This window comes from Phaenicophaeus curvirostris, chromosome 4 (genome assembly GCF_032191515.1).
Source record: "Phaenicophaeus curvirostris isolate KB17595 chromosome 4, BPBGC_Pcur_1.0, whole genome shotgun sequence".
NCBI classification, from domain to species: domain Eukaryota; kingdom Metazoa; phylum Chordata; class Aves; order Cuculiformes; family Cuculidae; genus Phaenicophaeus; species Phaenicophaeus curvirostris.
The window spans coordinates 4,637,846-4,709,934 of NC_091395.1; positions in this window are offsets into that span (position 1 = coordinate 4,637,846).

Below are 72,089 nucleotides of genomic sequence, written 5' to 3' on the forward strand. Positions count from 1 at the left end.
TGAGTACTTACGTCTAATTTCTGATACTACTGTGTATGAGGTTACCTTTCCAAGAAACCATCACAGTGGCAACTTCTTATGAACTAAAAATGGTTTATGTGACAAAAGGATTCAAGTGATCCTTTTGTAAAAGGTTAATCTTCTGAAAGGAGAGAGGACATGATTTAGAGGTGTTGGTGTTCCCACCCATCATCCCAAATAGTGTAATTAACTGAGTTAATTAAAGGTCTGTGGGATGAGCTGAATATGGCAAAGATAATATGTTAATGTTTCAGAAAAATCTGTAGAGGTTTACAATAAATTTAAAGCTGATTTTAGAGTTGCTGAGTGACTTAAAGGGAAGGAAATTTGGTTAAAAGAAAAATCAAGTTTGTATTTCTTACATATGCAGACATCTTGGATGCGTGGTTATCATTTGAGGGAAAAGAGTATTTAGAAGATGCGGTGATGGATAACTGATAGCATAGTGAGGACAGGTGCAGAGGAATAAATCTTGACCAAGGCTTCTAATCTTGAAGCTGGTAAAAGTCTGTTCGCTCATATCAGCATGGTTTTGCACAGAACATTCCTGTGCAAAGTGAAGCCCACAGGGAATACTCCTGAGATTCCATGGCTTTTGTGCCTAAGGACCCCCCTGTGCACTTATTCATTGCAGGCATAGCTGGGCCTGTCTGTGTCTTCGCAGCCTGCACTTGGGTCTCTGGACACAGATGTTTTAGCTAACTATTGATATGTCCTATAAATGAGTATAAAATAGCTGGGAGTGACAGAAAATAGTATTGGAAATCTGAGGAGAAGTTTGAATGCAAGTCTTTGAGCAATTACGGCATTGTAGTATAGTTTTGTGGACATTTTTACCCATACTGCACTTACAAAACCAATGCTAATTTCTAAGCTCTTTCCGAGCTCCAGGTTGCTGTTACTTTAACAGACTAGTAATGTTATGGATAGGGACCAGAAATTATATGTATTTGCAGGAACTGAGAAGAAAATCCATTCTTGTAAAGTTTTCTGGAGTACAGGGAAATGCATTGACGTCTTTAACATCAATAAGACCTGACACGCACATGCTGTTATTAATCTGACTTTCTGCTTATTGAGTTTTCATCAAGCCACGACACAAAAGGAGTTCTCATCTCTGCTCTACTGTGAGGTTTGTGCAACACATTTCCATTGCAATATCCTAAATTATTCATATTTAACTTTTCCCTGAATTTTTTTACTAACCTCTGTCAAATGAAAGAGGTAGAAGATCTCTTGTTTTGGGACAAGGCTGCTCCAATTGATACACATCTTCTCTGTCTCTTGGTCAGATATTTTGTGGTTCTGAACATCACTGTTCTCAGTAAATGAGGATCTTCTGGTTTTAGTTTTTCTACAAAGCCAAATCTTTATTGAGTACTTTAATTGAAGAAGAATCATGTTGACACCTAAACAATGCTGCTACCAGAGTAAGATTCGAAAGACAAGTTAGTAAAAAAATCTATTTTAAAAGGTACTTGGGTGATTCTGACTTGTGATCTTGGCAACTTCCTATAAGCTAGTGTTGTACACAAGCACCTAAGTGCTCTCGGTGAGCAAGTGTGATCTTTCAGATTATCATAGGATCACAGAATGGTTTGGGTTGGAAGAGACCTCAAAGCCCATCCAGTTCCAGCCCCCTTGCCATGGGCAGGGACACTTCACCCTCAGACCAGGCTGCTCAAGGCCAGGTTGGATGAAGCCTTGAACACCTTCAGGTATCCTGGGCAACCTGTACCAGTGCAGTGCCACTATTATCGTGAAGAATTTCTTCCTAATGTCTAATTTAAATCTTCCCCCTTCCGATTTGAAGCCGTTATCCAAAATGTTGTTTCTACTTGTAGCACACTGCTGCTTTCTACATAAAATACTTCCTGTTTAGGGGAACTCATAGTGATCAGGAGAGCTCTAGATCACAGTAAGCCAGCTGCCCACCCTACCAGCATTATCCTAGGCTGCTGAATATTGGATAATATAGGTGGACAGTGAGGGAGAAAACCAAGAACGAGGACGGGATTTGGTGGAATAGCTTATCCGGGAAATTGCCTTGAATGGCTCTGGATCATCTGAAATCTCTTCAAATCTTGAATCAATAGATATCAATACTGTTTTATTCCCAAGGATAATTCTCTGAATATGCCAGAAATTCCAGCTGTCTCCAACTAGCTGCCAATGTGTCCAGCCCAACCCCGATGGCTCCAGTAGCGCAGTGACAATTTACGATGCAGCATCTGCAGCCCACTGATATTTGGAAGTGCAATGAATTTGCTTGTGCTGAATATCAAATTAAGGGACGTAGTGCAGGACCTGTAACAGTTGTTTTAGAAGGCAATTTAGAAAAGTTCTTTCCAATGGGAGGAAAAACTAATAAATATTCTCATGGGGGGAGGGGAGGGAGGTTAGGGTTTCTGTCCTTTTTTCAGATTTTTCCAAGAGATCCACTATGCTATGACATGAGCTTTTGAGTCTGTGTTGTTCCAGACAGGTTCTGCTCTGCACTTCAGAAGAGAAACTTGTGTATTATTTGGGATTGGGTACTTGTGTGTGCTCCACTTCTATTATCAGCCCCTTCCCTCTCCCCTTCTTCCCATTGGCTTCTTCCAGAGGGGGCTGTAACCTCTTCCTGCACAGTTATCGTGGTGTTTTGGATGCCCTGCTTCTGCCTGGTGCTGTGCAGAGCTGCAAGTGAATTACAGCTACTGAATACCTGAGCTGCTTCAGCCTGCTGTACTTTGCAGATCTTGGAGCTAAACATGTAACTTTGTACACAGTTACAGTTATAATGCGCCAAACAGATTTTAAGATTCTTTAGGGAAGTAGCATTTGTATTGCTAGTGGCAGTTACTGTCTTAAAAGTAGTAATGCTGCAACCTTAGCTTTTGTGCCCAGCAATTGAAGAAAATGCTTCATTTTTTTGGTTTTGTTTTGCTTTTAGTATATGACAGTTTTCATACCCCACATCTTAGAAACATTTGCAGACATGAGTTATTAAACTTCACAGCACCAGAGGAGGTAAGCAAGTTTTTGTGCTTTAATGGCTAATTCTCTTGTGGCTAAAGCAGCTGATGTCCATATGGTGGTTGTGTTTCATCTTAGCTCTTGTGTTTCTTTCTCAGTGTATCATTTCGTTCTAAGTCAGCACTCCACTGGCGGTTGTTTCTTCCAGGCGTATCAGCAAATCCGTGTACCACATTAGCCCTGAAATGTTTAAAAATACAGCCAGATAATCTTTAGCTTAGAATTTCTCCTGTGAGTGAGTTAACAGTTTCAATTTTGATTTCATTTGAGATTTGCAAAGCTTTGCTGACAGAATAAAAGATAATAGGCCATTATTCAAACTAGTTTTACCAACTTCTTAAGGGCTGAAATTCTGCTAAGAAGGCCCCAGTGCATTTATCTCAGATGGCATATTTTCAGATTTTTAATATTGTTCCCTTGCCGTTGAGTTAATGATGTAAATAACCCCGACAAACAACTATGTATGCTACCAACATTTCAAAAACATTATTCTGTAGTCTAGATTGGGCACTTTCTGCTTTAAAACTACAGTTTGAATTTTAGCAACTTGTGTAAATTCTGGCCTTATTTTTATGCAAAATACGTCAGTGCCAGCTCAAGTAAGTAAGTGATGAATAAAACGAGAGTTTTAATTTGTTCAGTTTTTCAAAGCTGAGTTCTAAAGCTGTGTTTCTCACTTTTGATACAAAAATGTCCCTTGTAAAACACTGAGTTTTTGTCACTAGAAGTCTTGTTGTGACTTAGCTGGATTGATATATATTATTTTTGCTCACAGTTTTTAATGGAAAGCCCTTCTATCCCTGTTGACCCTACTGTAATGACTCACTTTGATTAACCCAGGCTAGCCTAAAACTGTTGTTCCTAGTTCACCTGCTGCAGTGCTAGCAGCTGCAACATAAAAGCCTCTCCACTTCCCACAGAAGTTCCCATTCTAGAGTCTCATAGCCTAATTCTGATCGCTCATTAATTAGGCATAATCTACCTCCTCCACCATGACTGGATTTAAACTGTAGTCATACAGCCTTTCCATCTGTTCATCATTTTCCACAAATATTAGAGATCTTTGGAAATATTTCCAACTGTTAATATAGTTCTTTTTCTGCACCTTAGACAGCAGTTTCTGCTCTTACTGGCAAAGAGAAAAATTATGGCAGTAAGAACCATGTAGCTTGTTTGTTGGCATTTGAATCAGTTGAATTTTCTCTCCTCCATTCTAAATGCTATCTTGCTGGTTCAACAGCTCAGCAATAATTGATTTGTCACTTATTCATCACTACAAATCAACAAACATAGTTAGGATCTCTCTTCATCGTCATACCTTCGGGTGACCACAATCAGCTCTTAATTCACTAGCGCACTCAGTGTTATTTTGAGACTAAAGCAATGTGCTGCTTTGAGGTGTTTACCTGAGAATTATCAGCTGTACAGGTGTGAAGTACTACGTTCTAAAATTAAACCAATATTCTTTTTGCATCATAGAGTCAGAATAGTTTGGGTTGGAAGTGACTTTAAAGCCTGTTCAGTTCCAACCCCACTGCCATGGGCAGGGACACCACCCACTGGATCACATTGCTCAAAGCCTCATCCAGCCTGGCCTTGAACACCTTGAACATCATTGTCTTCCTTTAAGTCCTATATTTTTTTTTTTACCCTCTGTGTTTAAGAGTATTCATACGTGTGGGGTTTTTTTTTTGTCTGTGCGATACTGTAGAATTGATCACGTACGATTAAGTGCATTGTTTTAAACAATGTGCAGCAAGGAACACGTAGCTGATGTACTGGAAATAGTCTGATAAAATAAAACGTCAGCTTCTGAACTGCTTACTTCAGCTCCTCAGCTTTTTCAAACACAGTAGGTCAATTTTCCTGCTCCAGACTGGAGCTGGCCCCTGCATGGATTTTTATGAGTCCAAGGCTGCACCAGCTCCTTCTAGTGTGGCAATTGCACCTTTGGGACTTTCGTAGCTACAGCCAGAGTTCAGGCTATGTTCCGGAGAGCACAAGTTATGTCATGAACCTCATGCTTGAGGAGGGGAACACTGCAGCTGAAGGCGAAGGGTAAAAGCTATAATCTTGCTGTGCAGCAGACTGCTGTTTCATACTTGTCCCAAGAGAAGAGGCTTCATGATGTGATGTAGTTCTTCCCCTCCCCAGCAGGATACTGCTGACTGACAGATTACACCAAGATAATACGAGGTTTAATTAATTCTTGTTTCAACTCTGAGGAGGTGTAGTGTCTATTACAGGAAGACTTAGAAGTAAGTACTGGTGTTACCAGCCTCTATTACTAAAAATTGAAGGAGCATTTTTAAAAAGCAAACCCTCGGTAATGGTTTTAAGCTGAAAGAAAACAATTAGGCTTGATAATAGGAAGAAATGTTTTCTTCTGAGGCTGTTGAGGCACTGGCACAGGTTGCCCAGGCAAGCAAGGTCAGGTTGGAGGGGCGTTGAGCCTCCTGATCCAGTGGGAGGTATCCTTGCCCATGGCAGGGGCTGGAACTCAGTGGGCTTCAATGTTGTTCTAGGATACTATGGTTCTTTTTGTTTTGCATTTATGATTTTCGTGGCCTCCTTTAAAAAAAAAAAAAAAGCCAACAAATCTAAAAACTGGCAGAACGGGATCAGTGCCAAAGAACCACATCATAAACCCTGGTCTTTTCTAACTGAAACTAATACATGTCCATTCTCTTGTCTTTCAGAGTATATTTGTTGCATCTTATTCCATTGGTTAAATGTCACTTTATTTACATGTGCATCATGTACGTATGTATCATACTGTTGAAGTTAAAATGAGTTTACAGATCAATCAATGTTCGAGGTGCCAAAACAAGCTAATCTTTTGTAAATCCTATCAAAGTATTTGCAACACCCACTATTAAATGATCTGCATGTTCCACATCATGTGCAATTCAATGAATTAATATCACATACTTAGCACATTTTTTATTGTTTTCTATATACTAACCTGTTCCTTCCTCCAGTCTGGTAATACACCCAACTGCCTTACTGAAGCTCTCCTGCATTTCCAGTCCAACAGCTGCTGCAGAAGGACTGGGCAGCTCTCTTGCTCTCTGGGCACATGTAGGGAGTCTCAATACAACCCATATGGATCACGCGTAATGTGGTCTGTAATTCACCATTCAAGTGTTATACCAGAACTGCTCTTTGTGTAAAGCTTGTAGAGTTCCAGCTCTATCTGTTTAGGTTCCCCTAATTTATATTTTCTAAGTTTGTGGATTATGCAGAGGGGCTTGGGCTGAGTGTATGCAGCCATGGCACACAAGTAACATCTCAAGTTCAGTAGAGAGGCTGTCCAGCTTGGTCTTTCTTTCTGAAACCTGAGTATACCCCAATAAATAGCCTTGGTTCATGTTCTGACACCTCGTAAGGATATTTCAGGATAAAGCGTTCCCTTGCCTTAATGAAAGAGATTTGTTCATCTCAAGGTAGCTTCTGGATGAGTTAATGAGCCCGTGTATTTAACCTACCATTTACTTGGTGGTTGACATTAATGTTCTAATTTTTGACCTGCTTTTATTGATACTCTGTTTAGGTCTCATATTGCTTTTGATGGTATTATTTTACCCTTTAACAATATTAATGACAATAATATTAATTGAATTGTAATAATTATTACTGCTCGCTATTGATAAGCCCAATATAACTGTGAATTGGTGTAAGGGGGGGTCAAAACTACATCTTGTGCCCGTCTGATTTTAGAATGTTATGCAAAATTGCATCCTTATATTTATGGTAGTGTTTTGTTTTATTAACGAGAATAAACTAGATCATTATCTCAATTAAATGATTTTTCATCCAGGTGCCTCCTGTGGGATTCCAATGATACCACTGAAATTGTTTCAAAACCAGAGCAGTAATAAATAAAACTGCATAGAGTGTAGTCTTAAATGTGGGATATAGTAGAACAGGTAAGGTGAGCTAACAACTCTGTCGTATCCATTTTTATGATTTCACCGGGAGAAAAAAAATAATCCTTTGAGCTGAGAATGTTCATTGTAGCAAAACTACTATGAAGGATTCCTATGGGACACTTGCATAACTGACCATTAGGAAAAATCTGGCAGAGTCAGGAGAATACAGCAGATACATTTTCCATTCTCATTATTATTTTTGTCCCAAGTGTAGGACAGAGTTACATAACTGCAGTTAGAATCTGTCTTGCATTATAAAGCAGTGATCAGCAACTGAGGATCTTGCCAAGACGAGAAGGTGGCATTCAAATTAACTCAGGCTTGGGATGAATTGGAAACGTTGCCTGAAGAGAAAACAGCTGAAAGTGGGCCTGGCTACAATAATGTCAGGCTTTTTACGAATGCTGCAGACTACGCCAACTTCTCAGCCAGCAGCTTCGTAACTGTTGCTATGAAAGTGTAAGATAAACAGTATTAAAGCTAGTTTGGGCTGTGGCATTTCTTCATGTCCTTGTTCAGAGGTGTTGTAGTGATTCTTTACTGTGCTACTGCATTTGGCATTAGAAGTTTAATCTCAAAAAAATATGTCTGGCTTGTATTGAAGATTATTGGTAGTGATGTGTCTCAAAAGCAGTGCAGTTTTTCTCAGGGAGTAAAAACTTCAGTGTTGGAAACTAGTGTGAAGAATATGCTTATTTTCAGTGTGAACACAACTGTTTTTAATCCTCTTGTAGTCTATGGTGAGGTTCTGTCTTGGCAGTGTCAGGTCTAGAAGGAGGTTTGAACAGGGTCGTGACCACGCTTATGTCAACAGGAGTGAAGACTTCTAGAATTATGCTAGTTGTGTGTGTCTTGAGAGCTCACTAAAATCAGTGGTAAGGCCTCTATTAATTACAGTAAGTGCTGGAGCTGAACGTCCTTGGCCTGATCTTTTGAAGGCCTGGGTATTCAGATTCCCCAGTCTCCCTCAGGATCCTCGCTGGAATTGTTCAGCACTGTGCATAACGGAGTTGCTTTCCAGGAAGGCCTTTTAGCAACAGTGATTTTATAGGTCATTTAAGACCTGACTTAATCTGTACTTAAATGATGTGAAGTGGTATGTTGAAGAGTACGCCATGGGGCAGTGTGACAAAGGGACTTACAACGCAGTTGTGGGAGTGGCTCTCCCAGCCTCCAGCCTAGTTTGTGTATCATTTTTTATTATAATTTCTGTGCTGTGTTAAGTCAATCAATATTATTATACAGAGAGATTAGTGAAATAAATAAAAGATCTGCCAATACTCCCAGGCATGTTCCCCAAAATGAACTCTGAAATTACACTAAACAAGGCAAAGTAATTTTTAAAAGGTATTTTTTTAAGATATGTCATTATTCCATTTTCTGTCATGATGGTGTGCTATGTCATAACTCAAATCATTAGGTTTTAGTTACAGATTCCAATCCAACCATGACTAAGCCATTCCTATAACTGATGCAACTGGAATAATTTCCCAGGGTTTTCTCTGTTTTAATGGAGAATTGCACACGAATCTAGTGTGTGACTGCAAGTGCTGACCTTTTTTTATAAGTGTTTTAAAAGTTCCGTGTCTAAATGGCCAAAGACCCGAATAAGCGGCTTTCCCATTTGTCTAAAAAAAAAAAATTAGTCTAAAATTAGAAACATCAGCAGGGAATGATAAATATTCATTAACCTGGGTACTGGTGCAGTCAAATAGTATTGATTTTTGTTGTAAAGGATTGCATTCCATATCTCTCTAGCTGTGATGCCAAGACCGGTGTGTTATTTGCCTAGGGATGCCCTGTGCAGCTTCTCTGTTGAGGCACAGCAGCGTCGTGATATTGAGCATTTCCAAAACACGGAGAATTCAAGTCTGAAGAAACACAAAACCAATATAAAGCTGGCGTTTGCAGACCACTGTTGTCTGTGTAGCATTCCAAGACTCTCGGTGTTACTCTGTGTAACAGTAGGTTCTATCCAACACAAGGAAGCAATACGTTACAGGATACTTGCAGCCTGGCTGTGCTCCCCTATGCAGTTATAATATGCAGGGAACTGTGTATAAGCCTTTCTTTATCCCTCTTTAGCTGCAACAAGTTCATCTTCACTTTTGTAAGAACACTAAATCACCGTATTTCTCTTGTACCTGAGCAAGACATGCCATGCTTGGCTGCAGCAGCCACACTGCAATCAGCACCTTAACGGAGAGCACACACATGGCTGAGGAAGTAACGGCTAAAGCATTTAGTAAGAGAATACTGGGAACAGAAAGGTTTGCCTTTCATGGAGTTCTTTGAGATCAAATTTCATTATCCAGTTACTCGTCCTACTGCTCACAATTCAATTGCAGCGCTTTCCTATAGATTATATCCTCTGGGTCTTCCAACGGGGTTCACATAAAGTGTGTCTGTGCACTGTTTGAAACTTAACACAGAGCCCCTGAGGTATTTGTAACTGTCAATAAGCCAAATGCTGCTCTTGTTGAAGTTTATTTTCTTCTTTGAAAGAATGAGTCTATTTATATGCTTGGAATTATTCAGCTACAGTCCTAGATTCATGTGCATCAATATCCTGTTCAAAGTGTTGGGAGTTAAAATGTGATAGCCGAGTAGAGAAATAGAAGGCATAAATATGTTTGTTTCTAATATTAAAATGCAGCATTTCTAAAAACTAATATGTGGATAAACTTTGGTAACTTGTAACAATACTCTTGCATGTTATTGATGAATGTCTTTACCACTTTTGTTACCTGCAGCATCCATAGTTACCATGCATATTTCAGAACATAGAGTTCATGCTGATGCAAGGTTTATTTGTATGATTAACTGTTGAGGCTTTTGTTATTGTAGTGACATACAAGGTCTGCCCCTGCATGCCCTCCCCCCCATCCCAAGACTGTGCCCATAACTATTTAACAACTTAAGAAAATCAGCTATGATCACCTTCAAGACTGCTCCCTCCAGAGCTGACACGCAGCTGCACACGATGCTGCTGATGTTCAGAGCGATTCCACAGGTCATTTTCTGAAAGGCCTTTGAGTGTTTCCATCAGTTTTGCTTTCACATCTTCTACTGACTGAAAATTGGTTCCTTGGAATACTGACTTGATCTTCAGGAAGATGTGGTTATTAACTAAAAACTGCTTCACAATGTGTTGTGGGCTGGCATGTTGTCTTGCTATTAACTCGCTCTTCACTCTTGCACACTGACATTTTCTGACCAAGGGTAAGAAAACATCTCTATTTGAACACGCATCAACTCGTACTGAGTGAAGTGATCACACTGAGCAGTGTGGCACTGACAGATTAGAACATGTTGTATAACCATCTCTCCCTTCCCACTCTTGGTTCCTGAGCTATTGGGTTGGTTGAGATTTTTTTTGTGTTGGATTTTGTATGTATCTTTAGGCTATAGTGCAGAGTTCTATTTCCCTGGGCAATATTTAGCCAAACGTAAAATGAAAGCAAAATCATACTTACATATTAGCAAAGCAATGTAATTTAGTTGGAGAGTAACTGTGATAATAAGTGCTCGTATGGTATAGTGATTGAATTGCATATAGATGTGCACGTATAGATGTCGTGCTCTGTTTTTCAAGTTTAGTTTTTTCCTTCTATTATTACTTGCTATTATATCGCTAGGCTAATAATGGAAAATTTATATTTGAGGTGTTATTCAAATGTGATAGTGTAACGAAGTGTATCAATTAATGCAGAATTCACCTGAGCACTGTGAATTGCCATCCAGTAGCAACTTCCTGGCACAGAAACCAACTTGAAAATAGTTTCCAAGTACAATTGAGTTTGACCTTTAAGTACCAATCCGTATAAGGTAACTCAATTACCTTATCCCTAGGGTGGTCACTTAAGATAGGTGGCATTGTTCGAATAAGGCGTTTGCACTACAGAGACCTAAGGAGAGTATGCAAACTCTCCTCTTTTCTTGCTTTTCATCAGCTGCCAAGCCATAACTTGCCTGAAGTAATTACACTTCTTTTGTGCTGATACCCAGCAGTGCCTGTGTATTTTACTTGTCTGGCAAAGTCTCATTGTGCTTTTGTTGCACTGAAGTCGATTAGAGCTAATGGTAAATGATTATGTGGAACATCTTGGAAGCTGAAAGACAGTACAGCCCTTATACGTTCTGTGTGCCTGTTTGTCATTCTCTTACTTGTGCTCCCCTCTTCTCTTTTATGTAATTACTTCATCCTTTTCATGTCACTCATTTCTAAAAATCACTCAGGGATTGAACCCCTCTAAGCTCCATTTGTCAGTCAGTTCCACTTACCAGTTTTCTGTTCTACACATAGGAGTTTCTCTGAAGTTCCTATAGTGAATAGTCCTTTGTACATCCAGCTCGTAACGTCTTGTTTCAGGACAAGCCCTCTTAGCTAGAAGACCACCTAGGATGTGTAAATCTGTGTATGTTTACCAAGCAACCCTTTGCAGCAGGGTAAAATATAGCGCTGACCCTGAAGCTGGGTCTCTACGCGTCTCTTGTGGTACATTTGAGGATGGGGTATAGTCAGGCTGGAGAAGCAGTGGAGAGGAAAAAAAGTTGGAAGTAGGCTTTGAGTGGGAAAGGAGAAGCGTCTTCAGTTTTTCCTCTGAGAAATGAGGCCTGAGAAAAGTATTAGAGATATGTAAAAAATGTTTAGGCTTACTTGGAAAGGATTTACAAACTGAAGCCAGTCTCGTGCAGCAGGGCGCTAGTGAAGAATGCAGGTGGGGGAGAGATGAAATGGGACTTAAAATTTAACCAGAGGAGGAGGAGGGGTTCCTGGCCTACACTTCAGTTTCAGTGGCTTGAAGTTTACCTTTGGATGCTAAAAGAGTGGAACTGGATCTCTTTGTCTTGTAGCCTGCTGTGAAGAAGAGCGGTTTAAGTGAACTATTGATTACTGTTGTTTCCCTGTATGTATTTGGTTTACTGGACTTTCTGGTTATGCTAATGGTTTAAACAATGGCAAGAAATGTTCCCAAATTCTACATTTTATTCACCTCTGTTGTTAAATTGACAGAAATCCTTTCAGTCCACTTTAGACCTTAGCTGATTCAAACCCTCGTAAACAATTTCTAGGCATGTTGTGGGGTGGAAAAAATAGAGTCATAGAATGGTTTGGATTGGAACGTTGAAGACCTTAAGGCCCATCCAGTTCCAACCCGCTTGCCATGGGCAGGGGCATCTCCCACTGGATTAGGTTCTTCTGAGTCTCATCCAACCTGGCCTTGAACAACTCCAGGGATGGGGCATCCATTGCGTCTCTGGGCAACCTGAGCCAGTGCCTCACGGCCCTCACAGGAAAGTATTTCTTTCTAAGTTCTCATCTAAATCTCTCCTCTTTCAGCTTAAAACCATTCCCCGTCATCTTATCAGCACCCTCCCTGATAGGATCCCTCTGTGTCTTTCCCGTAGGCCCTCTTTAGGTAACTTTTGCCTCTTTGGATGTAGCCTCCCACTTGTTGGTATGATGTAATATTTAACCAAATGAACACAAACTGTTCCATGCTAATTGCCCTCAGTGGCTGAAATGTCTCTTGGTGATGCATGACATGCTGGTGCAGACCATAGCTGCTCTTTCTTATTGCATTTCTTGTGATGCTAATGCAAGCTAATGAATTAGAAAGATTTATTACTTAGGCTGGAGTATTCTGATGCTGTCAAATGTTTTTATTTTGGGCTGAGAGTTTTTTCTCATGTCAGAGAGCAAATAGAGCAACATTGCCTCCACTGGTACTGTGCTGTGTGTATCGTGTGTGTGTGTGAATAAGGAGTGCAGAAAGAGAGCAGTAGAAAAGCATCAATATAGTGCCAAGAGAATGGGAGTCACCAGTCTGAGTCAGGATAGGGAAGGAAAAATGACTCCCAGGTAGACGTAACTTGTTTGGTCTTCTGTCCAGGTTATTTCTACATCAGTGAAAGCTTTTCCAAACATTGACCCTGCAATGAGGGAAATCTGATGATAGTGGAAAAAATGAGAGTTGTTGAAAAATGAAAAAAATGAGCTGGCTGGTTGTGGGATTTTCTGTTAACTTGGAGGTGCTGGAGAGAGCTAGACCAGAAAGGGAGCCCATGAGAGCAGTCTACCGCCCAGATCTCCTGCAAGGACGACTCCACAATGTCAGGGGCAGAATATGCTGAGTAGGAAGCCACTTTTTGAATTAGCAAATCTGAATGTTTTAATTTTCATATAGCTCTTGTAGGAAGCTGTCTCAGTTCCAGTTAACAAACGCAAAATTCCTTCCATAAAATAAAAAAGACACCAAAAACAAAAAGACAGCTTTCTCCTGAAATAGTGCTATGAAGCATCTGCTTTCAGTTAGACACAAAATTTTGCTTGAAAACATCTTGCTGGAGATGAACACCAAACTCATTCATTTAATAAACTGATGCCAAAAATAATCTGAAGAGATCTCAGTTGATAATTATCTTGACAAGATTTCTCCTCAGAATATTTGTGAGCCATTAAGGGCTGTTGATTCACTTCACGATATCAACTGTGGAGTTCTTTGCAGCTCAGGTAGTACCCAGCGGTGCTGGCAGAGGCAGACGTGTCTCCGATTCTGTGGCTGAGGAGGTGTGCATGCCTGACTGACACCCGCATGCTGATGAAGCTCTGCTTGGCTGGCTCTGGGCAGCAAAGGTAATCAGCATTCAGGGGGCTGTGCGATGCTCGTGGACTTGTGCAGCCTAGCTTTCCGTATTCTGCATATGGAAATGATTAGACTATGAAAGAATTAAAACTAACTTGTCATAGGCTGCAGCACGATATGTGAAATCGAGCCCTTAGCAGGCCAAAGGAATGCATCTACCTTTGGGCGTTTTTCTGATTGAGAAAACCGGAGAGTTTGAAATGCAGACCAATTAAGTTTTACATTGGGAGTCCAGATTTTCCCAGTCGTTTTGTTTTTCTTGGAATTTGCAGATGGTATAATCCAACTTGGGAAGGGCTTTCCCAATAATGCAACATGCATGGGGTTTGTTCTACCTTTACCCACGGTGCATGTCGAAAAGATGTGTGTGCTGTGCAAAGTTGCCTGCTTGCGCTCGAGCATGCCAGCCTCCACCCTGCTCCCTCTCCTGACGCTTTGCATTCTGCTCTTATTGCCATTAGGAATCAAAGTATTGCCTCTTTTGTGTTTCTTCCTTCTTTCAGCTGCTTTCAGGAAGTAGTAATGAAATGTCCCTTGATCAAGTGTATTTTTGGAACTGGATAAAATGAACTGATGTGCTTGTACTGCTATAGGTATTGCTTTATGCACTTGTGTTTAATCACTTCTTCATCTGAATCAATTCATGGTATTAAGACATTATACTGAAAGATTTTAGCAATTTTTAAATAGGACGGCCTTTCAAACAATGGTGAAGATGAACGGGAGCTGTGACTGCAGGATTGTATGGAGAAAATTCTTTGAAATATCCAGTATCTGGAGTTTGTTGATAAACTACATTTTTTTGAAGACTGAAGGAAACCTCTTTTCAGCTTCTACTTGAAATTTTTAAGGGCAGGAAAGTAATAAAGAAAAAAAAAATCTCTACTGATTCTCTTCCTCAAAATGTGAAAGAAGGAAAGTAAACATTCAATTAAGGGGATTCACTTCACTTGTCAGACAGTCTTCTTTACTAAATATCATCCCTGTGCAATTAGCCAGCTCAGTTTCTTTAAGTAAGTGCAATGTTAAGAACAACATGCTCATTAGAGAGTGTTTCCTGGTTAAGGAGCTGGATTTGGGTTTTTTTCAGCAGCAGTCTGGTTTTTAGTATTACTGAAAACTTTTAACATTTTAAAAGGCAGTTGAGATTTTAGCTGGTAGGTTATGTTCAGTGAAGAAATATTGGGAAGGTATTTATGAACTGGACCTGTGCTGCTCAGCAGGAAATGGAGACGTGTCTGTTAGCTGGTGGCACAGGAGATGGTTTGTGCTGGCCAGAAAGTAGCCAGTATTGTGGCGAGTACCATGCTGCTGGTGTAGTAGCTGACAGCATTTACAAATTTCTATCTCTCTTCTTGTGCAGCGTGATGTCCAACTTCATTTAAGGTAGAAGAGAGAAAGAAATGTTGTTTTGCTTTACGTCAACAATGGCTTACCTTGCAAATCACCTGCTGATTTGACAAATCCTTTGAGTTTGTTTTTGTAGCACATGAATTTTTCATGTAACAGCCCCTTGCTGAAATGGCTTCTGATGACATTGGCAAACTACAGAAAATATAAGTTTTGGTGGCATTTTCTCAGCAAGCCTTACTCACAGCAGCAGAACACTTGCACATACAGTTCTTACAGACACATTTTCTTCTGTAAAACTGAATGTTGGGTTGTATTTATAGAACTGGTCTTAAGCTAGAAAATGACAATCATTTACTTTTCAAGTGTGAGTGGGTAGCAGGCTGCAGAATCCAAACAGAAGCTTCTTTTCTGTAGAGAGAAAATCAATGATATATTGCAATTTACAGCACACCTGTCCCAAGGGATTCAGGTTCTGACAAACAAGCACCCTGAGCTTATGAACTTACCAAGTCTCACTTCAAATTATTTTGAAAGACAATTTCAAATTTTACTATTTCGTTCTTAAAGGATAGTAATTATTTCAGAGAGATTCAGAAATATGAGTAAGGGCTTGAAGTACTGCCTACAGGAGCTGTATTTCTTGCAGAGGTAGAGCAATGAGGAAACAATATCATCAGTCAATTAGGCCCAGATTTCTTGAAACAGACTGGGGGCGACAAAGAAAGTTGATGCTGACAACCCGGATGAAGAACTTTTCCAAGTAAAAAAAAAAAAATTAAAAAGGTCAAACTTTTTAACCAACTGTATTTGATGGTGCTGCCATCGCTATAACAATGAGTCACAGGAAGCTGTTGCCAAGTACCTAAGCAGAAATAAAGCAAAAAAGATCTACCAGATTCTGTGTCCTAGGTATGGTCTAAAGTAACTGCTCAGCAGGTTCAGCAGATTTCTGGTTGTTTCTAATTATTAAGGACAACAGAATTGGAAAAGTTGGCACAGTCATCAATGCAGAAGGCAAAGGACTTTCTCCCTGCAATTAAGAATAGGGTTTTTTTTTTGCTTGTGTTGCATTTTGAAAGCCCAAAAGCTGAAAGATTTTTAACAGAATTCTAAAATAACAGAAAATATCTCAGCTGCTTATGCTATTACTGGTCTGTTCTAGTCTTGATCCTCACTTGTTGGTAAAAATACAATGATAATGTTAGCAATGACATTCACAAAAGACAGTATTTCCTTGAGAAATGTGGTCATCTGCATCCTGTTTGAGTAGATGGTTGCTTTATTTATAAATAATCTTCGCTTCTAGCTGTAATGTTTTAAGGTAACGTAATTTCCTAACTGTCAAATTCCTTCTGTCAACTCCTCTTAACTGTTATGTCAATGCATTGAATGTTAGCATGCTTTAAAAATATCTTTGAAGTCTGTAACATCAGAGTCTACCAGTCACCAATTTGTTGGATGTGTGAAGGCAAGGGCAGCCTGGCTGAACAGGGAGGCATTGGGGTTTCTGTTTGACCAGTACCAAGCCAGTATCTTCAGAAAGTGACATGATGCAACGTCTAGATCTTTTGCCTTATAGAAATGTTAATTAAAATTTGAACTAGGCCTGACAAACTTTCAAAACAGACTGAAATCGGATGGAAAACATGGTTACTCATTATAGATTATACAATCATTCCATGTTGTCTAGTGTACATTTTATTGAAGTTGACAAAATCCTCATAAAATTGTTTCAGAAATGTCATCTGAACCCAGTTGTTTAAAAATATTAAGTGTCATAAGTTACTCTTCTAAATCATAATAATGAGTTTCTTAGAACCCAGGGCAACGTGTCGAGTGTAGTCAGACTATAGAGAGGAGACCGTTAGTTCTTTGGGGTTTCTGTAATGTGAATGTCTATGCAACACAAAATTACATTAACCTTTCAGACTTAGACATTGCATTGCGATAGAGGTCTAATTTCTGCTGTCACCTGCAGATTTATTGCAAAATTACTGATTTCCAATTTTCCCCTCTCTCAAATATCCTTACTTTGGGTTTTCATTCTCTAGTTATTAGCTTGCATTTATTCCAGCCTGAATCTTCTTTTCCTAGGGGGAACTCTTGCCTATTTCTTCGCTACCCTAGGAGCGTTTTTTTAATCCACATTAGTATTTCCATCTCATTGAAAGTTAATATTATGAGCAGACTCATTGAAATGGTATCGCTTCTTATTTCCAGCTACCTAGTGAGAAAATTAATCACCACTACATGTTCTGGCAATTCCAAATACCATCTCCCATCTTGCTCCCTAGCTAGTGTTCAGCCACGTTCTTTGTTTATGGTCTTCAACCCATTGTTAATCCAAACCTGGGCTAACAATGTTTTTATAATTGGAAGGTGCTAGTGGTATTACATGTGGTTTTCCCACACTTGGCCACCTTCAGGGTTTTTTTGAGGCTCTGCTCCTAGTATGTTGGAAAAAATATTTTTAACAGAAGATATATTTTCGTACTATTCCTGATTTGTGCGGCACTGGGAAGAAAGACCTTTGTCCACTGGGTTTGTTGTCCATGCTTTCACCTGCTGCAGGTTCCAACTCTCTGGTAACGTGTTCAGAATATGAAAGGTCTTTCTCGAGACGGGAAAGGTTGCTAAGAGTAGTGATAGAACCTATTATCATCTCACAAGTTCATAAAAGTTCATATTGGTGCTACCATAGACAAAGTCAACTCTTCAATACCAGAAAAATAACTTTCTTATGCCCTTACCTTGCGTTTGTAACAGATCTTTCCTTTAAGAGAATCTCATATAAAAACTATTAATGCTGAAGCAGAGGTATAGGTTTCCCTGTGTGCATCGATGATAAAGTTTACCAGAGACAATCAGAAGTATTGCAACTCCTTTTTCACTTTTTCTTAATTTTCATCTACCAAAGTTCTTATACACAACAGGTTTTTTCAACGGCAGCAGCTTCTGTGCTTCTTGTTAGGAATTTAGGGTCAAGTTCTTCTGCTTTTCTTTAGGCCTTGTTAGCAAGTTATTCCTCTGGGGGAAAAAAAAGCAGTTAATTAAATGGTTTTTAAAAATGCCCTCTTTGCCTGCATGCTCTGGACTCTGTTTCTTACACCAGATGGAATAAACAACTGATCAGTGCATTGTTTTTCCCGACAGCATAAGCTCAATAATTCGGCAAGTCTTTTTGCAGAGACTTACTGCCTTCAACATTTAATGGTGGGACAAAAGGTGGAGAAATCTATGAAAGCGTATTAAGGCACGCAGTTCACACAGCGATGCCAAACAAAATTAGGGTAGGATAACAAATCCAGGTAACAGCACTGGGGATCAGAATCCTGACAGCTCTGCCCATGACCTACACATATTGCTTTTCTTTTGGAATTTTCTTTTATTTGTTCTGGGGGTTTTTTTTGGGGGGGTTATTTTTTTTCTGTTGCCTCCTTTGTGATTTCTTTAAAAAATCAGTAATTTCAAGGTGTTTTGGTTGCGTCTTCTGACTGGGGTCTGTGCTGAGTTGATGGTTCGTGTTTGAAAATGGCTTGGTTTCAGCCTAATGCAGATGAAAAATAGACCCAAAATGGGAAGAGGAACATGCAGATAATTTCTCCCCCAAGAATGCAATGCTTGTTTTTCAGCTATACTTATTATGTATCTAAAGATAATTAATTTGCCTGTCTTTATAACATATATGAAAATATAGGTTGCTAGGTATAGGGAGAGAGTGTTTGATTCGATTTTTTTTTTTTTTTGGTGCAGCATCAAAAGCTTTCATAAAACATCTGCCATTAACGTTAAGCCATTTTAATCTGGCCCACTCACGCTGTTTAGGGATGTTAGTGCATAAAAAGACGTTGCCAGTGGTGTTGAACCTTTCTACTTTTCTGTGTTATCCTTGTTGCATCCTTTGGAGAACAGCAGGGAACAGTCTCAAACAGCTTATGCTGTGCTGCCTGCACTCCTCCATGTGACAGACCCTTCATTCTGCTCTATATTAGCATTAGGGTTTGATCAGAACATGTGGGAGCTGTGACCAGCTCTTTGAAAGCTCCCTGATTTCTTTTGCAACGTGTACATTCAGCAAATTAGAATCTTGTCCTAGAGGATTACTGTATCTAACTGTCACTTATGCATATCTAACTGCAAATAGGAAAGGTAATTATACCTTTCCATTTATTAGAAAGTCTTTGTATTTTATGCACAATGAATAAAACAAAGACCTAGACATAAGGAGTTGAATACTTGGTCATTTTAGCTTCCCTTTTATTGATTTGCAAACAAATGGTAGGTAGACAAAAATAATTAAAGAAGCCTGCAGCCAATAAAGAGAGCCATAGGAGATAACTAGAAAAAAAACAACTAAGAGAAACAGAAAAAAGAATCTGGAAAAGAACCTGCAATTTTAAATTTTCCATTGTCCAAAATCGATGAGGTTCTTCAGGCGATGTTAGAATATCTGTCTGCACCCTGGCTCAGGATGTACAGGGGAATTTTAGGGATGTCAGTGGAATTTCATTGCTGAACACTGCCTGACCCCATTGCTCTGAGTCCATCAGAGGGTTAAGAGCTGGACTGCAGTAATGGTAGAGCCTTGTAGGTTTAGGGCTATGAAAAGTCTTCTGTTATACCATTTTGTCTCATTACATCCAGTTGTTCGTTCCAAGGCAGGATAGTAGGTCAAAGCTGCAGGGAGCCATGCAATCAGCTTGTCCATGTAGGTGGTCCTGAAAAACAGAGGGAGACAAACCTGCAGCTGAGGCAGCCACACAGGAGAGCAGAATACAGGGGGCAACAAAGCCAGACTCCTTTTGTATCCATGTAAGGTTACAAAAAGCCTTGCACCGAGCCTGCCTGCTGGCAACTCTTCAGAAATGTGAAATACATTGTTTGCTTTACTTTCTTTTTTAATAGCCTTGCTTCATCTGATGTTTCTTCTATGCAACCTTGAGGAGTAATTTTAGTATTTTTTCTCCTGAAAGCAATAAAATGCATCTTTCTTTTTTAATCTCCTTCCTAATATTACTGGTGTCATTACACTGGCCTTTAGACCAGTGACTGCCATTTAGTGCCCTTCATTTGAAGAAACACCTGTGGTGAAAGTGCATGAAGCTCTCATTGTTTCCTTTTCCTTATTCAGAACAGGCGTACTTGTCTTTTGATGACATGGTCAAGGGGTGGTGTGGCACATACAGGTGCTAGGCCGAGAAGACTTTCTATGGCTAAAATACAGAATTTAGCTCTGCTGTAGACTGATACAAATAAGATGGCAAATCTCTGCTTGCTACAAAGTACGCATTGACTACATCTCCAAGAATTTATACTTCATTTTTGCCAAAGGGACCACTCCCAGCACTGCATTCTCTCTGTCTGCACACGTGCTCCCTCTTCACTTTCTATCCACTTGCTCTGGGCACTTCTGTTACAGGAACTTTGCCATTTACTGCACCCCTTGGTGAGCATGTTCACGTCACTAAGCTGGTAGGAAACTAAGCTAAGAGCATTAAAATAATAGTTTTCCTGGGCCTTTTTTACCTTAGGCTTAGCACAGGGTCTGTGCGAGGGTTCTGACAAACTCCAAAGCTGGGGCAAGGGGAAGGAGACGAGAAGAGACCATGTTTTTCTTGTATTTAAATGCTAGTTACGTTTGCTACAATATCAACAGCATTCCTTTGCTTCTCACAAAGGTAAGGTAGCAAGCTTCGTGTAAAAGGAAATACCATAGTTGTGTGAAAGCCAGATCTTTACCAGCATCCTGTGCAGGGGAGTTCTTTTTCAACAGCCTTTTCAGAACTGTTTGATTATTGAGCAGTGCATGTAGCTGTTGACAAAAGCCGATTTTGAGCAAAGGGACATTACTTCTTTGAGAAATAAGAGAGACACCACTTCCTGCCGTAGTATATGCCCTTGAGTGTTTTATGCTCTTAGAAGTATGAATTTATGAAGATAAATCCTCAGCCAGTGTAAATGTATATTGCTCCAGTGAGCTCAGACAAAGCTGACTTATGATATTTTATTCTTGGGTAAAATTATGTCTTGTGGCTGAGCCAATTGCATTGTTCACTACCACTGAAAGGAGCATTCCTGCTCCTTTCCTTGTGCTGGCTCTGGTGGCTGGTGCACTCTGCTGAGCCACTGCAGCTGGCTAGAACTTAATAAAAACCCCATCTAGCCATAGTATGTAACGTTATCCTGGGATGGAAATGTTTCCTTCTTGACTGACTTTATGGTCTTTTTGTGAAATAGCTTGCTCAACTGAGGACAAAATTGCAAATTATACTAATCTGGCAAAAAATCAACCCAAACTCCAGTGTTGCTCGTAGTCTAAAGCCAACTCAAAGCTCAGTCAGAGATGTGCAACCATTATAGAAGTGAGCATGTCAGGTAGTAGCAGTCTGGTTTACATCTGTAATATTAGGTCAGAATCACTTTAAAGACATAGTAGCTTTTATATTTTATTAGGTGTTTGGGAATTTAGTTTCCTAGAAAATTTCTGGTGAAGTTGGGTTCTGAGGAAGAAATAATCTTTTTTAATATATAATTGTTCACAGACAGCTTCTCTAGTATCAAAACTGTGTGTCTTTAATATGAAGACTTCTGATAAGATCTAATCTTAAAAGAGTTCATGCAATGCCTTTGTCGTATTTAATAAAGATTAAAGAAGGTTTTTCCATTTATCTGTGGTAGAATATGTAATGAGAGCTAACTAATAGTCAACAGAAAGTAATTTGGTTCCTGCTGCATTGTGCTGTAGAAGAAAGTTTGAAATTCATGGAGCTTCGATCAGTTTGATTCAAGCTTCTTTCCTTTTCCAAATAAAGATGCTTACATATTGGAAGTGGAAACTGAGAAGTGGAATCTGTTGGCTGTTTTCTAATGATCGTTTAGAGTCGTTATTTGAATCAATTATTGTTATTATGTTACCCACGCTAGATTTTTAAAACACCAAACAAGCAAAAACCCCCAAGCCCCAAATCAAATAGAAGTCCCCAAGCCCTCAAAACAATCAAACAAAAAACCCAAACCAGTGGCAATTATGACAGTTTGACTCCATGCAAAACTTGAGTCCCTAATGTTACCAGACATCCAGATGCTTTGCTGTCATTGTGCTACAAGGAGCCTTTCATTTCCTATTGGCAAACCCTACAGACTGTGTCTACCTTTGCCATTTTTTTGAACAAAACCATAACAAATTAGGAGTTTCCCTCACAAAAGAAATCAGTAAGTAGTTGTAGCTGCTGTTGTTGCAGTGTTGCTCTAGACTTGTAGCACTTTCTGCTTGGCTGCTAAGCCAAATAGAAAGTTTCCTAGAAGCAGTTTACAGTTTTAACTGTGGGTCCTATTATGTGAAATAACTGTTCAGTGAAATTAGAAAAGTATTTCTGGGTAAATAACTGGGTAATGGGCAAAGGTTAACGTAGAGTGTCTGCTCTTTTTTTAAGGACTAAGTAAGCCAGCTGAAAGGTCAGCCACTGTGGATAGCAGAGTTGAAATGGGTGGGCATTCAGGTTAGTAGTACAAATGTTTGCTTAATCCATTTCTTTAAAACAGTACTCTAATTCTCTGATACCACAAATCTAGCAACTACAGCTGATGATGCAGAATAATCAATGTAATTCTTCTGGATAACTGATGCATCCTTGAGATGGTAAATAATCCACTTTGTGGGGCTTTTCACCTACTGATAATCAGACTCTCAAAAAATCAATATGTATTTGTTGGAGAAAGAATTTAGGTTTTGCAGCAAGGTACAGTAGGTGATATTTCCTTCTGTAAGGGAAGTATCCAAAGGGGCAGTGCAGTCTCTTTCAGTTCACTAATGTTCTTCCTAGCTGTTGTAAACAGAACGTTGGTGAAGGGTCATTCTGTGGAAAAAGGATTTGATAATGCTTCTATTTACCTTTCAGTCTTGAAAAATATTATCTCTGCCTGCTAAAGGATCCTGTCCTATGCACTGTGTGTACGTGCACGTGTGTGCTCATACTCAGGTGATTTGAAGCTGCTGCAGTCGGATTTTAAGTGCAGTAATTCATTTGACTCATGAAAGTGGGATCTTTCTCTGAAAAAACCTCGGTTCATCCCAGCCTGTCACTCTTTTCTTAATAAAAATGCTACTATGGTTCAGACCATCACAAACCATGGGTTTTTTAGACTTTACAGCAGATAATCAGAGAAATGAAGTTTACACAGTCCAGTATCTCTGCTGTATGTGTGAAAATGTTAATTCACTAAAGGCTTTAGCTTTAAACTGTGAGCTGCTAGAATGAGCCTCCAGGCCTTGGAATAAGAGTTTGATCTAGTGATTGAGTGGTCCCAATTTCAAGATGCTTTTCACGCTGCAGATTTCTTCAGTCTCTGATAAAGCACTTTATTATTAAAGATAGACCTGGACATTGCGTTGCCAGACTGCCTTGCCTGCCTGCTCTGAGGACTCGTAGGCAGGGGTGGTTGTGCTGGAAGCTTAACCTGCTTCCTGATCTTGGCAGCCAGCTCAGATGCCAGCCCTTATTTGTTGGTGGAGAATCTTTTGCTGCCTGTTGACACAAAAGAATTCAGCCAGAACTCACTTCAAGTAATAATAAATCAGATTTATCAGCAAGAGTTCTTTCTGTCAGCAAGTACGCAGAGCACTTGTGCAGCACCATCATTTTTTTGGCTTGCAGCAACCATACAAGCACCAGTTGATTCAAAATTATTTGAAATCTTGAGCCCGAGCTTTTAGCTTTTATTGAATCCCTGAGCAGCAGCCTACTCAGAAACCTTCACAGAAAATCCTAACCCTCTTCATCAAGGCTGGTAGCTTTGTGCTAACCCACTGAACTATCAAGGCTCAGAGAGGGAATGGCTGTGTTTTTTACACTGTTAATTAGGCAAGTTATCCACAAAACTTTCTTCAGGCTCCACTTATTCATAAAAGACCCAAGTTATTTATTTTAGCTGCTAAAAAGCTACTGTAAGCTGTAGGGGGTTTCAGCACCATTGTTGTGGCCTTTTGGTTAGGCCTCAGCAAAATTAATAGAATGATAATGGGAAAGCATTTAATCCCTTGCAGTTAGAATCATGTAACCACTAACCAGCCCCATACCTGGAAAGCAGCTCTTACAGTGTTTCCAGAAACGCGAGTGAAAACATGTGCTGGTATGACTAACTGGAATTCTTAAGTGAAGAGGAAGTTGTTTCTGAGCTGTTTTTCTGTCAGGAACCCTAGAGAGCTGTAGTAGATTTGGTAAACCCTAAGGTTCGTGGTCCCTGGTGCTAATCGTCTGTGGTTCAGGAAACCCTTCTCTGCCATGGTAAGTGGCCTAGATGCCTCTAAGCTCCTCTCAGCTTGGCACCTCCACTGGAAAAAAGGTGGGGAGGAAACACTGAAACAAGATGGGAAAGTTTGAGAATTGCTCCAAATAAGCACTTCCAACGTTCTTACTTTCTCCTCTGTCTTTGGAGGTTACTGCTTATACACAGAACTGTGTTCGACCCTTGCTGCTGTTTTGTAAAACCTGCCCTTGAGAAGTGTTTTCTGCTTGGAACACTCCACACAGCAGAGCGTGGAAATGAGCTCCAAGTGGAGATTCTGTGAGAAGAATCACAATGAATTGGCACCCACAATATTTTTTGTGTTAATTCAATGAGATAACTACATGAAGTGGAGAAATCAATCATTAATGAGCTATATTAAAAATGCCGGGTTGGTACTGGACAAATACATTGTAACACGCTTGCTTATTTGTTTAATGTTCCGACAATGTGTGTAATTATCTATTAGACCAGAAATATATGTGGAGTTTAATGATGTAGGCAGTCTTGATTTCATGACAGTATAAGGCACTCTTTTTATTACATTTAATGACTTTATAAATTAACTGATTAAATTGTTCAGTAAGTTTAGGCCTTGTGTAGAAAGTAGCCTATTCTAATCTGAAATTTAATTGCGTGGGTTTCAGTTGTCCTTTATATCTTTCATATAAGAACTTAATGTTATTTGGTACCTATTTTTTTTCTTCCTAGTAAAATGAGCATAATTTAGAGGGTTTTAATTAGCTGAAGCATGTTTTGGTTTCATTTTGCTTTAATTCCTCACCAAATCGTCTTTATTATCTGTTAAGGGAACTGCTCCCAAACCATCAGCATTTATCATACTGGAAAACTCATTTTAACTGTACAGATTCTTAAGGTAGAAAGAGACAAATAAATGTCTGCTGAGTTGGTGCAGTGTTATATGTGAAAACTCTAGCTCGTCTAGTAACCGCAGAAGGTATTGTGAGTTAAAAAGGTTGTCTTTTATGGATACCATTAGCTGGAGATTTTAACAGATGTCTGAATATGAGAGAGAAATAAATGAAAACAAATTGAAACCAAAGTGTTCTTCAAAACCAAGTTCTGCTTTGTTCCAATGTTAAATCCCCTTTTTCCATGAAAATGCCTTAAAATGTTCTATAGGTGTAAGCAGGAATTGGTATCCAAGCTGCACCAAAGGATATTCAGGGCCTATGTACTAAAAATCGGGGTTGTCAGAGGGGTGTGTTGACTTTAGGAAAATCCACGGTTTGTGTTTTGTAGAGCTTCTGTGATGCCTTCCTTTCTGGAAATTACATTGCTGTGTGTGCTGAACCAAAATAATATTGTAATCAAAGGGAACTTGTACATCATTGTTAATCCTTCATCTTCCAGGTAGTGTAGGCATAGGCTTGCCAGTCTTGACACACACAGATACAGGTTTTCAGATCCAAAAAAACAACTCTGTAGCCAATTTTGTTATTTAATACACTTGGTATTGGCTGCCATGTTTCACATATCCTCACTGTAAAGTTAATTCAAAGTTATTTATTCACTGCCTTTAACCCTCCAGCTGCCTCTGAGCAGACGGCTCCCCCAGCAGCTGGCGATATTTCCAGGCAAACACAGCTGTCTCAGCTCGCAGGTAGCATCCTAGCCAGATCTCCAGTCTCTGCTGTCATTTGGGTCAGGCCTGTCATTATGCGTCATTGGAATCCTAGTGAGGGGGCTCACTGGATGGTTGTTTGCTGGGAGGATCTCCCTTTAAAGAGCTTGTTGCAGCCTGATGAGGGAGACCAAAGGTTGTAGTTCAGCGCCCAGAATGCCACAATGTTCTAAATACTCTGGTGCTGCCAAGCAGTGTGGTTTGCCCACTTCCAGACCAAACTGAGAAGTCAGAGTTGCTGCAGGCAGAGTTTAGCAGCTTTGCTGTAAAAGCTGTCCTTCAGAGGAGACTCTGTTTTGAAACAGATGCGATATTACCATTATGCAACTGGACTTAATAGTCTCAAGGAACTTCACAGCACCATCTGCATTTGTATGAATGAAATACACTTCTGTCATAGCTGTGAGCTCTGATTTTAACTGATTTTTCAGATGGCTAGAGGACAGCTTGTATTTTTAGTGCTCTTACAAATGCTAATGCTTGCGTTCTAGAGAAGCAGGTTAAGAAGACTTAGATGATGGGAAACTAAACTCTTCTGGTTTTTTCAGCTTCAAGTTGTTTATTGGGGGGGTTTAAATGTTTTCTACATAGGGAATATTTTTCTGAAAAGAAAACAGAGTAGAATTTTATATAGAGAAAAAATAGCATAAAATCTTGTGTATATATAATGACAAGTAAAGCAAAATATTTCTATCCCCTTTGATTTGATTAAACACCATGAATCATTTTCATTAACTAGTTAGTTAGCCATTCCCAGTTGGAAGTTGCTGTAGAAATACAGCCTGCTAGTTGTTTTGGTACGTGAGTATCAGTTAATTTTTCCCACATTTGAGGCTAGTTACTTCAAATGGTGTATTTATTTAAAAGAAGCAATGCTGCAATTTGTCAGTACAGGTTATTTTCACTGCCAACAGTTAACGAAGAGCTCCTACTTCAGCAAAGTGCTGCAGTGCTGAAAGACCCATAGCAAGTGTGTAACTTCACAGTACAGGTGCAATTCTCTTGAGAGTTGCAGAAATTTAAAATAGTGCTTCCCCAAAATTCTGATAATGAAAGAATGAACAGGCTTCCCACAAAGAGTTGTCAAGTTTCTTGCAAGTATCCTTGCAAGTGCGAGAGCTCCTTCATTAAAAAAAAAAAGTGTAACTTTGCTAAGTCAATGAGTTAAGAAACTTTACCTTGCCAGCTATTTTTCAGTTTATGTAAGTTATCAGAATACTTTTTAGGATAGTTGTAGCAGTATTTTATCAGAAGAAAGCTGGAATGGGGAGAAAGGAACTATTAAAACCTAAATTCATGAGTCATTTTCCATGATTATACTAAAGAAAATGAAATTGTCAAATGTAATTACCTTTAAAATTTGAACATAAGAATGATTTTGCGTGGAAAAAACATTGTAATGTCTACTCTTTATGTCTAATTAACACAGAAGAGCTAGACAGGCAGTTTATGTACAGGGAATTTAGGAGATAGAGAAAAATATAAAAATTAAGTGTATTAGAGGCTCTCATGATAAAAATGTTCTACTCAGAGAAACCGTCTGGGGTATTGGTAAGATTAGAGGATGTCTCACATGACTTTAAGGAAAGGTGCGTGTCTGTGACACCATTTCAGGAAAGCATAAATCATCATCTCTTAAGGTTTGCTGTCCTTTGAAACGCTGCTAAAATGGTTTTGAGGGTAACTTTTCAAATGGTGATACTGACCTTAGAACCAGTTTTGAAGAGCTTTGTTGTCTCTAACGCATCTCTTATCCTTTTCATGACACTGAGAGGAAGCCAGCCCTAGAAGACAGTGCTTATGGTAGGGGTCAGAAATTACTCTCCTCCTTCTCACAGAGGTTTATCATTAAAGGGTTGTTGAAACCTCAGTTATGCCTGGAGTTCTGTCTTGTAATGGCAGCCAAAACTCTGCATAGAGGAATAAAGAATAAACAGGTAATTGAAGATAAATTCCTTGCCTCTAGCTGGATTTTTCTGAAAGAATCCCACGCTTTACTGTGAACTTCAGCTTTTCCTTCTGCCCCTCAGAAATCTAATTTACTGCTCAAGCTGCCTAATTGGGCTGGCGTGAGAAGATTTGCTTACCCACGCCAACCACTTTTTCATTATTTAAATCTTTTTTTTTTTCCACTTTGCGTTCTCTCTTATCGTTGCTTTCTATGTGAGATTTTATAGAGATTACAGTAATTATAAAGAAACATTGGACCATATCTCCTACAGGCTGAAGCTATGAGGTCTTGAAAACAGCTCCTTCTGATGTGCCTCTCAGCAGGATTCATTTCATTATTATGAAATTATCACAAGAAAACAGAACGTTTTGCCTGTGACCGCGGACAATAATATGTGATGAACACTGATAAAAGAACAGTAGAGAGCCAAGTCTGGTAAAGTGAAATCTGCAGCAGTGAAAACCAAAAGTTGTGGCACAGTAAATATGATAATATCTTTGAGCTTTCAATAGAAGAATAACTTGCTCTGTGACAAATACAAGACAAAGTGAAGAATCAGATTAAACTCCAGAACATCAGAGTGTTTGGGTGCCAAAAGGTGCACGAGGAGATAATTCACTTTTGCGTTTTGATTTGAAAGATACTTCATCTTTATATCAGAAACTATGTAATGAAAAATCACACCATTTTCAAAGCAGACAAAATAGGAGAGAGGGGTACAGGTGCTGTTTAGTTTGAAATATAAAAGATAGGAAGGGACATTTAGATTGATGAGAAAGCAAAACGTGCTTTTATCCAAAAGATGGGTTTTTTCTTATCTAGTTTTCAGGCCTCCAGACACAGGAAGGGATCACTTTGATTTCTACATTAAAAACAAAAAGACAGACAGGCATGTAGTGGTAGAGTAAGTGATATAGAGGGGAATTTCTGATCTTCCTTCATGTGTATTTTCATTGTATAGAAGCTCAGATGGAGATGACCCTAACTACACTTGCATGTAGATTCTTGCCTTCAACAGAAAAGTATTAGTGATTATAACTAATAAAACACCAATGGCAATGTCTGTATTATCTGCCTTTTCTTTCAAAAGTGAAGCTGGGATTTCTTTTGCTTGGTTGATTTTTCATATCCTAACAGCACAGTATCAGAAAGAATTTTTCTTCAAAATTCATGCTTCATGTTTGCCTTTAATCTGATGTCGGTAGTGTTCTTCCGGTTCCTCTTTGCCTATAGAATAGGCTATTTAATACTTAATCATTTACTTGTTGCTCTTTTCCCCTGTAGAAACCTATAAATCATGTCGTGGCAGAATCTGACCACAAATTACTAACTTGTTTTCTGAAACAACAGAAAGCAGATTTTTGAAAGAACAAATGAACATTTTGCCCAACAGTGAAACAAAGCAAGCATTTGCAGGTGTTCGGTTATTCAGGAGCATTTGGCCTAGGGGTTGGTGTTCAACTACCAAATTTCAGACTTCCAGCTTTGATTCCTAGTATAGGAATTTAGTCTCTAGGACTCGTAGGCACAAAATTAGGGCAGGAAAGGGAGAGTGTGATGGAAGGACTATGTGGAGGGACGAGAGGACAGTTCTAAGCGTTAGAAGAGCTTAGGTCTCCAGAGAGTGATTCGATGCACCTAAATTAGGCTGCCATGTCTCTTACAAGACAATTCTTAGTTTCCTTTGCTGTCTTTCAGCCTACAGACTTCCTCTGTGGACTTTTCAGCAAATCGGAGTGGAGTTGTTCTAGCTGGTGGGTTTTGTCCACGGAGCATCCTGAAATTTCATTTCACAAATCTTTTGCCTCATCTAAGTCTGTTTTAGAAAAGTGTGGACTCTTCAAAGCACCTTTCTAGTGGTGCTTCTAGCAGAAGAACTGGTAAAAACTTATGGAAGCTTAGATGCCTTTCCCTGCATGGCATGCTAGTTACAAATGGTTAGCATTTCATTGTATGTGATACTTTGACTAAATTAATAATCTAGTTTATATTTAATCAGTGGCATTCAGTATTCTGTATGTGTGTGACTGTATAAATATACAGGTTTATGGATGCACATATGTAGAAAGCCACTGACAAATGCCAAGTTGCATTTTATTTATTGTGGTAATACCAGACTGTCAGTCCTCACTCATTCTGGAAATGAATGTTATTTATCTCTATGTGCTGTCTAAGTATCAAGTGCAAGAAGTCCAGCCTGTGTATTGACCCTGCAGAAATACTTCCTTCTAGTGAATTCTCTCAATGCATCCTAATTTATTTTTCTCATCTGTTTCAGATCACATTAATGCCATGCAGGTACTTAAAATCTAGCTTGGCAATTCAGAGTCTGAGTATAAGTCTTTACTGCTAACTCATGTCCATGTAGACGTTCCCGAGCTTTGCTTAATGTCGTCTAGTTTAGCCACTGATGGAACTGCTGCCAACACAGCACAGGGCTCTGGCGAAAACTCTTCCAGGATCTCAGGCAAACACGGGCAGATAGTCTGTAGATCATGATTGCATATTGCTGTAATTAAAAGGTAATTCAGGATGACCTCAGTATATGCTCCCTAACATTCAAATATAAGGGGAAAAGCAAGGATGCAAAAATAACATTTCCTTTGTCTTAGGAACTACGGAGCTGGCAAGCATTATGTTGGAAACAAAACAGAAAAGGAAAGGCTCTAAGTGCTCTAATGCACTTCCCCAGGTAATTAGGGAAGAGAGCGGTAGTGCCCCCAAAAATTGGAATTTGAAGCCTAGGTTTTTAATGGCCTCAAATACTATTTTGAAAATGCACCCAAATACCTGGTGTGCTTTTTATGTAAGCAATGTTTATTCATTTGCAGTGTTCTGTATGGAAACATAGCAGACAAGTTTTGCTTGAGGAATGCATTGCCCCATAAATGACTTGGAACACCTTATCCGCTGTTTCCCTATGGATAGGTTTGCAGCTGGATTAGGTCCAATGTCACATCATGTTTTCCCTGTCCAAATTAAAATAACAGGCACTTTCCTGCCCAATTCTTCTGTAAACGGGATTTTGACAACTCTCCAGCTACGTGGCTTTTTGGCAATGCAGCAAAGTATCACTGTGATCTTCAAGCACAACATGATGGTCACATCTTGTGATTCAGGAGCTGACAGTGGTTTAGAGTGAATCTTGATCATTTGAATGCATGTTAACAGTTGAACCTTCTCACTATTAAATGCAGTGCTTTGCCATATTTTGGTTGTGCAAACTGAATGTTGCGAGCTATAAAGAAATAAGGTAAAACAAAAAAGAGGAGATTATTATATGATGGCATAATCCATGCTGTGTCTGTTTCATGAGCTTTGTGTGCAGTTCTGGCCCCCTTATTTCACAGAAATAGCGTAGGTTTGAAAAATATTCAAAAGTGAATTGCAGAGATGATCAAACATAAAATGGCTTTTAACCCACGTGAATAGTTCCATCATCACTCTTCACCCTAGAAAAAGAATCCAAGGAAAGACCATGAAAAGCAAAGAGGAAGGTGAGGAGTTTCTTCCTCTACAAGAACTTAAAGGGCCACAAAAGAGACTGGTAGGTAAAGTTGCTCCTCGCAGACCAGATAATGAAAGTTTGTTTTCAAAAAGTATTGAGTTTAGAGAAGAGAATTGTATTCAAGACTCTCAAACACAAATGCAAATGAAGCCTGTGGTGTGATTTGCCCCAGTGTAGAAGCAATTCCAAGAAATATCACTGCATGTCAGCCATCATCTATATTCCTCACCAAGCATTCATTGTTTGTACTGCTGGAGACCTTGGTGATTTTAAGTGGAATTTCTTAGAATTAGAAGAGATCAGGATTTCTTCTTCTGTCTAATAGGATGTGTGACCTGTTTCTTAACCTGCCACGTTAGACTTTATCTGGTAAACAAGAATGAATTCTCTCAATATCTGTTTGTAGGCAGTTTGCAGCTGGGCGTCTTGAATGCCCCTGTCTGTCTTTTATCCATCCCTGCTACTATATTTTGACGTGTATCTGTTAAGGTTTTGATGTATGTTTTGGTCTAACTATGTATTTGTTAAAAGGTGACCTTTTGATTTGATAGTTGGGCTGACTTCAGTGCTAATAAGCTGAAGGATTAGGTGTCTAATGAATCCTGTGTATAGAAATAATGATAGATGACTTATTTTGAATTCTACAGACACAGCATGGCCAAGCATGCTGAGGAATCTCTGGAACTGAACCAATCTTACAGTGGGAAGCTTTATTGATTACACAGAGACAGGGCACGTTTTAATCATTTTTACGCCACTGTTACTGCCTAAGGTACTAAAATCCATTAAATGAGGATTATAAACTTCGTTTTAAACTGGATCCTAAATTGTTTCTTGATGTACAGTCAACAGCAACTCTGTGAGATCAATCACAGTTACTAAGTCATATTGAAATCAACTTGTTTAATTTTAATTGCTCATATGCCTGACCCTCTGTGAGGCAGCTGTTCATAAAGCTAAATTGCTTTTCTCCCAGACAGGAGTTTCATTTCGCTTCTTGGTAGGTTTTTGACTTCTATGCTAACCAGAATTTTGCCTTCCTTCCTTCCTCCTGGCCCATGATTCTCATTTCTCTTCAGGTAATTTTCTCTCTTTGTTTTTTCTTCCTATCCTCATTAGCAGAAGCTGCAGCCTTGCCAATGAGTCAACTTTAATAAATTAGGTGGATCATTTGAATTATTAGTTGATGTTAAGTTACAGACCTGGAGCTCTTTTCAGGAGTCTCTGTTAGCCTACGTTGCATGAGTGATTATGCTTCTGGACTCCTAACCAGATGATAAAAACTGCTGGCTGTACTGATGGGTGTATTGTAAACAGGTACATTTGTTATATGCTTGTATTGCATTTTCTGTTTAGCTGCATGCATTCTAGTGTCCTGTGCTGTGTTTTTTTTCTCGGGGGAATTCTATAAAGCTATTTGGTAATTTCATTCCTGCGTTTGCATCTTCTGTCATCCCATGGTTTGGTAGTGAAAGGTCCCTGTTCAGTGTTGACCAATTGATTTTCATCCTTCTGTATCTGAAGTTAATCACAGAAAAGAAAGACTAATGCACCAGAGGCTTAGTCTTACACATAATATATTAAACATTACTGTTGCCTTAATCTTCTTTTGGTAGAATGGCCTTAAAAAGACCAGCCTGTTGTCCATTATTGGCACAACAAGGTGCTGCTCTGTTCTGAAGGGGATTAGGTGCTTTCAAATTTCCAGTCAGTTTTGAGGATTTTCTGTGTCCTTCGAGAGTCAGTGGAAGCTTCTGTTTCTGGTCAATGCTTGTAGGTTGATGAGGAATGCAGGAAAATAAGAATAAAATTTGTATTTCTTATTTATTGAAAGGTAGCACTTTTTTGAAAGAGAATGGGTGGATGCAAGAGACAGGTGAGCAAAGCCAGAATGCCAGTTTTGGAAAAGCAGCAATGGTTCCAGCACACCAGTTTTACAGCTACTGAAGTTGTACAAGGCATTTCAGTAATGGCATGTTAAGATAATCAGTGGAAGGGATTAGGATGATTTGGACATGTTGTCTGTGATTCTTGATGCAAAGGGAGGCTGTGGTATGGAAGAAAAACACGTCTGAAAATTTTAATACAATATGAAGCTGAGGAAGTATTTCTTATACAGTAGAAGAAATGAAGACTTAACTGGTACATAAAATAATGTATAGTTACCAAGCATAATTACAGGAGTACAGAGCACCAAGTAATTCTGTATATACAGACTTTACTAAAACTGTTACCCTAATGATACCCTTAGACCCTTTAGATTTTAAAGCACTCTGGATTTTCCCCTTGTTCCACTCCTGTTAAATAATGAAAGGTTTTTCTTTTTCATATGAATGCTTTCCGTAATTTCTTGAGTTTAGTTCAGATGTGACTTGTCTCTTTCTGCTCTCTTTCTCATTTTTCACATACATTCCGTGCTACTTTTGCAGTGGATTTTAAAATGCAAGCTGCCACCTTCCAGCGGGTGGGGCTGGGGGGCAGGACAGCACATGCCACCATCTCGATGTGGAAGTGGAAGACTTGATGAGGTAGGGACCTCTTCAGAGCTCAGCTTTTTCTTGTCTGCATGTAATAGTTTTCTCTGACTTTGGAATTCTGGGGTTTTCTAAGCCAATAAGAAATGCTAGAAATAGGGAAAGCATTCTATAAATACAGCCATCTTGCAGAACTCTCGAGAGATCTTCTGGAGGCCACAGACTGCTGAGCTTCAGCTATTTATGTAGAGTCCACCCTTTGCAGTTGGCTTGCCTTGTCTTTAAGCTTCCTTTGTCAAGGGTTGTATGAGAGCAGACAAAGCCTGAAGTCCTGTCCTGGGGCCTCCTGTCTCTGCTTCAAAAGATCAGTCAAGCCACACTTGATGGTTGCCTGTTTCTGTGCTGAATTTCTAGAGCTGCATGTCACTCAGCGATGCTAAGTGTGTCTTGGTTTATCCTCTCCTCTCTCAGTATCCCTGCTGAGCTACTATCTGCGTCTTGAAATACAAAGAGGGTTTGCAAAATACAGCAAGATTTTAAAGGAGAATATACCATTTGCAGGGGTTGTTCTGTGAGTATCCATCGGCTTTGTGTTGCACTCCCTCATTAGTCTAAAATGGCTTGAACTGGTTAATATGATTTTGGAACAAAATAAACACCTATCTTAGTGCAGCTTTGTTTCTAATTATCTGGAAGGGTAAAATTTTAAATTAGAGGTTTAGTGAAATGAACTTATCCTCTAAATAAAGCACACATATTCTTATTTTATAAAGGTCTGACAAGTTACTCATTTTATTTAGGTAGATCTCTCCACAGACCTGCCAGATAGTAAAACAAATATATGTTTTAACTGTTTTCCTCCGACTGGGCCAAATTCAGGAAAAGATGTTTTGCTACAGCAAGAGGATGCGATTTGCTTCTGTGTGCTCATAATCTGGGAGAATCGCTATTATGAATAATGGGCCATCTGAATCAGAAGAGCACCATGGCTCACACATATCAACCAACTATCGCAGTGGTGGACATCGAATACATATCTCACTAAGATAGAACTCAACGATATTCTCCCTGGTTTTTATTATAAGTCCCAGACAAACACTCCCAGAAATGAAAATCCTCTGGACAATGTTAAATGTAACGCAACCTTGACTTGCAGGAATTTGTCTTCAGAATGGCAAAATTGTTTGTCTCGATGTCCAATTAATTCTTGTCTTTCATTTGAACCTGCCAGCAAGTTTGCCGGCCCAGTTTTGATGAGTTTTATTTACGTGGTATAAATCCTTGTTGACTGAGAATTAGTCTCATATATATTGGAAGGAGAATTTTTTATTCACCAGCAACCTGGATCTAAATGTACACAAGAGACCTGAGAATGAAAGAATCTGTCTCACTTTATGAGCCACAGAGCCAATCACTCTCTTTGAACAGCTTTTGACCCAGCATGGCCCAGACAAGCAGCAGATAAACCATTGAAATGCTGGTTGTTAACAGAAACCAAAATAGATGTATTATCATTTTCCTGCCTAAAACTCCTATTACAACAGAAGTTTTATGAATTCCTCAGACTTACATTATATGAGGAAAATTTTCATTTTCTGTACTTGCAAGAAGCCTCAATTTATTCCTCAAAATGAGAAACAGTAATGACCATAATGTTTTTGATCAAACCCTTAAGACATATTGCAGACTGTCTGAGAGTTATTGCAAGCTTCCTTTGCAAATTCTCCTTGGATTCATTCCAACATCTAGAATAGGTCTGTGGTATTTTGCTGTTATCAACTCTAATGTTATGCTCCAATACAGATTTCCTACTCATAATCTTTCTCTTACCACAGAGGAAGAAGGCAACGCAGTCATCGTAACTCTTAGTATGAGGACATTGATCCTACCTAGATCATTTTGCCCTTCTCTGAAACTCATGCTGAGTTTCCAACTCTCCGATGACTGTCAAGCTTATGAGAACCAGGATTCTCATGAGCTGGTACCTCCTGCTTCAGTTGGTGCTTTGACAAATGGTTGATCTTCTACAGCAGCCTTGGGGACTTAATTTGATGAAGTGCTTGAGAAAGGTTGTTTGTGCCCACCAAGAATAAACAGTGACTTAAGCAGTTACCTTTTCTTACAGATATTATTTTTTAAAAATATATATATTTTTTGACCTGCTGTCTTCAATATCACTGTTCCATTCTTGCACTGTAGTTACTCTCTTCAAGCTAAATCAGGGACTTGTGTGCAGTCTGACTCAGCCTGTACCCTGATGTTATGTGGCAGTGTCCACCAGGAGAAACTGGAGTATGAACACTGTGCAATAACTCAGGACCAAATCCATGAAAGTCTATAGAAATCAATATTATTACAAACACGTGTTGGCCATATTGAAGGACATATTTGAGTCAAAACCTCATTTCATGTTTTGTTTACTGGTAAAATAGCCTTCATTAACAGCTTGTCTGCCTTTTTAGTTGCTCCCAAATAATGTTTTACCAAAAAAGCTGCGGAGTAGAAAGTATATAACAAAAGAGTGTGAACTGCAGAAAAGAATTATGCTGGCTTCATACTGTCTTGAACTAAATTTCTATTTCTATATTCTGTCGTCATTTGGTATGCTTAAGAGAACGTGAATGTGAAAGAAAGAGAAGTATAATTTAGTATATAGCAAACTTAAAATCTGCGTGCATAATTATAGATGTCCTGGGCTTCTGAAGAATGAAGATGGACAAGCACAGCTAGCTAACTTTTTCTTCAGGTACACAAGTATCTGCATTGTGTGTAATCACATAATATATGTTTCCACAACACATAAAATGCCCTAGAATGATAAAATAATTTGTGTTTTGAGCCTCAACCAAAAGTCAGTAATTGTAGCATGAAAATAAAGAAAAGGTTAAATTTTCAAACCTTTGTTTTAAAATATTCGGTTGATAGAAACAAAGGAAAAGTAAAAGTTAAGCAGTGGAAATCATAAAATGCAGATTTGTTTTAGTTCTAAATCAGTAATCTAAGATTTTTCTAATAGCAGAATCCTGCCCTGGAGGTAACAGAGCTGAATTTCCAAGAATCACTTCAGAAAAGGATCTGGGATTTAAAGTATTTGCAAAGATTTGAAGGCAGACTATTATCAGGAAAGCAGTTTTATTGGGATTTATATGGCAGACATTACCCCTTACAAAAGGTGTGCAGGAATTCCTTTGCTCTGCTCAGCATGGATAGGGTCTTATCTGGAGTACCTGGGCAAAGACAGGACACGGCGCTGCAAAGAGATGGTGTGCACACTGAAGAAAAGCCGTAGGAGACCAAAAAGAACATTTAGAGAGCTATAAAATAAACACTCTAGGGAAACACTTCTGGAGCTGCTTCATCTAGAAAAAAGGTAAAGAAATGATACATAAAACGTAGCTTCAACGTGATAAAGATATTATTGTCTGTGTCCACAGAAAAGGATGAATAAATTTAAAACGCATCTTAAATCTCAGGAAAAACTTCCTAATGATAAGGTTAATTAAACACTGGAATAAAGGTGGATTTAAACAAAAGCAAAATAAGCCCTTGTGTAGGCAGCAGTAAAATCAGAAACAGCCCATCTGTTCACTCAATCAACATCATTTTGATGTCCAGACCTTGCAACTCTTTGACCAGAATAACAGAGGCCCATAACTGAGTGATGCATACCTGACCCCTCTTCATGACTTTCCCTCCTCCACTCTTTGGTTTAAAGGAGTAGTTTTGTGAGCAAGAGGCTGTCCAGGAAAACGTGGTGGGGAGGACCTGGAACTACTCCTCTAGCTTCCAGCACCTTGTTCAGGCTTGCTGCAGTGGCCTTTAAACTGCTACCACAGATCTGAATGTTGTGGCCCCAGCAGAAGAGCAGAACAAGTTTGGGAGAACATTTTGTCAAATCCTGAAAAGTCTCGGCAAAATTCAAGTTTGCTGACAACAGAGGGAGATGCATGAGCAAGCCCTGGTAAGAACTGATAAAGGCAGGAGTGTGGGGAGCCTCCATCACTGTCTTCATTAAGAATAGGTTTGACAGTCATTTTAGAGCTGTCACTGATTGTGTCCTGGGATAGAAAGATGACTTACATGGCTGCTCAGTTTCCCTTCCGTTATTCCTTTGTTGCCTGCGTCTGTAGTGAGAACTCTTTTAGAAACGGTCTGATTCCAAACACAGCCCCTATTGGGGATTTCTTGTGAGTGGAATGGCCGTATAAAAAAACCCATAGAATCATAGACTAGTTTGGGTTGAAAGGCACCTTAAAGATCATCCAGTTCCACCCCCTCTTCCATGGCAGGCACATCAGGAGATTAGCTAATTTAAAATATTTTTTAAATTACTCAGTGTTCTTGTAAAGAGTTTTCCAAAGATGAGACTTCTTTATATATTTATAAATTCTAGAATATTTCTAGGTTAAACGCACGTCTGCAGTTTTTGAGGAGTGTGATTACAGTTCCTGGGACTGTTCCTACATTCTCAGGTTACTTTGAAAATTCGTTTTCCTATCTGTACATTGATGACCCAGAGGTTTCCTAAAGGACAGGACACCCCCGTCCCAGGTAGGTTTTCATGGCCACGTTATGTGTTGGCACAATCGCAGTGAAGCTGATAGAATCGCATAACTGGAGAATTAGTGGTTAAACAGCTAGTTCTGAATACGTGAGATACTTGGTTGTTTGCTGAGATGCTCCCAAGTAGTTGATACTAGGCAGATAAGATTTGTTTTACACTGCGTGGGTATTTTTTAGCTGTATGGGTAGATAGTGAAGAACTGAAGCAGACGGTTACTGAAAATAATTGATTTTCAAACTACAGTTCTTTCCCAATTAAAATTAACCTGAGGCACTCAAAAGCTATAATTTAAAGTTGTAATAGAAATCTAAGCAAGTTCTCACTTGAAGTGATTTTTTTTTTAGATACAATAACCGGTTTGAATCATGCGAGCAGTAAAAACCACTTCTTTTTACTGTAAATTATTTAAATTTACAGTTTTCTTTAATTGGATTAAAATTTATTTTGTTTGATTTTCAAATGTGTTCCAACCAGAAAATTGGAGGCCACTTTTCATACTGGGGAAATAATGGGTCCCCACTCTGATGTAATCAGCTGTAACTTTACTATTGGCTTTGATGACGCCACAACTTATCCGCTGCCCTAAAACAAGTTTCACTAGAGAAAACTGGAATCAATATCAGCCTTGGTAGTGTCCAATACCTTACTTTCATGAGATGACTATGGGCTACTAATCTGGTCACTTTGGTTCCAGTGTGTTTTGTACAGATCTGTTTTGTAGAGATGAGAGAAGCCAATATTTCCAATGAAGAATTTAATGCTCAAAGCATTGGGATTATTTCTTAAAACAAAGATATTACAGAATCACTGAATTGTTTAGGTTGGAAAAGACCTTTAAGGAAGGTCATTGAGTCCAACCCTTAACCCAGCAGTCCCTAGTCCACCACTAAACCATGTCCCTAAGGGTCACATCCACACATCTTTTAAATCCCTCCAGGGACAGCGACTCAACCACCTCCCTGAGCAGTCTCTGCCAGCGCTTGACAACCCTTTCCGTGAAGTAATATCTCCTAATATCAAGTCTAAATCCTCCGTGGTACAATATGAGGCTGTTGCCTCTCCTCCTATCACTTATTACTTGGGAGAAGAGACATAGCAGCAATATCCATAATAAATGTGCTGTGAAAATGAGGGGGGAATTTATTCCAGGCCCTCTTAGCCTCCATAGCCCTTCTGCTTTTGATCCATATAGGATCATTGTAGTCCAGTTTTAAGACTCATGCTTCTGTTCCCTCACTGATCTGCTCAGCAGCCTCTCATTTTTCCAACCTTGCATCTGGTTTGGTGCAAAATTTTATGTAGGCTTGTTTTTGTGAGATGGAATTTGTAGAGTGTTGTGGTTATTTCCCATGAGATCTTACAATAGAAAATATGATATATGTGAGATAATGCTTCTATGAAGTAACATACAGTAACAGTTACTGTCAGCTCAAGGAAGAATAGATATCGTTTATTTTATTTCCAATTCAGGTTTGTCTGAATCCCTGCAACAACAGGAGTAATATTTGTTTGTGGCAGAAATGAGTTCTTGTCCAAGAGGTTTCCCACCCCAGCCCTTGCTTGTGGGCTCCATTAACAGAGTAACCTCAGTATCGTTACATCTACTCAGTGCTTTTACTTTGCCAGAACATATTGATCTGCAGTATGATCTGTCCAAGGGCAACAGCATCATTAATTGCTAAGTGATCTGCAAAACAATTAGAGACCTCCTGGCTGTTGGGCAAATAGATGAATGGAGCTGTCTAGCTAATCAGATACAGTTGTATCCATCTATGGACCCAACTGTGGCGTTCAGAAATATCTCCAACATCTGTCACTTCCCCACTTCTCATAATAACATATGCCACGCTCTGCTCTGCGGGACTCCTGCTCAAAAGCCTTTGAGGAGAATTTGCAGGGAAGGGGGGTGATGGGCAGAGTTTTAAAGAAAATTTGTATCCCATATCTGCATTCTTGGATTAGCTTTTTGAGAGACAAGCAGGATTAAGCTAAAGATTATAAGCACACAAGAAGCTGTGACTCACATTTGCATTAATGGCATGAAGGCAGGGCAAGTATATTAAAAATTAACTCAGAACCTGGATGTGGTGAGTTTAGCTGTGATGGAAATGAATAGGATTGATGATTTTCTAGTCTGTGTTGTTAAGCTCCAAGTGCAGTGGGAGCCTGCCCTTAAATTGGGTCTCTGAGGACCAAATGGTGAACAGTAAAAGCCAGACAGTGCATTTATCAGTGTCAGATTTCTATATGAAGGAAACTAATTAGGAAGGAAATACACAATTAGTACTAGTCCCCTTAAAGTTAGATGGCACAAACGTTACATAAGTACAAATGTACATAAGTATCCTCTGCTTAAAATGCTTGGTTTGAGCTCCAGGTGATTATTGGGAAAAACAGAGCAGCCGCCGTCAAATGTATTCAATCAGACAAGTACCCGAGAACTAAATTTGTGACACGGTAGAGTGACTCTGGTAAGATGTGTTCGTGTGATCATGCTCGTGTTTTCCTAACTACTCCTGTTGGGTGTTTCTAGAGTCTTTGAAGGATTTAGTGTTTGAGGGAGCGTGAGTAAACTGTATTTTCTTCAGAATAAATTGTATTTTCAGTAGTGTCTTACCGTGTGTAAAAAGTAAATACTTTGTTTAGTGCCTCTGGACAATTCACTATTGAAGATGAGATGCAAGATTAGATGCTAATGTTTGTGTTTCTTCTATTCTTTGTTTACATATGTCATTGCTTTAAAGCTCTTTTTATTTTTATCCGGCAATGAGATTTGTTAGCAACATTCCTATAATGGTCACTGTCATTCCAGTTAGAATTTGAAGTTATTTCTGGTTTTAATGATTTTAAGATATTTCCCTCAATAATGATTTTAAGCTATTTCCCTTAATACAGTATTAGTTTAGCACAAGAACAATGAGAAATACACCCAGTGCGTAACTTCCAGTGTTTTTATTGCTATATCTGGCCTTATTTTAGTCAGTAGAGCACCACCAAAAAGGCTGTTCTTTCTTTCAGTACAGGCCTTGCTACACACAGCGCAAGGGCCAGAAGAGGAGTAGAAGCAGGAAATCTCGGACTTGGGAACAGAAGTGTGTGGGCTGCTTCTTTATGTGTGATTAAGTGCCTGCTTCTTTTAAGGAGTGGTTAATCTTTCTAAATTAGCAGCAGATCCACTGACCATCCTTCCAATCCCTCTGAAGGAAAAGGATGAAGGAGTCCCTGCAGTGAGTGATTGAGTGCAATCCCCATTATCCTGTGCCTCTGGGCAGGGCTCTGTGAAAAAGCCAAGAGGATTTATCTGGAAGATAGAAGGGTTGGAGGGAGAAAGTGATCCTTTTATAACCAGAAAAGCAACCTGCTTTTTGTTCCTTTAAAAAGCAGTTCCTAAAAAAAATTGAACTTTTCTATAAAAGCAGCTGTGTGCTTTCTGTTCGTATTTTTGTCTTTTGAGCATCGGTATTCTACACATTGATCCCAGCAATACTATTTTTACAAAAACGATCCCTATTTCAGCAGAACAGTTTGGTGATACTTTCATTGACTTCAGGCCAGTGTGTGGGTAGGTGCTGCAACAGAATAATAAACTGACTTTTCACTTATGCAGACAGATCTTCCGATGTGCTGTAGATCATGTGTAAAAATTAGTCTGGTGATCCTGTCCCTCTTCTGCTCTGTTTTATAGCCCCAAAAGGGGAAGAAGAGCATGAAAAATACTTAATACTTGGCAAGCTCCCAATTTAATTTTCATCCATATATCCTGGTGCCCTCCATTCAAATAAAACCAAACATAAATCACAATGCAGGTCACAAGGATGGTAACAGAAAGATGGAAGAAACAGCCTAAACAATGACGACTGACTTTTCCAACCGCACAGCACTGCAAAGAGTGGGTGTTCACAGCAGAGGAGACTTGGTCTTTATTCATGTGTGATTTTAGTTTTCACAGTTACTGGGATACTTAGGATCGGAGAAGACTCCCACAACTTAGCTATGCTTTCCCTAGCACTGCTGTTGCATTACTGGCAGTTGGATTTTGAAGCTGCAACTGTGCTATTTCACTCACATAAGCAAAAAGCTTTCTTGAGAAAGCACATTGTACTGACTTAGTTACACATAACACGAGAATTTTTCTTGAGTATAAGGTGTAAGAATGGATGATTTGGACCTATAAATGTTTTACGCAGTGGAAATTCCTCTTTTCCTGAAGAAAAAGCTTTGATTTCTTTCTGGAAAATCCTCAGTTTTTTATAGTCAGAATATTATCAGAGAGGTGGGCCATTGTAGTGCTGTGTGGGGATTTTCTGTAGGTCAGGCTCCACATCTAGCCTGTACCTCATGTACATAAATCACTGTCCCTTCTCTCTATAAAAGTATCATACCTGTCTGTCCCAAAAGTCCAGAGCAATCCAGAAATGCATGAGGGTTTCTGTAGTACTTTACGTCATCGCATCCTTGTTTAATAAAATAAGCCTTTTATGAAAACCAGAAAATTTTCTACCTGACAAGGTTAGGATGAAAAATAAACATCCATGAAAGGTTCTGGGGTTTTTAGGCGCTGCAAAAGATCCATGTATCAAAGTAGCAAATTTCCTAAGTCAGTTTACAAATTCCATGACTAAATTAAAGCTGGATGATTTGTCAAGTTTTTCCTTTATAACTGCATTTATAAAATGACTGTCCCATTACACTCTGTTTTCTGGAAGCACACTGCTTAACCTCAGGCTGGTAATTTTGTCCATATTACCCTTCCTTAAGAAGGAGGAAAGCTGGAGTAACTTCCCTTATCACCATTCCTCTATGGAATTTCTTCCCTATCATTTAACTCTTGACATCCAGATCATGCCACAGTTAACTAGGATACATGTAATTAGCATATATCTAAGTGTAAATATGCACATGTAACTAATTCCTTACAAGACTGGAGTGTATGTGGCTCCTGGTTTTTCTTTTCCTTGATGTTACTTGTACCTTGAAAGACAAATCTTAGTGTGTTTTTATGCAGGACCTAGGAAAAAAAAAACAGTTTTGTTTTGGGAGGACAAGAAAACAGATGAACAGTTTAAAACTAACTTTAAAAATCACGTCTAAGACAAGTTACATGCCAAGCTTCAGCCAGAAATACTTTTTGCAGCCAAATTATCAAACCCACTGAAAGAGCATTTATAACGGAATTGCTGATGCAACCTTTATTGTAGGGATATGAATAGCTATAATGAAAGCTTCAGCTGATGCTCTGGCAAGCCTACTGCTAAAAATTATTCTGAATTTGTGTGGCATTCAGAAAATGCTTGAAGTGGCCAAAATGTTTACACCATCATTATCATTTTGACAATATCTCTTTTATCCCAAAAGAAGTCAGTGATGAACAAATTCAAGCAACATGCGAGACATGCTTATTTAACATCTGTTATGCATTCTCTTGGCAGCATTGTTTTCTGTAAGAAAACAAGGGCCAAGGGCTCAACCACCAACTTAGAAGCAGTTGTGTTGAATCAAACATTATTGCCTATTGTGTCATTTTAAAGTGTATTAGTGAACTGCGTTGTGTTTTTTCCTGATGATTTGATTTTGGTTGATGATCGGGAAACTCCTGGATCTAAGCAAGATAGTAAAATCCAGAGTGGCAGTATTTTGGAGTTCCGTGTCTTTCCTTTGGTTCAGGGATAACCACCTCTTTGCACAGTTTTGAAATGCTATTCACTCTTTTATTTTTAGAGAAGTCATGCAAAGCTTTGTTAATCAGGGGGTAATTACAGATACGGCATTGTCCTGTGGGTGCATAACTCTAGACTCCTGGAGCAGGTCCGGGTAGGTATCAGATGATAGTGATTAATGGTTGGCTTTTGGTGCATCATAGCATAGGATGCCTATGTGCAATTGCAGGTTGTAGCAGCCTCATCTCTTTTATCTCCTTTCTTTTTCCTACTAGTATACTTTCAGGTGATGAAACAGTGCCCCTTCCCCTACTTCTGATGGTTTGGCTACTCGTGAGATTGCACTGATTAATCAAGTTTGGGTGCTAAATTGATTTTACTAAACTCTTGTTCAGGGAACCATCAAGTGAAGTAAACTTGTCCTGTATTGACTTCCCTAAGCTGAGAAGGGCTTGACTTATGCTAAATCAATATAAATCAAATTGAAAATTATTTAAAATGGTACATTGAAGCGTTTGCACAACTGTAATGAAATAAATTTTAAAACACAGTTTAGACAAGTTCGATATGATATGATCCAGGCTTCAGGCTGTGTTTCTAAGGATTTCATTGCTGATGGCAGTAGGACCAGAATGTCTTTACAAAAAAAAAAACTTTCCATTTGAAATTTCTTAAAAGATACCTATTTTTTAAGAAACAGGAGTTTTCCCTCATTTTCATACAGCAAATGTTAGAATTTCTATTTGAAAATTTCTGCACCGTTTTAGAAACATCAGAAGAAAAATGTTGACAGAGCCTCATTTTGAAAGAATTTCTAAATGAAATAAATGGGGTTTTTAAGTGTCAACTGCAAATGCTGCTTCATGTCATCTACTACTGAAAAATATAATTCTGTAAGATTTGGAAATTCTTCATCTGTGCCTTTTTAGTTTCAGAAATAGAAGTCTGGAAAAGGAAATTGAGACTGAAAAGAAAAATTATTGCTTTAGTTGGAAATCTTTAAATCGGATTTGAATCGAGGAGCTTTGCTACCAACTAAAAATGCTGATATGCTGGTTTTAACAAGAACTCTGTCTCTGTGCAGCTGGGGTGCTAGCCCAGAAGGAGGGAGTCTCTTGTTTGTTTTCTGCTTGTCATCAGATTCAAAGCATATTATATTTTTTTTATACCAAATCATTCTGAATGAGATGGGAAGATATGTGAAGTTTTTTCTTGCACAGTCCCTGTGTTGGAGGAGAAATCTTTGTGCATCTTCACACCTTCATGAATGCCTTATATTTCAATAAGGAAAAAAAACTGTTTTCATGGAAGTGTTTGAAAAGTTTGACTTGAGGAATAGAAGTATGTTCTGAAATGAAGGAAGCTGCTGTGAAATGGAGTTCCTCTCTGTTGCTCTGTCCTGGTCTGCACATCCTATTTAGCTCTGGAGTTTTCTTTAGTTGTTCAGATTGCATTTATTCAAACCAATCGCTTGATTTACTGGGTTAGTACTGCCATTTTCATTCTTATCACCATTCTACCTCCTTCCCTTCCCAAGCAGTTGGATGTCTTTGCTATGAAGTTTATGACTGTACATGAGAAAATCAGAAATTACCAGCTACATTATGTAATCCTAATCTTTTCTTCAGGGGCACACAGTGCTTAGAGAAGGAATCTCTTGCATTGAACAACAATTAAAACCAAAAATTGGCTCATAATGATGGCACTTGGCACAGTTACAGCTCATTGCAGTCTTAACTGATAGTGGGTCCTTTCTCAGTGTGAGATTTAATTTTCTTTTAGGTAGCTGGCTGTGCTTGGTGTCAGTACATATAAACCAGCTTGTCAGCAGCTGGTTGCATACTGAGATGGGAAAGTGCCCCGTGGGAAGCAAGAAGAAAACCACTTCTTAGCATCCTGTCTCTGTAGGACTCTGTGCAGCACTGTCATCATGTCAGGGTTGAGCTCATATATTATGGATATTGAGCTACAGGATATCTTATAATTTGAAGCAAAGAAGCTGAGGTATGCTGGGAGAGTGGGAGAGGCAGTGCTAAGAACTGTCATGTTAATTATGACACCGATGACACCAGCCCATAAAGCTGCTGAAAGCAAACCAGCATCTGTCTGCTTTCCCCTTATATATGTGCGTTTTGTTTTGGGTTTTTTTTGAGTGACTACCTACAGTACTGTGATTTCCATGAAATTTAATGGCAAACAGAAAAATTATGAGATAAGTGTAGGGTAAAGCAGAAGCCACTTGAAGAAGGCTGTTCATATAAAAAATCAGTAATGATATATTTAGTGTGTGACAGTGTAAGTCTGCTATGAGTTTAGAATAAAAGAAATAAAAGAAACCAACAAAAAAAAAGAGTAATCAGAAGAAAGCAAAAGGGTTGTAATGAGGATATCAGCTAGAGCAAATGCTCAGTTTGTAATCCTTTGGTGCTCAACATCTTTCTGGATGAACTTCGTAATTGCTTGAACAAATCCAAAATCACATACATATCTTTTTTCCAGGGATCAAAATGTGATAGATCAATTAATATCTTCATTGGTCCGAAGTTTTCAAACTTGCTGTTTGGAATTAAAGGTCAACTTGATGCCCGTAAATATATCTCATAGAAGCTATGTGGTGTATGTCATAATTCACAAGAGAGTTGCGAATGTCTGATTTTTATTAACTAGCCTTATCTGCTTCTAAAATTCTGTGTTTTGGAAACAGCCCAGGACCCCAGAGGACTCCAGACATTCTAGAAAATGCTTTAGCTCGTTCAACATTGTATGTAGTTTACATTAATAAATACTGGATAAAACTTTACAAGTTTTTTTCATATAATAATGGGAGGACCTGCAGGTTTTGGTTTGTGCCTTTCTGAGCTAGCTCGAAGAGCATTTTCACCTTTTTTTAAGGTCTCCTTTGCAGAAATATTAAAAGTTGTCACTGAGTATTTAATCAATTTCTAGAGTTTGGTCCTTTCCTGGTCAGATTTTTATGTTGTGGAAGACAAAGCCAGGCAGGGAAAGAGCTTGTAACAGAGTTGTAGACTGGGTGATTTCTAAAGGAAGTAGGGGACCTGCACAAAGTGAGGAGCAAATGCAAGATCAGGCTTCAGAAATGATGGTAAGAGCAAGACTTTACTGGAAGCTCAGGTGGAAGTTTCTTGATGATATCCGAGCTGGGAAGCCATTAAATGTTGCTGGCTAGAAGAGAAACCAGCAGGTCTAGTGCTTTATTAGAAGAGTTCTCTTCTAAAATGAGATTTTTGTCTCCTAGTAAAACTTACCCTTAGAGAGGAGAAGTGTTTGGTGTCTTAAGCATGTTTGTGAAGGAAGCTCTCCTATTGCAAAACCAGGATTTCTGTTACAAGATTTTTGAAGAGGGCATGGCGCCTCTAGATGCTCTGAGTACATAGCAGGCAGGTTCATTGTTTTCATGGAAGGGATAATGACATTAAGAGCTCACAAAGGTCTATTTCCATGTTAGGTGCAAGGTAATGCAGAATCGTGGTGAGTTCAGAACTCTTTTTGAAGGTTTCATTTCAAAGGCTGGTCCTTGACCAACCTCCTGGTTGTGGTTATTAAGGCTGCTGCTTGTATGTGTATGTTATTCCGTGATGTAAATTCTGAGTTAAGTAATCCCAAGCAGAATATTTTTCAAGAGGAAAAGTAGAAGGAAAAGCCAGGCAGTTTTTCTCTTCTTTGAAAATTTTCAGCAAAAGAAATATTTAGTCATGGAAAAAAACCCAAACAATATGTGACTCTGAACAGATTGGGAAATGTTCCCTTTGAAAAAAAAAAAAAGCTGAAAATAAATTTTAAAACTTGATTTAGAAGCTTTTTCTAATTTGAAAAAAATCCCACAAACTAAGCAATGCTTTGGTTGACCAGGAAGTACTTTGGGGATTTTTTTTTTTTCCATGAGAAAATAAAAAATCTTTTCTTCAACTGGCCTGAAACAATGATCTCTCTTACTGGTGGAGGGTGCAGTTCTTTACACAGTTTGGCCTGTCGCTCAGTTGAATTGACAAAGATCACAAGTTCTGACAATTTCTGGGTCAACTTTAGTCTTTTATCAATTTATTTATTGACAGCAAGTGCACTTGGATACAGTGGTAACTGGGGATTTTTTGAACACTCAAGAACATTGTTGAGTTTGAAGTATGTTTTCTGTATTGATATTCTGATTGGCATTTCATAGCAAAGCAGAGAGGGGAGGAGGGCAAAGCTGAAGCTGCTGAAGCTCCTGAGCTTAAACTTAAAAGACAGTGCTGGCAAGAATCTGTTGAATACAGAATCCACATACCCTGTACGTTTCCAGGGGCAGAACTTCCTGCAACATCTCATAACTAAAGTAGGACTATTAGTCTGAAATGCTATGAGCTCTGAGGTGTTTTCCTGCTAGGGAAAAAAAAAGAGTTTTAACACTTTGTATCTGGTAGATCTGTTTTGATTCAATCTCCTTTGAAGTAAGTCTTTTGCATTTGAGAAAAATCTATTGCAAGAATCATGTAACTGTCTTATTAAAACAGCAGTACTTCTTTCTGAAAGTTTTACTACTAATTGACTCTCTTTAAAAAGTTTTAAACGTTACTGGAATTGAATTGATTTTTTTAAAAAGCTTAACAAAATTAGTTTGTGAGGATGAAATATTCCACTGAGGTACCTCCCATCATACAATTTACAACAGTGGAATTATCCAGGGGTAATTTAGGGCAAAATTAAGCCCTCAGAGAGCAGGTGGAGTTAAGCCTGACTTTGGAAATGATGGATGCATCCAGCCAGCGATAGCTGTATTCATTATATCATCTGAAATGTGGTTTAGTCACATAAAGTATTTAATTTAAATTATTCCAGTACTTGTGATAGAAGACAGGGAGGATGGCCTCAAATATTAACAGTTCCATTATTCTTTAAGCTGCCGGTCATTAGCAAACCATATATTATGGAGGGGGAGGTTAAACGGCACTGCTGAAACAGTATCTTCTCCTTTATTAATAATACTGCTTGCATGATTCTGTTCTAAATAATGGATTGAAGCTTTTCACTACCAGCAGGCAGATTAGTGGGCAACTGTAATTTAAAAAGCAGGTTACTAGAACTATATTTAGGGAGAAATAAAAACAGTTAAAATAGAGCTTGAGGTGGCTTGGGATGCTATATTTGGCAAAGGATGTTGACAGACAGTAGCAGAATTTGATCTCTGCTACGTGCCTGAAGCTATGAAATTGTAGACTTTATGACATTTAACAATTGATTTATCTAGAGAGTTGTGCAAAGACAGATAAATAACAATGGAATACTGCTTTTTGCTTTCTTTTTTTACCAGTGTCCCTCCACGGACAGGAATGTTGCCGACATGCCAACTGGAGGAAGGTGTCAGGAGCCTTGCAGGAGGAGCTCCCCGAGAGAGGTGAATCCAGGGATGCTAAGTGTGATTGTAAGGTAAGTGAAATTTGAATTGATTTAGATACACGCGCTGTGTGCACACATCATGGCTATAGTTGCAGAGGCAATCTCTTCTTTCAAGAATTCCACACCAAAGTTATTGCCTGGTTGTCAGGAGAAAACTGTCTCAAAAATTGATTGCAATTAGAGAGGTAAGTACAGAGCCACTTATATTGAATCCTTTACAAGTGCCCTTTCCCCTGAACTTGGTAAATAAAACCTCATGTGTTCATCCTTAAAAGGTGGAATCCTGCTAGGATAATAGGTGCTTCAGACTGTTTCTCTGAAGAAAAATATTTCTGGGAAATGTACTGCTTTCTGATGGAGTAAGGTGGACTGGAAAATAAGAATAGATTAAAGCTTTAGTGTATTTAAGTGGAGGAAGACTTGGTTGTGCTGTTTAACATTTTATGTTATATGAGGCTGGCGTGTAAACTTGCTTTTATTTTTCTACATAATCATTCATACAAGTACTAATGTGTCAGCCACTCTTTGAGGGACTGTAGCTGTGTTTTGCTGAATTTTGCGTCTCTGAAGGAAAACGTATAACCTGAGGCAGGAAAGTTGTTCGCTTGTTTTGGTTTTTATTTGTCATTGTGAATTCTGCATAAATTCAGTCCTACGGTATCTGTTACTGGAGGTGGGAATTCTCATAAATCATTAAAACTTTATAATGACAACAAATACAACCTGAAACTGGGACCGCAGAGTCCAGAGAAAAATGTGGTTTTTTAATAAAGACCATCATCAATGCTCTATGAGCCCAATGCAATGGAAAAACCTGTGCAGTATTAGCACAGCTTAAATTACATGGGCTAGTTGGCATTCGCTCCAAAATAAGTGAAGACTGATCTTTGGACACAAGCTGAGCGCTATGTAAAATTGCCTCTGCTAAATATATGCTAATTGGTGTATGAATGAGATTTTGTTAATCTTCTGCTTAAATAAGTAGGGGAGAAAAGCTGGAAACAAGTCCTCATTTCCCCCTTATAAGAAAAAAGACTTGCTATCATAATAATTTGTATTACCAAATAAAATGCAAATAGCTATTTGTAGATAAAGCAAACAATTAGCAAGCATTATTTGGGAACAATATACCAAAAATACATATTCCTGCTTCACTCAAGCATTTCTGAGGGTTAAAATTGACAGAAAATCACATAAATTATGCAAGTAAAGGTGTTGAATGGGGTTTTGGGTTCCCCTGGTTTCTTCTATCATGAGGAAAAATTAGTTAGCTGAGGTGCTCTGATGTCCTAATGAACCAGAAAATTCAAGTAATGGAATTAGATTTGTGGTCCAACAGAGGATCCCAGCTGTGTTTTGTCTCAATTCCCTCTTCTCCCAAGTGACAGGGGACAGGACGAGAGGGAATGGCCTCAAGCTCCGCCAGGGGAGATTTAGGCTGGACTTTAGGAAAAAGTTTTTCGTGGAAAGAGTCATTGGGCACTGGCAGAGGCTGCCCAGGGAGGGGGTTGAGTCACCTTCCCTGGAGGGGTTTAAGGCACGGGTGGACGAGGTGCTGAGGGACATGGTTTAGTGTTTGATAGGAATGGTTGGACTCGATGATCCAGTGGATCTTTTCCAACCTAGTGATTCTATTATTCTATAATAATTCAGTAACGCGTTTATAACCTACCATAATTTGAAGCATAAGTCATTGCATTTTATTTTTATTTTATTTATTTTATTCCTTCAGTTTGGCATAGTGCAAAGCTGGGGCTGTTCGGTTTTCATACACCATGCCAGGTGTTTCCCAGGCCATGCTGGCTGTTCCTTCACGTAGCCTTTGAAAGGAGAGCTTGCCATGGCCTTGGGAAGAGGGCGCAACACTGAACCAGCAATGGAGGGGGGATGAAAAAGCAGGGTCCAGTGAGGCAGGGACACAGGAACCATACAGAGAGTCAGTGCGAAAATATGGATGATAGGAACTACCTGTTAAGGCAAATTCTTCTTTGATTTTATCCATTTTTTATTTTTTCCCCTCCTTTTGTGTCCTCTTTTATGGTTTCCCCTAATGGAATGAGTGCTTTCCTCTCTGCCACAGCACTGGTAGTTACTGTATGTTAGCATTTCCCCATCCCCAGGACTTCTCTTTCATTGCCTTCTTGTGCAACTAAGTTCAGTTCTGGAATCCTCAGCACAGGATGGACAGGAATCTGTTAGAGTGACTCCAGAGGAAGAGATCCAAGGGCTGGAGCACATCCCACATGAGGACAGGCTGGGCAAGTTGGGGTTGTTCAGCCTGGAGAAGGCTCTGGGAAGACCTTAGAGCATTTTCCAGTACTGAAGAGGGCTCCAGGAAAGCTGGGGAGGGGCTCTTGATCAGGGAGTGCAGGGATAAGATGATGGGGAACAGTTTTAAGCTGAAAGAGGGGAGATTTAGATGAGATATTAGGAACCAATTTTTTCCTTTGAGGGTGGTGAGGCACTGCCCCAGGTTGCCCAGAGCAGTCGTGACTAACCCATCCCTGGAGATGTTCAAGGCCAGGTTGGATGGGACTTGGAGCCCCTGGTCCAGTGGGAGATGTCCCTGCCTACGGCAGGGGTTTGGACCTGGGTGGGCTTTAAGGTCCCTTCCACCCAAAGCGTTCTGCGGTTCTGTGATGCTGTAATAGCTAGTCAGCCTCACTAGCAACTTGGTAGTGAATCCAAGAGTTAGACCCCAGCCTTCTGACTTGCAGTCGTGTTTCTTACCTTGGCAGCGATGGTGTTAACAGTCTGGCTTCTGGTTTGTTAAATTGTAACTATTCCAAAATAAGAAAAATGTTTTGAAACACTGACGAGAACATTTAATAGTCAAGTATGTTCCAGTTATGTTTCATTTAATGCCTATTGGCAATGTCTTGCAGTACTATCAAGATCTTTCAGCTGCTGCCTTACTCATTAAATACAAAAGTTACATTGTACTAAACACTGCTGAGAATCTTACCCAGAACTGTAGCCACAGGTAAAGCTGTCTGTCCATAGTACCTCATACTCTGGACATATCTTCATGTCTTTAGCGTGCTTAGCCCTCTAACCAGGTCATACTTATTATCTTAAAAATGACAAGTGATTTCGTCTTTCACAATAATACAGCAGAACTTCAATATGTGTGTGTGTGTACATTTTCCTGTGCACAGACATCGGCTGTAATGGGCTCAGCCTCTGATTTGCCCAGGGAACAGCAGGCTTGGATGCCTGTGGGTTTGAGCCTGGCTGATTCCTTTTCCTTTGCAGCGCTGTTTTGTGTTGGTCGGTGGTGGTCAGCAAAGGTGAAAGCATTTTTGTAACATTCTGTTTGGAGGAGGAGGAGAAAAGACCTTATGGGGAGAACTTTAGCAGTTTGTTGGTCTGACAGCCTTTTCTTTCTGAAAGCTGGCATGTCTTTATGACTTTCAATATCCTTTTCTTTAATAGCTTCTCCTTCATAGTGGAAAGGAATTGCAACACCCTGAAAAAAAACAGTTAGCAATAGGCTTCCAGGGAAAAATATACACCTATATATTGCTATAAAACACTAGGGGGTTGTATAGGTATGAAATTTTATTTATTGTTAATGCATATATATGCTTGCTATGTATTTAATTGTGCTCGTGGACTACACAGTAAAAGTTGTCATCAAAGGGATAACTCAGGTAAAGCAAACTCTAGACTATTTCATTAAGAATCAGTCACCTGAGAACTGTAGTTCAGTGTTACAGGGATATTCTGGTTTTCTTCCCGGTAAATGCAACTTAGCTACCCTAATGAAGTAATCGGTAGTACATTACACTTCTTATATATTTTTTAGCACATCTAAGGCAAAGTTCATTAATTATGTCATAAAATTTCCTTTGTGTAACTTCAAAGACAGCATATGTTATTAAAATTGTTTAATATATGAACATAATATAAACTGGAGAGGGGCAGATTTAGACCAGACATAAGGAGGAATTTCTTCACAATGAGGATGGTGAGGCCCTGGCCCAGGTTGCCCAGGGAAGCTGTGGCTGCCCCATCCCTGGAGGTGTTCAAGGACAGGTTGGATGGGGCTTAGAGCCCCTGATCCCGTGGCAGGTGTCCCTGCCCATGGCAGGGGGATTGGAACTAGATGATCTTTAAGGTCCCTTCCAACCCAAACTATTCTATGATTCTATAATGTGCTATATCTTGTTAATACTGTGCTCAAAGAGGAAAAAATACATATTTCAGGCTGCATATGTATGTACATATTTACATCAAATACTGTGTTTTTATAACAATAAGCATCTTAACTGCTCATCCCCTCATGACAAATGCACTTCACAAATTCATGTCTTTTTTGTCTGTTAAATAGACAAAATTGAGGAATGGCTCATAACCTGCAAAGCACACACCATTACATGATTCAGGTAGCCAGCTCCACGCGAGCATTGGTAATAGTCAGCCCCCCTCACCTTGGCCTTCACTGCTGCCAAGAGTAAAAACATTGCTGAGTATGATATTGAGCCTACAACAGTAAAACCTGTTTGCTTTTATTTATTTCTAGTCTGCATCAAAAGAATAACACTGCTTTCATTTTCACTCAGAATTACAGTCTCTTGTTGTGCCACCCCATGCTATTATCTATTTAGTAGAGATATTTGGGCCCTGGAGAATAAACTTCATTCAGTAATACGTATTTCACATCAAAGTTTCCCACACTGCCGGGCAGGTGGAGCGCTCGGGCTCCAGTCGCACTAGGGATCATCATAGAGATGTTGAACCCTTCTCTGCCCTCCCAGTATGAGGCAAAAAAGATCGGCATCTTTCATGCATGACAGGACATGCACGTACTCCATCATAGCGTCCCTCTTTTTTTTGTGTCTGTAGACTCAGTATTATGAAAATATGGGTATCTCTTCTAAATTACCAGAATTCCATAATTTTCTCCTTTGTGGAGAATACAAGTATCTCTTATGCCTCTTTGCAGTTGGCATTAGAAGCGGAATAACTTCTGCTGTCTGTGTTTCTTAATCCATCTGTTAAGATCATAATATCATCAAGGTTGGAAAAGATCATCAAGTCCAACCGTGATGTAGCCATTAACAGGGGGAAAATAGTTTCATTCTGTCTTACTGTATTTGCAATTATTTTGTGTTATATATTATGTCAGAGATTTGAAGGAGCCAAAGAAAGAACCAATGGCTTTGCTTTTCTGAAATGGAGGATACTGTCTTAAAGAGGGCTTCCTTTTCCCACAGTGAAGCCTGTTCCAGCAGGATCCACAGAAGTAGACAAGAACCCAGCACAGTGCTGTTTGTGCAGAAGGGGATTGATTCTGTCTTGTAGCGGCTTAGCAATTCACCGTGGAGCTGGAGCTGTATACATAGCTGTCTTTTATCTCTGCTGAGTGCAAGATGTAGGAGGTCTGGCATCCAGCTGATGTGGGAATGGAACAAGTGATGTACAATTCTGCATGGGGAGCGTTCGAAGGGTAGAGTGGTGATCTTCTCTGAGGAAGGCAACTCAGTGCTGTCTTAGAGGATCCTCCCTGAGGACAGCCCTGATTAGCAGAAGTTCTAGTCTGCCTTTTGGTGTGAATATGGTAAGATGAGCCGAAAATAAGTGCTAGATGTTGTTGTTTTGTCCCCTTTAGAAGTATCGCCAGAGGCTAGAGGTAGGGTATCTGCTCTGTCCATTCAGTGGGTGATGAGGACCTTTTCCAAGCTGCTTTCCCATTTTGGTGAGCAGCTCTGAATATTCGCTGTAAACAGTGCGGGACGGGCTGGAGACTCTCTGATGAGGCAAGAAGCTGCAAACTACGCTGGACTGCCTTGTGAGATTATGTTGATACGCTAAGGTTCAGCAGATTGTTTAGTACCCTATAACACTTTTGGAAAGTCCTACAAAGGCCCAGTGCTCCTGGCCTGCCAACAATGCAGGAGATAAAGGAATTTGTCCTTAAGGGCACTGCCAGTGGCTTTAGTGCAGGATAGTACAAACAGTGCCAGAGACAAAGAGGGGCGCATTGGGAAAGTCGATGCTGCTCACTGAGAGCACAAGTAGGAAGAAGTGGCTCGCAGCAAATTCTCCTGCATAATGAAAGAACATACTTGAAAAAGTCAACAGAAATCTAATGGAGATGAAACGAGGAAACAGTGCAAACAGTGGGAGCCAAAAGGCATTTGCGGAAAAGCGTAGTAACTGAATATGAAGCCATCAAAAAGAATGTCACCCCTGTGTGCTTCCAGTATTAAACTACGCTGCTCCCACTTAACAAACTGACTTGAAACAAGCTTCACAGACAAAAATTGCAACATAGTGAAACCAAACAATGGGAGAATGTTCAAGAAGTAGAAGGGTAGATCTTTCCCATAGGAAAAGTAGGTAATGAAATCAAATGCTGTGAAAAGAATTTTGCAGAACATAGTTCAAAAAGATGATTGGAGAGAAAAATGCCTCTAGTGATGTAAGGATGTAAATAAAAATGTCTAAAAAAAGCCATTTTCTTGATTCCGATTAAAATGTTCTGGCAACAAGCTTTAGAATCAAGGAAATAAGAGAAGCAACAAACTGTTCGGTAGATGTGTCAGCAGAGAGAGGTCTTTCAGCAGTAAGGCCACGGACTGCTCTTCAAAGCGACTTTAAGTTAGCAAGAGAATACTCACAGTAAGTTTTTTTCATTCTGCTTTCAGTGTGAAGTAGTCTAAGGGTTGTAATCTCAGTTCCCTTAAAAGAAACACATCCCATCCTAAACTGGAGTGTGAAATTACACCTAAGATGCTTGTGTCTGTGTTTTATTGTCCAGCTGCTTGTGCTTCACTCTTACACTGGGGTGACAGCTCATGTCTGAAGGCGTGTTCTCCAGGCAATTAGCCATCCACCAGACTTTTGTAATCGCAATGTCCTACTTGTAATTGAACTACATATATTTGGCAATGCACTGCTCTATATTCCTTTCACTCCCACCTGGGAGCCGTGTAACAAATTGGTCCAGCTCATTTGAAACCTGGGGAAAGAAATGTAGGTGGCTAATAAGTTCCATGATGTATGAGAACAGCTCCGTGCTGGTCTGCCTTACTGGGTATCTGGGCTGCACAGACCTTTTGCTGATAAATGAGCAGCATTTCTAAGAATGAGGGCAGACAGGAAATGCTAAATAAGTACTAATAAGCTGCAGGAAGTATTGTAGTCAGCAAGGAGACTTTTTTTTTCTGTAATTCTAGATAGCAGGCTGCATTAGTCATGCTAATGTAATACAGTATTTGTGACTGTCTTGACATTGTCCATTTAAATATTCAAGAGGCTGCTGCTTCCATGTGCTCATATGCAAGAACATTGTGCTGGATTAGCTCTAGTCAATTAAGCAGTGTGTTGTCAAACAAATGGAGTGGGCTGTTTCATCACCAAGTGACCTGCATTCGTTATACAAAAATTGGTATTTATAAACAGCTATTCCATGAGATTGTCTTCAGCTTGAGGGTGGCTCAGGTCAGGGGTTATATCCCGGCAGCTGGCGTGTTCTGTATCTGCTGAGGCACATTCAGCATCTTGTGCTTATTCAGTTTCAACAAACCAACCAACCAACCTGCATCTGGATGCTAGAAACTGCCACTTTACCTTCTGGCGACGAGTCTGCAGGGCTGATGTCACTTGTTTATCTGGCAAACTTGAGATCAATAAACTCACAGGGAATTCAGAGCTCACACAACATTGCGCTTCGTAGGGAGGATTAGCTGAAATGAAACGTCTGACAGCTCTGTGTCAGCTTTTCACACGGCAAACCAAAATGTTATTTCTTTTCCTTTACTGTCTCTGAAGGAAATGAGAGACATTAAACTGCCAGTCACTTACATCTGGGCCATTCATTAAGCGAAAAATGTTATATCAAGTCAGTAATTTTGTCTACCTGGAATAACCTACCTCGTTAACAATTACTTAAGAACATATCCGCCATTACTGCCGTAAGCTGTTTGGCTTGAAGATCAAGCCTAATCACGAGACCGATCATCTTTACCCCAAAACCTTCCTCTGCATAGCATTTCTTCAGTTGGAACCTGCTGAGGTTTCACAGTGTAGATGGATATGAAAGCAAAAGAAGCTTCCAGAAATATTTTGTTGCTGTTTGCAGTTCAAATCTTCTTGATGGAAATTTTCTTTGTCAACTAGAATACACAGCTGGATATTTATTGTACGGGTTTTTACTGCTCTAGGGCTTACATGTTCAGAACAGATGTTCCAGGGAATGCAAGAGGAACTGAGGCTTTCCTAGAAGCCATGAGACAATATAAACAAGAATCTTGTGAAACTTAACATGAGGTCTTCCCTCTCTGTCATCAAAATTCAAAACATGGATGAGAAACTAATATTAATCAAGATTGCAGATTCAACTAACTGTTTCAATTATATTTTGTTATTTCACAAGCATGACTATATATATTTCTAGGGCATCGCTGACTCTCTCCCAGTCATGAAAGTACATTCCCATGTTGCACAGTCAGTGGGCTTGCTTTACCAACACATTGTGTTTTCCTACCAGTTCTTGGCTTGGAATACCGCGTGCTTTGGCAGAAATAACAGCCCTCTGGTATTTGAAATGGAAGAGTGAGCATGAGACTGTACGTAACTTCCTGCCACAAAGGGAATGAACCTTCCTTCCACCAGATGTGCTTCTACAAATATAAACTTGAAGTAAATTATTCCCTTTCACACTCACAGATTCCAGTTTAAGCTCAGTCCTTGCTAGCTGAGATCACTGGAAGAAGTCATTGCAGTAGGCTTCTCTCTTTTTCTTTAATGAGCATCTCTTACAGTGCTGTGACACAAACCAAATGCGCTAAGCTTTTCTTTTAGGCATGGGGATTTATTTTACTCATTTTGGAGTGGAAGCTAGTAGGCAGCAGACAGCCCTATCTTTTTCTACAAATCTCTGCTGATGCTATTTTTAAAAACAAAATGAATAGAAGTCCCTTAGGAGATGCAGAGAAAGACAACAAACATTTTTTATCTCTTTGCCTTTTCTTTTTATAACTGCTGATTTAAAAATCCATCACATCCTGTTCATTGTGATGTGCAAGATTCCACAGTGCCTTGCTGTCACTGCTCTGCTTCAACAATGTGTACAAGTTGTATTATAATATCAGGACACAAATCCATGGCATACTGTCATTTACATAGTTTAGGTCTTTAACCCTAGAAGAGGACCCTTTTGTACCATATCGTGATCTCTCCTGAAGTTTCCTCCACCACTTGTCCTCCATCTCTACAGTAGTTTTTCTGTATCTTTCCTGGGTTGCTTTGTGTGGACTTGCAGGTTGTTGTATGTAGGAGACATTTAAGATTGTCACTTTACAAGTAATCATAATACTGCTACAAAGAAACTAATTTCTGAAGAACCCCCATGCTCTCTCTGTTTTTTAAGCAGTTTTTGCATGTTATAGTAGTTAATAAATCTTAAATTAATTCCATAATAGATGATGGAAGAGCACTTTAGAACATGAAAAAAACATTTTCCATTAGTTAGAAATTACTTCTGAGAAAATAAATTGCATTGTATATTACCAGAACAAAATCAATTATTTGCATTTTATCCAGTTTTGGTGAGGTTTTCCAACCAATGTGTTTTCTCTGTTTATCCTGGAGATACAGCTAATCTGACAAAAATATTTTTTCCTGGAAACCAGTCCATCACCACTTCTTTTTTTTTGACTCTCTTTGGTGTTTATGTCACATCACACTTTCTAATTATCCCCAGACTTTCAGTAGTACCTACTGCTGCTGACTTGTCTGTCTTTGGCCTCTTTTTCAGTAATCGCCATCTGCTGAGTGGGGACAGCGCTTCCCTGTCTCCCTGGGGTTGCATTTAAATGGACTGGTGTTCATAAAATCCTTTCAGTGCCTCCTGTCCAAAATTCAAGAAGGCAGATCATTACACAGAGAGCTGCAGATGCTAACTACGCTTTGAAGAAATTGCAAGCAACCTCTCTTTGTTTCCCCTGTTTACTTTGTTTTTCTTAAATGTTGATACATATTAAAGTCGAGCCAGGAAAATAGGAAAAAAACCTTGTACTCCTATTTGTTCAGATTTTTTGCTGTTGAATTAAAACTTCAAAGTCACGATGAGAATAGAAACATGCATTGTTTAACTCTCTGACCTTTTATCTTTGTTGAGTTCTTGAAGTTATTCCTGAAGTAGAGTCATTTCATACATGCTTTTGACATCCGCCAAGTGTCACAGGAAAGGACAGGCTGCTCCCATGACATTGGGATATCTACATTAACGGAAGCCTTTACCTAAGTTAAAAGAAACACCCTGTGGCCATGTTAGCCTATAATTATCCATTTTAGATAATTCGACCTTGCTTTGATAATTGGAAGTACAAAGGGAATCCATGCTTCCCCATATATAGTTCACAAATGCTTATTATACAAGGTAAATCCAGTGCTAAAAGATCCTCTGATACCAGAGGAATCTCAATCTGCTGATATCACAGAAAGTTTATGTTAATTAATGGTGTTAGCTTGCAAAGATGGGTTGTATACTGTTGTACTGATTCTGCGTGGCAGTTTCCGATTTATGAAGGGGCACGGGAAAGACGGGGGTTGAATAAGTTATATAAAAGGCTGCTACAAGCAGAACATCTATGTCCTGTCCTTGGGGAACAGAACAAGGACGGATGACCTAAAGCTGCAGGAAGAAATATTTAGGGTAAACAATTGAAAACCAGATAATGAGGCACTGGAGTAGATCAGTTAGGAAGGTTGTATAGTCTCCTGTGGATATTTGCAAGTACATTAAGAAATGACATTGCGATTAGTCATTTGTTAGGGCAAGGGGGAGAGCTCAGATGACTTCTTGAGGTCTCTTTTGATACTAATTTTCTTTCAGTCTATCAATGGTCTTCATAGTATCTTTATTTAGGCCCCAGACAAAAAAGAATACCTTACTTATATTTTCTATTATTTGTATTACCTACAGGCTTAGAATTCCCTAGCAGATATGACCCTGGTGGTATCTTAACTGACTTGTTAGTATGATCTTATGGATGTATAATACTAAATTAATACCTCAGCTTTTGTGGTAGAATTCTTTAGCTGTTTTGATTGCTATAGCTTTAAAATATTGCTGAATGAATACTGCCAGCAAAGATCACACTGCCCTTCCAAGTTTTCTCACTTCTGCTAACTTGTCAATGCGAAACAACACATAATTTATTCTGCATCAGGTCAAAAAATTATACAAGAAGAATAATAATATTTCTTGTTATAAGAGAATGAGAGCAACATGATTCAAGACATTACATATCTTTTGTTTATTTTCTATATACACGGCTTATCCCTTTCAATGAAACCTATATTTATATCTCTAGTTGTATGTAAGTATGGTAAACCTATTGGTACATGCAAAAGCACGTAGGAATACGCTTCTCAGCCTTCATATTAAATTAACTGGAAACAGCCAAACCCTTACTAGAAAATATATTGGCAATTAGGAACGTAGTGCTACACAGGTCGTTGCTCTCTGCTTTGCAGGATTCAAAAGTAGTTGTAAATGGTTTCACCAGTTCAGCATTTTTGGACACTTCTCTTTTGTGACTTGCTTCTTTTGGCTTCTTCACTGTTCATAGTGCTCATCACACATGCAGAAAGAATAATAGAGGAAACCTGTTTGTCTTTTCTTCTCTGTCAGGCAAGTAATTCTTGGATTCTTCAGTTCTTTTTTCTTCCAAACTGAGCTTGAGCTCCTTGGACTCGGCACCAATTTTCATCTTTATTTTCTGTGATTTGCTTCCCACATTTTCAGCGAGTGCTGTATCTGTCACCTATCTTTCTATGATGTCCTCAGGTGTGAAACACATTCTGTTCTGTGTACAGAGCAGTTACCCATCCAGTTCTGTGTCTTCTTAAAGAATACTTTTACAAGAAACTCTCTAACAGTGATGCACTTTAGGAATGAATCTGTAATATCCATTAAATATGTGTATTTGTCAGTGAATGTTTTTCTGTGCAGTGTAATTCTAGGACTTAAGTTTAAGACATATTTTGTAGGTTTGGTTTGTTTTTCACAATAATTGGCTTTGCACCAGATCAGGTTTTGCTACCCTTATTTGCACAAAAGGCCCTGGAACATTATTAATTACTTTAATCTACAATCTTAAAAATCTGCTTTTTCTGCCTCTTGCTGTTCATCATCCTCTTCTCTGCTGTCTCTAGGAAGTTTATAGCTGTGACTTGCTGTTTTCCACAATGACCTTCCATTTACGGACTACTGTCTGTGCCCGATGTCTACATGAGATCAAAGGAACAAGTTAAGCTGTTCGTATTCACGAGATATTAGTGTGTAAATGACATTCTCATTCAGTTGCATTTCTAAGTCTTTTAAAGCTGGGAGATAAATGATTTAAATCCATTACAGCTCTCTTCAGGATTTAAAAAAGTGTGAGTTGTCTGGATGTGGCAAAGCAAACACTTTAAGAAAAAGCCTGATTAAAGAACAGGTAGAACAAGTGGAGAAAAGCTATGAAAACTGAGCTGATCCCAATTCTGGCCGTGTTCCTGAAGCTGAAGAAGATTTTGTCACTTAATTACTCAGGATCCTCCGAGCAGATCATGGAAGCTGCTTCCAGGCAGTTCCCAAACAGGCAGTGCCTGGAGCTGGCAGCGTTGCCTGCTCTCCATCCCAGGTTGGTGTGTGCAGCCCTTAAGGCTGTGGCTTTAATGGACGGGTTCTCTGTAAAGAAAGATGCCGTTTCTGTTCCTCTTTCATGCTGTGGATTGCAGCTCCCATGGCTGAACATTTCTAATGTGTGGTACCTTCCTGGAAAGAAAAAAGAATTGTGAAATCTTTTCAGTGTTCTGTTCTGCAATGCTTTAAGTCTGGCGCAGGTCTGGTGAACAACATTTATGTCTGGGCTTTCTACTAATGCAGTCAACAAATTAATTTATCTTGCTGTTGCTATCATAGGAATAGCAATAATTACACATTTTTCCTTTCATTGACTCTGGGATTTTGATGGATATACTGCTTTTAGAAAGGCACAGACTAAATGGCTAAAGTCCGTCTTCTAAAATATCATCCTCTCTGGGAAAAACTCTTCCCAAGATTCCCAAGACTAAGGAAAGGCTTCAGCTTCAGGTTTTTTTAGTTGCTTTCCTTGTGTTCTTTTCTTAAGAAACTGGCCTCTAATGAGCAAATCTGATTTCAAGCTCCTTCAGGCTTGCATTGGGAAAAGTAACATTTTTAAGCTCCGAGTCAAAATTGAAGGAATTTCCTTTTGCTTATGTGGAGCCTCCTGTACGATGATTCCCTCTCACTCTTTAGGAAGTATGCCTGTTACCACCTAATAGAGAGTTTCTAAAATAAGGGCTGCAGGAATAGACTGAATAAGAATTGAGAAGATGGATTTCTTTTTGCCAGTCTTACAGCTGAAAATACTTTTTCTTGTTATTTTTTTCCTATGAAGTGGGGATTTTGAGGTGATGACAGCCTGGTTTGTTATGTGAGCTTTTCTGTGCAGCTTCCCTTTTCCTCCAGTCTCTCTTGGCTATGCAGCCACTGAAGAATAGGAATGAGGCAGTAACAAGCAATGAGTAGTCAAAGTGTCCTCACTGAGAGAATTTATTTAAACACAAGAATCTGTAAGTGCTTTATTGTGATGATCATTAAGTAGACTGGGGGGTTAAAATATGGGCAGGCAGAATAAGTAGCTAGTTAAGTACTGACTGAAATGATAATTTCATTTAGGAATAATGAAATAATTTAAAACCCAGATGAGGTCTAATTAGCATGTATTTTACTTTGTCTAACTTTTTTAAATAACAGAATGTTCTTTCAGCAGCCCCCAACTCCTTTTTCACTTCCTCCATGCACTCCATCCTCTTGCACTCCTCCTTGCACCTAACGGTGCGGGTCTCAAATCAGAGCAAGGCTCAGTGTTGCTGCATAGTTGCTCTCTTCTGGAGTGGAAATGATGCTGACACCTTTCATTTTAGGACAAAACCAAACTTTTCTTCGCATCTGTCATCATTCTTAATTCATTTTGTTGACATGAGCAATGCAAAGCTTTTCTTTTCACTTTTTCATTGCATTAATTGAACAGATTTTGGTAACTTCGACCACTCTGGTTATTTGCAGTCCCAGTGGCAAAGATTCCTCCGGGGAAAATAGCTTATTTTACTTCATCAGCAAAGGATATCTTTGAAAGTAAAAATGGTTTCTAAGCTGTTAGGGTTGAGGGGGGATGTCGCTGCTTTTTCTTTTTCCTGTATCTTTCTGTCCCTCTTTCTTTTCCCAGAAGAGACATAGCAGGCTTTTAAACAGTGTATCTGGGAGCAGAATAAATGATACAGGTTTGGTTTACGTTCACTGAGAGAAAAGTTTATCAGTGTGGTTTGTTGATCTCTGTGGATTCATTTTGTGGAGAAAGGCTGCCAAAATGTCAGTCAAAGCTTAAGGCAAAGCCTATAGCAATCCTACTGCATTAAAATAAAACAAATAAATAATGCTGATGGTAACCCTTTCAAGCTTGGATTCACTGCCCTTTGAATTATTAGAAATGCTTTTTTTTTTTTTTTTTTAAATTCAGGGGAACAGCATCAAAGCTTTCCCTTTGTCTCACTCCCTCCCCACCAGCAGCACTAGGTAGGCTGGGAGGGGACACAGCCAGGACAGCCCAAAGGAATATTCTGTGCAGTATGACGTCATGCTCAGCAATAAAACTGGAGTGCTGGAAGAAGGTGAGGAGAGTTTGTCTCCCAAGGTAGCTTTTGCTCAGAGACTGCCTGGGCATCAGTCTCCTTGTGGGTGTTCATGAGTGATTGCCTTTGCATCACCTTTTTTTTTTTCCCTACTTACTTCACTTATTAAACTGTCTTTATCTCAAGCCATGTGTTTTGCTTTGGCTTTTTGTATTCCCTCCCCTGTCCTGCTGAGGGGGAAGCAAGCAAGCAGGCAGCTGTGTGGATACTCAGCTGATGGCCAGGATCAACCCACCATGGCTGGGCAGAGGCCCAAGCACCTCGCTCCTCTTGTCAGTGTCAACAAGTATTTGTAGATTGTGCCTGTACCAGGGGTCACTTTTTAATGTTCACCACTACTCGTAGCGCTGAAACGGCTCCACGGATGGGGATGTAAAGTAACCACTGGTTGTGTGGCCACAGACATTTCTAACATAACAGGTAGAACAGAGCTGGAGGTGGAACCACTGCCAGTTGTGGAGCTTCAATTTCCAACAGACAGGCTTGTCAAGTGTGGCTCCTCTTTTTTTGTGATGTTTGAGAAGACTGTGCTACAATTCAGCATCTCTGAGAAAATATTATACCTTTGGAATAGAAAGCAGGTGTACTCCCAGCTCCAGTTCATTCTCTGTCCTGAGAGATGAAACTGGGGAACAATTATGTATTCAGATCCATACAGATTCTGCAAAGGTCTGTGACGGACCATACATTAACGCACCAAATAAGCATTTTCCCAGAAGTAATGTGGAAATAATGACTTTTCCTTGGTGGGATGGTTGCACCCACTTTCCTTTTGGAACGGCAGTTGTAATGTGCTATTTGAATCACTATCTCAGGCCCTGTATCAAACCCATGCCCTAAAATTTATGCTGAGCTGTAGGGAAAGAAAATATGTATGATGGATGTGCTCATTCACCTGCTACTCTTGCAGCTTCTCTTTTTTTCATGGCACTCGGTTGATCGGGCCCTCATTATCTTGTGTTGCTGAGACACACAGTCAGTCCCCGGCTTAAGATAACTTTGGTTGCTGCAGACAGCTCGGAGGTAGTAGGGAGCGGAGGCCACGGCTTTCACAGCATAATAACAAGTTCGTGTCCAATTCACTTTGTCACACTGTCCACCAGGAGAAACACACTGGCTTCAGTGGGATGTGCCTGTGATCTGTGGATTATTATCTTCTCCTCAAGTCACAAACAGAATCCCCTAATGTTTGGATTTTGTTGATGTGGTGTGAAAAATTGATGGCACCAGCAAAATCAAATCTCTAGCAAAAAGTGCTGGGTTCTCAACAACAATTTGCTAGTGTTTTCTTTTACGCTAATAGAAAAAAAAATTCTTAGATAATGAGATGAGGAGTGAATTTCATATCTTTTATATTTGTTCATGGCACATGTTAACTATTTTCTAGCTTGCTTTGCTAATAATTAGTATGCCAGTAGCTTCTTGACGAATAGCTGTGTCAACCAATAGCAGACTATCATGAGCCTATTTCCTCAGACTGATGAACGAAGGCAAAGAGGTTTTTTTTTCTTGCTATTTCTACCAGATTTTAAGAGGCAGAGTTTACCTCTGATTTGGAATCGATTTCAATGCTCTCCCCTTCAAGGGAGGGCAGATTACACATCTTTTAAGGCAGAGATTTATCTGCTAAAACATGAACGAGGATCTGCACAGCTAGGTCCCTAATTACCCAAATGATTGCCCTGTCAGTTCCCAGTTCCCAAGCTTAGAGGGCCATTCTGTCTCTGGGTGATCTGGCCTCATAACATTTCTGCTTGTCTGTTCTTTCTTGAAAGCTAGAAATCTTTGCCTCTGCCCTTTCACTCAGAGCCCTCATTGCACAAGAGGATGCATTCACTGACCTCTGTTAGCTGTCTGCTTGCTCATATATTGACCTTATTTTAAAATACTGACCCAGACCATTTTTTCTTGGGAATTCCAGTTGATTAACAAAGAAATGTAAATCTGATTTCTCAACACTTCTTTATTTTTTCAAAAAATAAATGGGTGGTGTTGGTGTCGTTTAACTGCAGTAAATTACCTGAGATGGAAAAGCTTCCTTTAATTTAGTAAATTACTCTATGGATAATGATAAGGAGGATCGACCTGTTCTACTCATGTTCTGACTTTCTGATGGCATCAGCAATAAAAAGCACAGAGGACCTATTTTAATCATTAAAATTGCAAAGACATGTCAGAATACTCAAATAAAACAGGTCTTCTGAGTAGATGGCATATTTATCTAAGTGCTTGCAAAGTAAAAATGCTTTTTATGCTTGTATCGTTAAACCAACAAACCATGAGGTGTGCAGCAACAAAGTATTTGCTCTTAATTATAATTCGGCTCAATTACAGGTACAGTGTAACTTGTGTTTCGGGTTTTCTGACTATAAAATTAAATTGTCTTTTTTGGTATAAAACATAGTGCTTGTCTGTCAGGCAGATGAGTTAAAAGCAGTAACAACTTCAAATTTCTCTTCACTTTTTGGTATTTGTAGTGATATACATCTGAATAGTGAACTACCATTGAGTTCTTATGATTTTAATTTAATTTCTCAAGAGTTACCTTAGTTCTTCCAGAAATGAATTAACCCAACATTGCTGTCTGGGTTGTGGGCTGATTAATTATTAACCAAGTGGAATTAATCACATGTACATATTTGAACAGTGGCATAAGACATTTTGCAGTTGGTTGTCAGTAGTTGGAACCTGAGTGCACAGGTACAAGTTCTCTCCTTTCTAGAGCGGCTCTGCAGCGCGGTAGAGAGAGCAGCAGTGAGCGTGTGCGTGATGTGAACAAAGCTGACTGTGCCCAAATTATTGTGAAGTTCATTTATTTGGTGTTTTAAAGGTCTGTGGGAGAATTCAAATTCAATCTCATTAGACGTATGTGCCTGGCCTTAAAAATGTCACTGGGCTCATTGGGTTCAGTAATGAACGCTTGGTTGCAACAGGAGCCAGAAGTGAAAAACCCAGCTTGGAAGCCAAACCGAAGGCAGGGGTGGGGACAGATGAAGTTGCACGCTTCATTATTCTTCTCCTTCCAACTCTGTCATGCATTGCAAGGACTGTGGCTTTAGCGTTTCAAGTTCTGGTTTGGGCTGTGTCTGAATATATATGGCTGTGCTACTAAATATGAAGTGAGTCTAGGCTTACGGCTCATGAACAAACTGCTTCTGAAGCCTTTCTTTCAGAAGGGAAAGCAAGAGCCAATAGGTGGGCAAAATGGGAGTAGGACTGAAGGGACGCGTAACAGTTGTATTCATGGAGTGGCAACTTGTTGACAAACCTCAGAGGGGCTGTAGCCGCACCTTTTCAAGCAGACTGATATCTGAGGTACAAGGTCTTGACCAGGAGGCAGAAAGAGACCAAAAATAGCATGTGAGAGAGAAAAATCTGTCGAAAGTGTACAATTCAGAGAAGAGCTGAAAAAAGTATAGCTGAAAATTCAGGTCTTGAACAATATTTCAGAGAACATAACCAAATGAGCCAGATGGGTTGTTGTTAATTATTGCCGTATCTGCTCTAGACAATTTACAGAGCTCAAGCAGCAGGATAGCAATGCGCTGGCTTTCCTGTGTCTAATTAGTTGGGTGAATGGAAAGCTGATTGGAATTAGCTAAAAACTTTATTTAGGGAAGAAGTCCTTTGTGAACTCCAGTGATCCCGAGTTTGATTACAGAACAATGTAATTAAGCTCCCACAGAAAAAGTGGCTCTTTCATTCCAGCAGGGCTCTGGAGTGTGCTTGACAGAACCCATGTGCCAACAGAAGTATCACATATGCACGTGCTCATCCGTTTTAGAAAAGCAAACGTGAATTAGATCTGGTAGAATTAAGCCAGAAATGAGCGGGCTTCCGGAGGAGGTAACTCATGTGAGAAGAGGTCTGAATGCATCTGCAGGTAGGATCTGGAGTGTCCTCATGCCCTGTTGGTCCAGACCAGGGAACTGGGCAGAGAATACTGTAGTTCTTTTCTAACTCTCTTGCCTAATGTTCTTTCAGAGTAAGCCTTGGCACATGGGACAGACAGGAAAAGGACAATGCCCATGTCTCCTGAAGTGAAGTCAGGTCATAGCCAGAGCACTCACAAGGTCCTGGAAGACTCGTGCTCTAACATATTATAAAGTAACAGCATTGACAAAGTAATTATCAAACTAAAAGGCTAGCAAGCTGTCTCTCTGCAAGGACATCAGGGACCTGGCAGGCCATCCCCATGACTTTGTTGTTTTAAGTAGATAGTAGCTGAGGAACTTACAGTACATTGCTCTGTTATTTTATTTAGGTTTGTTTTCAAAAATGAGAGAAGCAGTAATAATAGCTCTGGGTAGCACTAGATGCAAAAATAACTGGGCTTCAACCTCTGGTGGCTCAAGTCTATTCGCTAGCCTCTCGTGTGTCCCCAGATAAACAGACAGACTCTGTAGGCACTGTCTATCAAATAGTGTTATGTTTCAACAAACATGAAGAGAATAATTTGTATTGTTTCTGCAGGGTTCAGGTCAACTTAGAAACATGATCCTATCCACACACTAGACTTCAAACAAAGGCTTTTGGGCTGCTGATGTCTAGCGTTTAGAAAACTTCTAGATGCAACAGTGTATTTTTCTGGGTACAGCTTAGTTCTGTCATCAGTTACTCAGAAAAGCAATGTAAGCTCTCCAGAATTTGAGGAGAAACATTTTTCCTTTACCCTATTGCATAGAGAAGTCAAAAGATAAGAGCCTGTTTGGTGTGTAGTTAATCCCTTTGGCTTCTCCCCTGTACTCTATGCAATGGCATGAAGTAGCAGGAGCAGCAGGGGAATTCAGGGAGAAGCTTTCGTGTCCCCCTTAGTGAATCGGCTGGTGCAGTCAGCATGCCTTCAAATAGCTAGAGAAACGATGGGTTTCGCTGCTTCATCTCAAGGAAGTGTCATCGAACCAGATACCAGCCAAACTCGTGTGTCTGTGGATATCTTATGCCCTTGCACATCTTCAGCTGAACATGCTTTATCACATCCCTTGCTTACAGGTATGGAGTTTTCATACCATCCTATCTCAGCATTTTGTGTTCAGGCTAGTGGGGAAAGAAAGATTTGAGGGTTTTTATAGATTTATTTGCATTAATCTTTTTTTCAGTGGATTTCTTTCACCAGTCTCTAAAACAAAGTTCTAATCCAGCTTCGACTGACATTTTGAGCAGAAGTGGGAAGAAAGCAGTTGATTGCCTCTTCCAAGACAGCTTTTGATGATTCACATAGCCGATTCTTGACTCATCTACTTCCTTCATGAGCTTTTGTGAAGGAGTTTGGAGTTGTATACTTGACACTACTTGTGGCCATCCTTGATATTAAATATTGCCGTGGAGCTTTTCTGAGATTTTTTTTCCCATAACTTTGTTTTCCAGTCAGTCCCTGGAACTGCTGTGCTTTTGTGATGGAATTCTCTATCTTGGTTTGTGACATAACGCCTTCTTGGTTCTCCATATCCTGACTACTTGTGTAGCACCAAGGAGAATTTTGCATTTTAACTGAATCCATTGTTTTCTAAGGTTTAGTGAGTTTTAATTATTTTGTGTGAAAGCTTTTCTTTGCTGTGTAATTAAAAAGAGGTAAAAGCCTTTCTTGTTAGTTGAGTTATTCTTAGAAAGAATTGATGTTTGCTGTATTGTCTCAACAGTCTTTCCATTTTGTTTGTTGGTAAGTTTTGTCACTGCTCTCAGTGTGTAAGTACCAAAACCTGGGATCCTCTGCAGGCAGTAGGCTGGGAAAGTGGAGCCACGGGGAGGTGAACAGTGGATAAATAGGTAACTATAGAAATAATTTCTCCCCGTTCTCACCCATTGTGTGTCCAGCATTAGCCTACAAGAGGAACATATTCTCTGATCAGAGCATTTGCTGTTCAATGTTTTGGGCATTTTCTCTACTTTTATGGCACAAATGTGGGATTCATGTAGTCCAGAGGGCTTTCACCGGGTTCCTGCAGAGCGTCGGTGGTGTCTCCAGTCATAATGTGTTTTTCTCTCGTGGCAAAATGCTCTGATGAGACCTTCAATAAAGCATGTCCTCAGGCATCTTTTCCCAGTCTCACTGGCTGCTTCCCCAGTGCCTACGAGAGATTTATAAAATCTTTTATCTTTCCTTTGGCAGTAATCAGTACCATGAGATATGTGTGTCGAGGGGCAAACAATGTGATTTGCTCGGCTGTTTTGCTGCACTTAGGGTGTCAAGGGGGCATTCCTTCCTGATACCTTCAGTTTGCACTGATAATTAGAAATGCTGTAGTCCTAAAAAGATCTAGAAATATAATTAAAATCAAACATAACGCTTCCTGGGGCAGAAATTGGCAGTGATGTTTTCTGTTCCCTAGGATATATCCAAAGTAATAAAAATGAGCCCTTGTTTGTAGACAGATGGGAAGCTTCCTGTGTAGGACAGAGGAATATGCAAGGCTGTTTATACCTTCATCTTACCAAGAGGGACCAAAAGAGAAACGTTGTTCAAGTGAAGATGTTCAATCAGCTTTTATCTTCTTTGTGGAAGATGCAGTTTATCTGTCTGAAGGATAATGGGACACCAGGTGACAAAGCAGACTAATTTTATATAAAGGCTGAGGAATAAAGGTTTTGGTCGGCAGCTATGGCTGTTTCTGTTCTGTTCACAGTAAAAATATTGAAGCCTTTCCCTTGACGTTACTGGTTTAGCATGTGTGTTGCAAATGACTGGCATAGCAACTTGATGGAAAAAGACATAAAGATTCTTCCTGGATGCAGCCATTTTGATCAGGAGATAAAAATGACCAAGTTGTGAAAGTAGTAATGTCTGGGTCATTGAATCAATTTTGCACCGATTTATGACTCTACGGGGAAATGAAAATGGAAAACAGACAAATAGTCTTAAAGTCCTGTTAACGGATTATATCCATCACTCACGCTCAGCTTTTCATTTCTAGGGATGTGAATGCCATAAGCACTGAACACGGCTCTCAACTTATAAATCAGTTTTGAAACAAAAATCTTTTGAGGTCTACAGGGAATATTTACAGATCTGCTGTATAAACTAGCAATACAGAGGTGCAAAAAGCAGATGAAGATTAAATGTTATGTCTATAAAATTAGACTTTGGAGAGTTTTAGGAAGGATGTTACCACTTTCATGTTATGACAAAGGCAGAAACACTGTTTGATCTCTCTCTCATTTGTTCCTAATATTTCTAAAATCGTTAAGTGCTAATATTTTCATCAAGGAGCTGAAGTGCCGATCTACCAAATCAATTGAACTTGCTCATGAGAAGCAGTGATGAGTATTTTATTATAAAATGTGTATACATGGTGGATAGCAGTTTTGGAATCCTTCTGAGCTGCAGAGAAATTCAAGCTGATAGAAGCTCGATAGGTTCTGCTTGCCACCTGCTCGGCTGTTAAAGGAAAGAACATGTCAGATCATCCACTGGTAGGATAGTATGTTGCCAAGACCAAGGTTTTTTGAGTTAACATTTACTTATACACAGTACAGAAATGTCAGACATAAAACGCGTTACCATGTTGCCTTATTAATTTGGATTTCTGATTGTTTATTGAGATATTGCTTCCATAGGCCCTTTGAAAGGTATTCCTGCTAGAAATGTAAAGCAGAAACCTCTTGCTGTATTTCTTTCTGCAGGATTTGCTTTGTTAACCTGCTATGTGCCCTGTCTGCTGCTTTACTTGAGCAATAGCACCTTGGACTGGGTTTCTAATTGGAGATGTACAGGGTGTTTCATAAAATTAATTTGGTGATTTGAGTAGCTTTGCTCTGCAAACCATTGCTTAACCAGGCGCTGACCAGTGCCAGGTGGGGTTTGCCTTTTCCAGGTGTCCTCAAAGTATTCAAGCACAAAGAGTTGTGCTGAGCTTTGGAGCTAATTTCTGTCTCTGTAAGATTTCCTGGAGAATATGTATTTTTGCTCATTTCTGATCTCACTT